The sequence below is a fragment of the Durio zibethinus genome, chromosome 23 (genome assembly GCF_047325235.1).
Source record: "Durio zibethinus cultivar Kanyao isolate XHJ-2024 chromosome 23, ASM4732523v1, whole genome shotgun sequence".
Classification (NCBI taxonomy): domain Eukaryota; kingdom Viridiplantae; phylum Streptophyta; class Magnoliopsida; order Malvales; family Malvaceae; genus Durio; species Durio zibethinus.
Window position 1 is genome coordinate 11,738,818 of NC_143184.1, and position 72,089 is coordinate 11,810,906.

Genomic DNA, 72,089 nt, shown 5'->3' on the forward strand with positions numbered 1-72,089 from the left:
ACTAAAAAAAAAAAAAAAACCCTTGAAATTTATCATTTTATTTAGATAAATTCATATATTTTTATTACACCTAAATAAACTATTATTCTTTTATTTTTATTTAATTAAGAACTTATTTTAAATTAACTAATACAATTTTCTTCTAGTTTTCTTTAATAATTTACAAATTGAATTTTTATATAAAGTTTTATTTCAGGCACTTGTGATCGTGAAAATTTGATGTTTTACATGTGTTATGTATTATATTAATGATTTTTTAAATATAAATTAAAAGTTAAAAATTTATTTAATGTAAATTAAAAATTAAGAGTTTATTTAAATATAAATTAAAAATTAAAATCTTATTTAAATATAAAAAATATAACAATATATCTAATAAAATGATAAAGTTCAATAACTTTTTTAGCTAAACTTAAAGAAATGGCATTTTTAAGTTACATAATCCAATATTTGGCCCAACGCAAGGCAGCCTAGTTGTCTTTTATTCTCTAATCAATATTGTCCATCTAAAGCCCATTAATAGTTCTACACCCAACATTCATTTTTTATATTCCTTTCCTCTCAATATTTACTGCCACTCAACCAAAAGTCAAAGCACATATATGAAGGAGAATTAAAAAATATATATTATAGGTATTGAAATTTAAATTTTAAATTTATTAAATATTATTTTTTAAAAATAATTAAATTAATTAATTAAATTTAATTTTGAGTTTAAGTTAAAGCATGTAATTAAATCTCTATAATTGAAGTTTTTAGCATATTTTAATTATTAAAAGTGTTCATATATCAAATCGAATTCGGATTAAATTTATATTTTATATTAATAATTTATATATTTATTCAGATTCAATCTCAGTCAAAATTTAAGGCTTCAAAATTTCTCAAGTCCTACCCAAATTAAAAAAATAAATTTTAAATTCATTTATTAAATTTAATTTATATAATAAAAAATTTTAAAAAATGTGATTAAATTAAATTTAATAAGTTTATATTTAATTCACATATATATAAAAATTAAAAATAAAAATTATATATAAAATTAAAAGTAAAAATTATATAAACATAAAAATTAAATTTAATAAAATATATATTTTTTTAATTTTTAATTTTTATATATATGTGAATTAATTTATATATAATTCATATATATATATAATTTATATATGTGTGAATTTTGGCTAAGCCAGATCGAGCTTTGATTTTAAATTTTTTTGTTTAAATTTATATTCAAAATTTAAATAGATATAAAAATTGGGTCCAAACTCTTTTAACGAGTTTTAATTTATTATCCAAATTTTTTTAAAATTTAGACAAACATTTGAGTTTAGACGAGTAATTCAGTCTTTTTCAAAGTATATTAACTACCAAATACATGGATTTGAAGATATGAAATTCAAAATTGTAATGAGATATCTAATTCCAACTTACACCAATAAGGGAAACATGTCGAAAGAAATGTGAAAATTTTGTTTATGCTTTGATCAAATGTATATTGTGTCGGCATTCCTGGCATAAGAAGCCAAACACAGTTACATCAACCACAAATCAATTACTTGATTGAAAGTTTTAATTCCTATTGTTCTTGATGACATGATCGAAATTTTCAATAAATTTTAGTATCGGACTTAATCTAATAAGGAGAAACTCAATGAATTCATAATTTGCCCAAAAATCATGTATACAACACATTAAAATTAAAAACGAAAAAATACATTAATATATTAGCAAAAAAGAAAAAAACGAAATCTTAATACGTCATGATTATTAGTATTGAATTACGTAAATATTGCATACTAAATGTTACTTCATTTATATTTAATAATCATCTGTTTCGCATAAGATTATATAGATTTTGAAGCGAAATACGGATTTTAAGATTTAAAAGTCAAAGCTTGACCTCAAAATTAGTCAATGTTAACTTCCCCACAAGATAAAGAAATGTGTGTTTAGACCACTCTAAGTAAGATGGAGATTGAACATAGTGGTCACCGGGCCCTGATGGGTAGCCAATGATCAATTCTATTTATTTATTGAACACAAACGTGCCAACTGCCAATTACTTGGCAATTTGAAATCAAGTTACATTTTTAGTAAGGACAAAGGGAGTAATCTTACAAAAAGAATGAACATTGATAAAAAAAAATTTTAATTTAATTGATTTATATAATTATTTTTAAAAAATAATATTCAGTAAATTTAAAATTTAAATTTTAACATTTGTAACGATTTTATTTATTTATTAAAAAAGTATTTACATATTATTATAGCTTGAAAGAAAAAAAAAATCAGCCAACTATAAGACTAAGAGAAAAAGGAAGCACTTTTGCTTTGATGTTTTTTTTCCTTTACTTTCAAAATGCCTTTGCTTGAGGTTTGGCAGTATTTCTTTTTATTTATTTATGGGCAAAACTTGTGTAATTGAAACTAAAAGGGTTAAGTAAAAGTTAGATAGAAATCAAAACTATTAGACTGATTGAATTCATAAAATGAACTATTCATGCCGAAGTTTAAATAAGTTTAACAAGTTAATTTAAATATTTCATTTAAATAGGGCTTTTATTAACATCTACATATTTTCATCATTTAGTAATTAATATTGATTAAATCTAGTCTACAAATATGGAATATGTTTCAAATAATTTGTTACATATTATATTATTACTACTTGTTAATAGAAGTGTCCACTGATCAAGCCGAAATTTTGGTCAATCAATCTTCCAAAGAACTTGCCCAAGACTTAGTTCGATGGTTTTAAGAGGTTCAAAATTTTTAAAAATATATATTAAACTATTTTAAAATTATTAAAAATTAATATTTCAATACTTTTAATTTTAGATCAAATATAGGTTTGAAAATCTTTATTCAAAGACATGCTTAAGTTGGATTAAGTCTATGGGTTAAACGGATAATCCAACTTATGAATATGTCTACTTGTTAGTATGAACTTATCAATTCTAATTTACATTTATTTTATTTAATCAATTTAAATAAATACTTTAGCAATTTTACCTAAAAACCTAAGTTCTTTCATTTTTTTTCGGATTTATTGTATATGATTACCGTTAATGATATTTTAGTAATATTTTGGTAATATTCTATATTGATGATATTATTCTAATAATATTTCAATAATATTATAGATTGATTTGATATTAATTTAAAAAATATTAGATATTGATTTAGTTTATTATAAGAATTGATTTAGTTATTATTTCTATTGATTGTATTTTTTATTTTGTAATATTTATCTGTGTATAAATAGACTTTAAGCCTTATTGTAATAGACAAGTAATTACTATAAAGTTGTCATCATTTTCTCATTTTTTATAGTATCAGAGCGATTTCATGGTTCATTTCGAAGGTGAATCACCTTGGAATAACAAATATTTGCTTATTCTCATCATTGGTTTATTCTCCTTTCTAAACTTCATTTTTTGCTTCCGTGTTTTAATTTTTTGGGTTTCTTTTCTTATTTTCAATATTCATCTTTTATATTAATACTCATAACTTCTCAAATCTTTTTTTTTTTAAGAGCTTAATGGTAAATATTCAACAAAAAATGTACAACTAATTTCAATTATCCTTCAATTATCCTTGATAAAAATAACTATAAGAGGTGGGCTATGACTATGCGTAGCTATCTAAAGAGAATGAAATTATGGCTTGTTGTTATCGGAGAATGCAAAATACCAAAAAAAAAAAAAAGAAGAATCCGGTAATAAATTTGCAGATTGACTAGAGGAATGACAAACTAAGAATCATCGAATTCTGACATGGTTCACCAATACCACTGTTTTCTTTTATCAATGTGCATTTTAAGTGATTTAAACTTGCTAAAGATGTTTGAGATTTTCTCATCACATGGTACAACTCTACTACCCTTGCTGATCAATATCATATTTTGACCATTTTATCTCGCCTTCGTCAAGAGCCAAGTCAGTCAATTGATAATTTTCATTATAAAATACAATATTTTATGGGATATGCTTGAAAATTCTGAGCCAAATTTTAAAGATAAAAGTGATGTTGGTAAAATCAAATTCGTCTTATTCAATTTCTAATGGCATTTTGAGATGAATTTAAGAATACTAGGTCTTCACTTTTGTGCCAACATCCTTTACCAACTATGGATAATACTCTTATGAAATTGATATCTAAGGAAACTCAATGGGGTATGAGTCAGACTCAAAGTGTTAATACTATTATTACTGTTGCTCCTTAGAAAAGTACTAGCACTATTTTTTACAAGTCTTTTTCATGATGTGAGAGGACTAATCATCTCGTTTAGAAATATAGAGCTAAATATAATTATAACGGTAGTCTAATTCATGATCCTTGCACTAACAAGATTGTTGCGATAACAACCACTGAACCAAACACTATTGAGTCTTCTTTTGAGGCCATTACAATCTTCATTACTAATCTTTAAACTTTGTTCAATCAAGTATTATCTCGATCTCATGTTTCTGGCATATTTGCTATCACATTAGATAATGTTTGATTGTTTGATATTACCTATAAAAATCATATGACTGTTAACCCTTATTTGTTCAAAAGTAAGATACCTGCACCTAATGGTCCAATCATTAAAACAACAAATGGATCTATCTTAAAAGCTAGTCACATTGATAATATTGAAACCTCAAAACTATGTATATTTGACACTTATCTTGTTCTTAATCTTACCTTAAATTTACTTTATGTTGGCCAACTTTGTGGCCTTGGTCTTGATTTGTATTTTCACAACGATATGGCTATATTGTATATGATCCTTAAACAAGTCAGAAAGTTAGGACAGGGCGTAAGGTTAAAACACTGTTTAAGCTTAAAACTTTCAAATTTTTACAACATTTACTTACTACTGCTACAACCAACTTTTTAATTTCTTTAGGTTTATGGTATTTTAGGCTAGGATATTCATCTATTTCTCGAATAAAGTCATTTCCCTTCACTGGTGTCTTAGGTAATGTTTATCATGATATTTTTTATTGTTTGTCTTGTCAACTTGGAAAGCAAAGTGCTTTACCTTTTAATAAAAGTGATTCTATTTCATTCGTTCCTTTTGATTTAGTCCATTATGATATTTGGGGTCCAGCTCTCACACTAACTTTAAGAGGTTCACATTACTTTATCATATTTATTAATGATTTCTCTTGTTATACTTAGATATATTTATTCAAACAAAAAATTGAACTTTTATCCATTTTTCATGAATTTAATAATATGATGCAAATTCAATTTTTTAGAAAAATAAAAATTTTTAGGTTTGATAATGCTGTTAAATATACAAAATTTGAGTTTCGTAACTTGTTAAAAGATTATGTGACTCTTCCTCATTGGTCTTACCCATATACTTCATAACAAATGGTCAAACAAAAAGAAAAGATCATCATATTCTTAACATAATTCGTGCTCTTTTTATTTCATCTTTCCTTCCTAAACATTTTTGAGGTGAAGTTGCTCTCACTGTTGTTTACATTATTAATCGTGTTCCCACATCAATATTAGGCACATAATTTTCTTATGAGTGTTTATAAAATAAGGTACCTGATTATTATTCTCTCAAAGTTTTTAGATGCGCTTACTTTTTTTTTTTTTTTTTTACTTTTTACTATTGAAAGGACTAAACTTGAACCTAGAACTAGATTGTGTTATTTTTTATGTTATGTTATAGAACATAAAGGGTATAGGTGTTATGATCTAGTGTCTAAATATCTTCGTATCTCAATTAGTATAGTTTTTTGGGAACATAAAAAGTTCACTAAAATGTTCTCATTACATTCACCATCTTCTTCTCCATATAATTTTACAGATTTATCTTTTGATTTTTCTTCAAATAAAGAGACTATTATAGATACTTTTAACTCAAATAGTGATTTATCTTTTTTCACTCCAATTATGCTTGATCTAACTGAAGCTCTTATTGATACAGTTGTCCCTACCTCATACATATTGCCTCCACTTCGTCGTTTCACTTGGATAAGGAAATTCAACACTCAACTTCATGATTTTTACTGTTATTATGCTTTAGCCATGTTACATAAATCTTATAATTTTTGTGAAGTTGTCTCTAATCTTATGTGGCAACAAGCAATGACAGAGGAGTTTCAGGCTCTTGAGAAAACTCATATTTGGGATATTATTGAACAACCTTTTGATAAGTTAGTGATTAATTGTAAGTGGGTCTACAAGATCAAAACTAGATTTAATAGGTTAGTGGAATGTTACAAAGCTCGTCTTGTTGCTTGAGGATTTACACAAAAATATAGCATTGACTATAAAGAGACTTTTACCTTAGTTGCACATCTCACATCTATTCGTTCACTATTAGCTGTTGCTGTAGCTAAAAAGTGGCCAACCTTTCAAATTGATGTTAAAAATGCCTTCTTGAATGGTGATCTTACCAAAAAAGTCTATATGAAACCACTTCTTAGTTTATCTGTACATTCTAATATGGTATGTCATCTTTGATGTGCTATATATGGTCTTAAGCAAGCCCCTAGAGCTTGGTTCTCGAAGTTTAGTACTACTATTGTACAACTTAATTTTATATCTAGTAATCATGATTTTATCTTTTTTACTTGAACTATTGAAAATGGTACTACTCTTTTCTTACTTTATGTGAATGACATGATCATTACAAGTAATGATGCAAATGGTATTCAAGATCTGAAGACTTTCTTCATTCTAAGTTTCAGATGAAAGATCTTGGTATTTTAAGTTATTTTTTAGGCCTTGAAGTCACCAATGATTCTGTTGGCTTACATTTATCTCAAATAAAGTATGCTTTTGAACTTATTGCTTGAGCAATTTTAATTGATAGCAAGATTGCATCATCACCACTTGAACAACATTTGAAACTTTCTCCTTCTGATGGTACACCACTTTCAGACCCTTCTTTGTATCAAACTCTGGTGGAAAGTCTCATATACTTGATAGTTAATCGTGTAGAAATTACCTATGCTGTTCATTTAGTTAGTTAATTTTTGTTTGCTCCTCGATTTACTATGTTTCATGGTTTATATTTTTTCTCTAGTTCCTCATTGGTATTGCATTGTTATTGTGATGTTGATTGGGTAAGAGATCCTATTGATCATTGTTCTACCATAGGCTACTATTTCTTTCTTGTTTCTTCTCTTATTTCTCAATGAAGTAAAAAATAAACTATGATGTCTCACTCTAGCATTGAAATTAAGTATCAAGCTCTTATAGATGCCATACCATAACTTTTATGGTTATAATGGCTACTTCAGGATATGTGTATTTCTTTTCACTTTAGTACTCTTATATTTTATGATAATCAAAGTGTCATTCAGATAGCTCACAATAATGTTTTTCATGAGCATACTAAACATATTAAAATTGATTGTCATTTTATTTATCACGATCTGGTTGCTCAAACTTTTTGATTTATTTCTATTATTAATGCTGATAAAAAAATATATATCTTCACCAAATCACATCCACTTGATCAATTTCTTGTCCAAGTTTCCAAACTCAAGTTGGCATCTACACTACCATCGGCCAACTTGAGTTTACGATGAGATGTTAATGATATTCTAATAATATTCTGATAATATTCTAGATTGATGATATTATTTTAGTAATATTCTAGATTGATTTAATATTAATTTAGAGAATATTAGATATTGATTTAGTTTATTATAAGAATTGATTTAGTCATTATTTCTATTAATTGTATTTTTTATTTTGTAACATTTTATTTTTATATATAAATAGGCTTGAAGCCTTATTGTAGTAAACAAATAATTACAATAAAATTTTCGTCATTTTCTCCTTTTTCAATTACCTTGCACTTGCATATTTATAATCACCCCAACCAATACCTTTCTTTTAAATTTATATATTTGTAAAAGATAATTTTAGAGTGAAAGATGAATCTTGCTAAGAAATCACTTGTACGCAAAGAAAGGAATTGAAATGCATTTTTTTCCCTTTTATTTATTTATTTATTTTATTTTTCAAATGACAACTTTTTATATGCAGAACTTAGAATCCAAGAACTCACATGTGGCTAAAGTACAATGAAAACCACCCACAAACACATAAATTTGGTAGCCAATCGGATGTCTTTTATGTTTATAATAGTAAAAAAGGGATTGTTCAGTTGATGATTTAAGCCAATGCCACAATTTGCTGCAATCATTAAAAATTTGATCTCAAATTTCCCAATAATCTGATTAAAAGCAAATTAATGCAGCCTTTTAAGCGTGCCCCCGAATAAAAGCGGTCCCTTTGTGGGTTGTGGCATATGGAAGATGGGGTTCAACCAAAAAGGTTAAAGAGGTTGGAATATAATTCTTTATTGTAATACATTGAATGAAAGTGCTTTCTTTATTAACTATAAAAGGTCTTGAGAAATTATGTACTTCACAATTAATTTCAAATATAATTAATTACTATATTTAATTATTTATGCATCTAAAACATTAGACTTACTATTTGATGTCAAGTATACCAAACAAAAATAAGGTGTCACGTAATTATAAGCATTGGTTCAATTAATCATGTGCCAATTTATAAGTTATAAATTATCATAAATTTAAATTTTAAATTTTAATATCTATAACTCTTTTTAATTAATAATTTACAAATAGTGTCAAGTTAAAAAAAATTAATTTTAAGTAATAGTTTACTAGTTTATCAAGTAAATTACATTAAATATCCATAATTTTTGTAAAACATTTTATTTTCATTTATATTCATTAATACTCAGTTGTTTGATTTATTTATTTTTTTGAATATTACAAATTCATCTATTTTATCTACTACTATCAAAATTCAATAGAAAATAAAGATGGACATGTTTGACTATTTGAGTTGACATTTACCTCATGTACTCATGTGGCATAATTCATTGATTTTATAACCTAATGATGCATATATTTATATTATGTAAAATATTATAATTTATGTATTAATATTATAATTTATACGAAAATTATATGTCATAATTCATGTCGATACGAAAATATAAAATATATATATATTTTTTAATTTTATTAAACCCAAATATAATTATTATTAAAATTTTAAATTATGTTTTTTTAAAATTTTATTTTTATATTGTATTCATATTGTGTTATCGTATTTTATTTTAAGTTATCAAATTTAATTTTTTTCGAGCAATTCACAATATGGATAAACTTAAAATATTTTTAGAGGGTAAAAATAAAAAATTTGAGTCTTAAAATTACAAATAAAAATAAAATATTATAAAAAAACAAGAATGATGGATGCATTTTCATACTTCATATATTGACTAAGAATGAGAAGGTCTCGAATATGCTTTTAATATCTTTTTGATAATTCTTCAAAAAAAGAAAATCCTTTTAAGTTAAGCTCAAGTAATTCACTATTCCACTTGCCCAATAACAAATAATTTAATTAACTTTTTGTCTATATTTTCCTTCGTTCATTGGATAAGGGTATACATAAAAGAAGAGAAAGATTAGGTGAATTAGCATTGCAAACTATAATTACTTAAACTACAAGTAATCCCTTCTTACATTCATTTTCTACTTCTTTTTAAAAGCCACAAGCAAAAGAATTGTCCCTATTATTTCAAACAAAATTCAATCCAATCTAATTTATAGAAAAATTGCCAGCAATGAAATACGTCGCAACATGAAATTTTGGAAATGAAGTTAAGGAATTATTTGCTTGTAACAAAATTAAAATTTTGAAAGCAACATTTTCCTGTTGTTTAATGTCGATGTATGACAATATAAAGACACGTACGCACACGTTGCAAAATTTTTTAATTATTTTTTTAAAGTTGTTAAGCGGTCAATGTTTTTTAAAATTAAGAAGATTTATTAAAATTACAAATTTGCATGTGGTCATGGTTACGTATTATCTAACTCATATAAAATTAATGTTAATTAATTTAATGAAGGAGTTGCTTTATTGTTGCTCAAAATGAAAATTCAAAAAGAAAAGACATATTTATTTTATACAAAATATTTGCAACATAAAAATAAAAAAAATTACATGATTTGAATTTAAAATCTAAATAATATATCTTAAAAATATTAGATCGATCAATCATAATTTTTTTTATTATTGAAATGTTTTTTTAAAATTTGGCCAGGAAATATAATAATAATAATCTTCTTTATGGATTAGCAAAAAATAAATCATTTTTAAGAGAAAATGATTACATCTGTTATGGATCAGCAAGATCTGAAAACGAAACTTCGTTGGGATTGAAAGTGGTATTGTCCCCGAAAATAAATTTTTAAAAAATTTAGAAAACGTGATATTTAAAATAACACCTCCCCTTTCCCTACCAAAAAGAAAATTGTTGTTTTCTTCGAAGGTTGGTTCCAAATACATCCAAAAAATCTTTTTCACACCCCAAGTTTTTTAGGCTTTGATTGCTGGGTAGAGGAAAAATGAGTGTAAAAAAAAATTTTGAGATGTAAATAAAATTTACCTTCTTCAAAATTATTGGTAAAAATTGGTGTGCTTTAATTTCGTCAATTCCTTTTGCTTTTATTTCCGATTTCGGCAGCCAATTTTCGACATCGCCGCCACTGACTTCAGTCCAAGTTTTCTGTTGTTGGGGTTGAATTCCAGCCGATGTTGGTAGGAAAGTAAAAAATAAAAATTTATAATAAAAATGGAAAATAGACAAGAAACACTCAAATTTTAAAGTTTTTTCAATTTAATTAAAATTCGATCCAAAAACTCTTTTACTTGAAATTTTAATAAATTTTACATAATTTTAAATTTAATTAATTAATTAATTTTAATCTGATAATTATATGTGATATGTTACTCTCTTACTCTTGACACCACGAAAGGAGAGTTGTACTTGATTTATTGATGGAAAGATATTCAAATATCCATCTAAACTATTAATAATATTCTTGTACTTCATTTGAAAAATTTTTATGATGTAAATATTTTTAAATCTAAACTAGTTATATGTTTAAAATTATAATTAATTAATTAATTATTATTTGATAAGATTTTAATATTGTGAAAATAATTTTAAAAAAATAAAAAATTTTAAAAATATCAAAGAAAAGAGATTTGACGTGGAGTCTAATTAAATCAAAATATGACAGTGGAATTGACATGGCATTGATATGATTTAATGAATCTAGATTTATTAATTTATATATTTATATTGTATAAATTTATAATATAATTTATGTAAATATAAAAATAATAAATATTTTTTACTTTTGATAAATTCATGTATAATTTTTTAAAAATTTTAACACACATCGCTTTTATTTTTTTTTTTTCATATAATATTAATATCGTAATTTAAATTACTAAATATAAATATATCTCATTTTAAAAAAATAAATTTAAAAATAATTCTTTTTTTATTTTTAATATATTTTTAAATCTTCGTTTCTTAATACTTGATTAAAAATAACATTACGTATATAAATTAATTTAAACATTAATTTTTATATGTCAATTTCAATGACATGTTAATTAATTTAAATATTAGTTGACTAAAAATTATCTTATTAAAATTAATAATATCTTGACTTGGTGATACGAAAAAAATCTTAAAACCTTAAAATTTTAAATTTAAGTTTTACTATGTATATTGTATAAGTTTGGTTATCTAATTATATTTTAACTTATTAATTAATTATTAAGTGAAATATTATATTGGAATGTAATTGTTAATTATTATGGTAACTTTTCTTATATTTATAATTTTATAAAAATACTTTACTTAAAATAATAAGAATAAAGATTTTAAAATATGAGAAAAAACTCGGAAGGCAGGACTCTTTGGATCCATCCATCTCGTCAACAACAACAACAACCAATTATTACCAACTGCCAGTTCCATTATTAAAAACAGCAAGCGTAAAAAAGTTTTTTTTTTTTTCTTTAATATTTATTTATATAAATATAGTTTTTACATGGCTTTTAAACTGTTGCTTGAGGTCTGTTTCAATACCAAACCAAAAACACCCGTCCTTTTTATTCTTTTTTCTCTCTGTGCTTCCACGCAGATTTTTCTCTGCTTTCTCTTCCTCCATCTACTCTTCCTTCTTCCGATGGACACCGTCGCAGACACTCACAGCCCTTCTTCTTCTTCCTCGGATGTGGATGTCACGCCGCGTGGAGCAACCTCTGCCGTCCATCGAGCTCTACAGTTAATCCAATCCGACGATTCCGATTCCAAGCTGCAAGCTGTTAAGGAAATCCGGCGACTCACCAAAACTTCCCAAAGGTGTCGGCGGCTCCTCGCTGAAGCTGTTATCCCACTTGTTTCTATGCTCCGAGTTGACTCACCTGAGTCACACCACGAGTCCGCCCTTCTCGCCCTCCTTAACCTTGCCGTTAAAGACGAAAGGTACGTTTACCCTTTTGTCCTTTCTTTCATAACATTTATTTATTTAAAACATATTTTTACTATTTGAGCTTTTTGAAATTAGTGTAGTTAATTTTGGGTAAACTTTTATTGGCAATTGATTTTGTAAAGGACTGATTTTCATGTTGATTATTCTGTGCTTTAGATGTTTCTATTTACCTTTTTTTACATGAGACGCTATAATAATTTATAAAAATATTTTTTCACCTTGGGATCAGGAATTCGAGGAAAAATATTCTATTTTTTAATATAAAAATCTAATCGCTGATTGGTTATTAAGAGAATATGCGTAGCAGAGCATCGAAATATAATTATCGAAAATTTCCAAATATTTTTATAAAATAAAAAATATTTATCATTGTGTCACCCACCAAAAAAAAAATGGATAAGGTTATGTTGTTGAATCACGTTATTTTCTTTTTTTTTTTTTTTTTCAATTTATGGCTTAAAGTGATTATTCTTGTTTAACCTAAAGAATTGGATGATTCTTCATCCCATTTTTTTACAGCTGAAGGTCTATACTTTTTTGATTAATTTGATTAAAAAGTGTGGCTGTTGTTCTTTATTTTCATATTTTTCTCTTTCTTTTTCACTTTTTTGTTTGAAACTTTTTCTTTAATATATATCTAATCGTGTCACCGACCCAAAAAATAATTGGGTAAGGTTATGTTGTTGAATCACGTTATTTCCTTTTTCTTTTTTTTTCAATTTATGGTATAAAGTGAGGATGAATTTTGGGATTATTATTGTTCAAAGAATCGGATGCCATGCTTCTTCTTCCCCTTCTTTTTTAGTTGAAGGTCTATATTTTTTTTTTATTAATTTGATTAAAAAGTGTGGTTGTTATTTTTTATTTTCACATTTTTTTTCTTTCTTTTTCATTTTTTGTTTAAAACTTTTTTTTCTTTCTATTATCTTTTCTTTGAAGTTATTTGTCATCATGAATATGTTTGGTGATGAAGAAATATATGTATTTCTCTCCCAAAGAGGATTATTATTATTGTTTTTTCCTTCTATTATTTACCTTTTCGGATTTTTAATTTGTTATCTATGAAACTACATTTTTGTTTCCTTTAAAATGAAGCAACCCAATGCGATTAATTAAAGAGTTGATTTTTATACATATGAAACGTAATTTTTTAATTTCATAAGCGAAATTAAGAGTAGATAACATGTTTTACTTTGTTTAATTACATTTTTTTTTAATTTTTTACTATACTTTAAGGTATGCATCACCTTATCACCTTACTAATCTTTATGGACTCCCTCTTCATAATTTATCTTTCATAGAAGTATTTTAACGTTGATTGATAAATTTGACATGATTCTTATAGTGTTCGATTTTTGTGTGTTATAATTTTACAGCTGCTTTTTTACATGAAAACTCTTAATTTTATGGTCTTGTACTTGTCAAAATTTGGTATTTGAATGAAGAGAATGTTTTTAATATTATTTTGTAGGAATAAGATCAGCATTGTGGAAGCAGGTGCCTTAGAGCCAGTTATTAGCTTCCTTCGAAGTAAGAACTTAAACCTACAAGAATATGCAACAGCAGCTTTGCTCACTCTATCTGCTTCTGTCAGCAACAAGCCGATTATAGGCGCATCTGGTGCCTTTCCTCTGCTTGTAGATATCCTTAGACATGGAACCACGCAAGCTAAGGTTGATGCTGTAATGGCTCTTTCCAATCTCTCAACACATACTGACAATCTTACCATCATTCTTGGAACCGGTCCCATCCCTTGTATAGTTAGTTTACTTAAGGCCTCTAAAAAATCTTCGAAAACAGCTGAAAAATGCTGTTCTCTGATAGAATCCCTGGTGGGTTTTGATGAAGGAAGAACAGCTTTGACAGCTGAAGAAGGTGGAGTATTAGCAGTCGTTGAAGTGCTTGAAAATGGCTCTCTCCAAGCTAGGGAACATGCTGTTGGGGCACTACTGACAATGTGTGAGAGTGACCGATGTAAATATAGGGAACCAATTCTTGGAGAAGGTGTAATTCCTGGACTACTTGAGCTAACAGTGCAAGGAACACCCAAGTCTCAGACAAAGGCTCAGACCCTTTTGCGGTTACTGAGAGAGACTCCATATCCCAGATCAGAGCTTCAGCCTGACACACTAGAGAACATTGTTTGCAACATAATATCTCAGATCGATGGAGATGATCAATCTAGTAAAGCAAAGAAGATGTTGGCTGAGATGGTCCAAATTAGTATGGAGCAGAGCTTGAGACATTTACAGCAAAGGGCTCGGGTCTGCACCCCAACTGATTTGCCCATTAGCAATAGTTGTGCTTCTGAAGTTTCCTTGAAATGATTGCTTATGGTTTTGAGCTTTTCTTTTCTGCTTTTCCCCTTTCCTTCCCTTTTTCTTGTGGTGTTTGTTACACAAAATTTTCCTTTGTGGAAAGATGAAATAACACATAGTGGAAAATGCCAGTCCAGGCCGGTCGTAGTGGTATCGGTATCGGGTGACTGGTAAAAATGCTTATAGCTGGAAATTATATGATGTTGAAAAGCATGTATATAGTTCCTAGTTTGCATGTAAAGAAACTGTTGTAGGAAATGTTATTCAATCAGTGAGCTTTTCCTTTCTCCTTTGCCCTCATGGTTGAGGATTTGATTGAAGTAAACCGATTCAGAACACGAGAAAGAGAGTTCCAAATCTGACTGATATCTTTGTCACCAAACTACTTCAACATACCGGAATGTTGACAGAAAATTTCAGCTTGGTATGCGAAACATGGATGGCTTAGAAATATCAAGTGATGTGTAAGTTAGGTAGATATGGTCTAAGTTTGGTTAAATAGAAATTTTCCCCGTTGTAGCTTTGGACAATTTCAACATTTTTTTTTTCTGTATTTTGGATAACAGGAGAGATTAATTTTTTTTTGTCTATATAAAGAATATCATAATCTGAAATAAAAAAAACAAATATTAAGATTTAAAATCTAAATTTATTAAATATTATTTTTTAAAAATGATTGCAAATTTAGATGACTTTCTTTTCAATCTGTAAATTTAATCCTTCTGGTTTCAGGATTCAAACTTCAAGTTTTTACCGTTGAAATGTCTCTTTGGGACGAGTGTTTCAATCTTTATCATCATTTTTCCTAACAGAAAATTCAAGTTGGCATATGGGACACGAAATATAGCTTTGTTATAGGTCAGCTACACTAGCAGGCTAACCTTGAAATCGATTCATCAAGCCTACCAAACTGACTCTGAATTCTCATTGGCGATAGGGCTGCTTTCAATCGAAGAAAAGATGGGGATCAGCCGTCCAGTCGGCACCAATCCGGTGTTTGTTGAATTGATATTTGCCTCCTTTCAGAGCGTCAATTATTACTCATTGCTTGCTGAAATTTTTTGTATGAAACTATTGTTGTCCCATTTCCTAATGGAGGACAAGTTAAATGGTTGGGAATTTCCCAATACAAAGTGGAGGCAATTTTCCTGCTTTGATACAAGTTGTCTTTTACGGTCCTCACATTTTTTTCCCACTACAGTTCGAATGAGGAAATTCACCACCAAAACCGTCAATGGTTCAATCAATGGATCCGCAACAAGGATTGAATTATAAACACCATATGTACTAAAATCGAATTGAGAAACTTCCTGGAAAAAGGAGAGGCTGAGTTCTCTTGTATATCTTGCTTTAAAAAGAATAAGAAATTATTTGATAAATTATCAGTAAAATTTTTTAATTTTGTAAAAAAATTAATATTTTGATATATATTCCATTTTTAAAATTTTTTTATTTTTAAATATATCTTAAAAAATATATATTATTCTATTTGTAAACTTAAAAAATTATACAATGTATTTGATAATTTTTATAAAGTACATGGAAACTATACGATGGAGGAAAATATTTAGATAAGAGTTTTTTTAAGTGAAATTAGTGAAAATTTTAATTAAAATTGATTAAATAAAAATTTAAATAAAATATCAAATTAATAAATTTCAAGATTTTATTACATAGATTAATTATGTAAAATTTAAAAATAATTAATAAACTTTAATAAATATTTTAATTAAAAATTTTGATAAAATTTTTACTATTAAATAAAATTAATCAAATTTAAATTATAAATAATATTTTTATATATTACTATTTTTTTTATTAAACTCCATCACTGATTAAATTTTAGAGTAAATTACGGAATTTTCTACTTCATTATTAACTTACCCAAATGGAAGACCCCTTGAAAAAAAAAAGCAGTACATTAATATGGGCACGCGCGAACCAACCTAGCACTCATTTATCATAAGGATCTGCCTACTTGGGTAACTTTTTGTGAGTGCTCATTTGTCTTTTGTGACTATATAATAAACACAAATTAGTCGTTCTTGATTCATTATTTATTAGTAAAGATGAAAATGGAAGAGGAAAGAAAGTTTTTAATTTATTAGTTTTTATTAGTAAAAAATTTTTTGAAAATACAAAAAACGTTAGTGAAATTAAAAATTTATATTGAATATATATCAAATATTAATTTTTTAAAAAAGTATATAAAAATAATTAATTTTAAAGAAATTTGAGATAATGTGATAATTTTCAATCAATTATTTTTTAATTGAAAATATCCAAAAATTATATCTTTAAATAATATCGATACACATAATTATCATTAAGCATAAATAAAAAAAAATAAACAATGTTATTTTAAAATTAAAAAAATATGATCCCAAATATAGTGAATTGAATGTCAGCTTAGCTCAATTGATTATATAAAATAATATAAATATGTATGGCATAATTTAAAAATTAAGAGAAAAATGATAAATACTCAATTAATCAATTATAATATTTTGAAAAAAAATAAAATTTAAAATTATGAACAAAATCTATAAATACTTATTATTAAAAATTTTAAATTTTAAAAATAAAAAATTCGTAACTTGAATGTAACCGGACTAATTTTTCTAGTTGGCTATTAAACACTTTCTTATTTTATAGTTTAATTATTGAATAAAACATTGTTTTCTGATCTAAAGTTACTAGGGATTAATCTATGATCATTAAAATAAAAAAATGCAATACTATAACAACAAACCACATGACTGTTAATAAACTAAAATAGTATTATGAATTTTCAAAATTGATTTGAATTTGAATTAATTTTTTTTGAAATTGATCTGATTTGAATTGATTTGATACGAACTAAATTTTATTAGTTTGGGTTTGATTGGTTCATCAGATTTTAAAATTTAATTTTTTAAAATTTTGATCTAATATATTTAAGTAGATTTAAATATAAAATGATTATTTTATTTTTATAAAAATGTTAAAAAATATAAAGTTAACAATTATATATAATTCAATTCGGTTAAGATATTTTCAATTTTTTTAATTTTTTATTCAAAATCTAATTATAATCTAATAAAAATATTTAATATATTTTCCATTTTTTTAACCCTAGCTTCACAATTATAGCAAGCCATTGGCTTTCTTAAAGTATCGATCATCTAATCTAGCTAGCTATTTCTCCTCTTCTGTTATTAGGTTGAATGGATTTTAATTTTCCCTTTTATAGATGGCATTTGGAAAGTCTTTTCAAGTATTAAGAGGCATTTAGTACTGAGGAAAGTAAAATTTCTAGTTAGAATCTTATTTTTTGTAGTCTAATTCTTTAGTTTAGTTATGAAATGTAATTTTTTAGATTTTTTAAAATTTTTAACAATGTAAAAAAGGTGAAGTAGGAGAATAAAAATTCTCTTCACCATGAGGGGTTTTTTAAATTCCAAATAGAAAGTAAAAATTTTACTCATTTATCCTTTTTTAATTGTATTTTTAGATTATATAGACAACATTATTTACTTTTAAAATGCAATAATTTTATATGTTACTTTTTATTTAATCTTTAAAAGTTAACAAAGATGATGTTTTTAAGATAAAAATATAATTTTTGTTAAAAATATGAAAAACTTTTATTTTTTATGATTTAATAAAAATAATGTTTTTAAGATAAAAATATAATTTTTGTTAAAAATATGAAAAACTTTTATTTTTTATGATTTAATAAAAATAATGTTTTTAAAATAAAATCACAATCTTTGTTAAAAATATGAAAATAATTTATTTTTCATAATTTAACAAAAATGATATATTTTAACATGCAAATACGACTTTGTTAAACATATGAATAATTTTCAGATTTCTTAAATTTCAATAAAGATCATGCTTATAAGATTAAAAACGCGATCTTTATTAAAAATATGAAAAAAAAATTATTTTTCATAAGTTAACAAAAACAACAAATGTAATTTTTGTTGAAAATATAAAAAAAAAAACTTATTTTTTAGAATTCTTAAATTTCAACAGTGAAGACATTTTATAATATTAAAAATGTACTCTTTGTTGAAAGTAATATATATATATATATATATTATGATAAAATTTATTATTACATATATTGTATGCCCATTAAAACTTAAAATAAATTTATTTAAATAATTCAACAAAAATGTTAAATAAATAATTTATATGTTAAATAAATAAAAGTTTAAAATAAATTACATGTTTATTCACGTTTTAAATATTATGAATATTACTTGTTATTCACGTGTCACGTATTATGAATGTCACACGTTATTCACATTTCATTAAAAATAATATAGTAAAAAATTTTACTAAATAATCTTACATTCTTTAATCAAATACAAAAATTTTACACTCTTTAAGACCAATAAAACTTAAGAATCACATATTCTCCTTTAATATTACCTTTTTTCTAAATCATTTTTCCTACCAAAAATCTAAAAATTTACTAATCAAATCGTCCAATAAAAATCTGAAATTGATCATCCAATCTTAATTCTTCAAATGCAGTAATAACTATAAATGCAAAAGGTCAATATAATCACTAAATCCATATTATTAAATTTTTTTTCATAATTCTTTTTCATCCAATTCCAATATTTGAGGCTACAGTTTGTCTTGATTTTGAAATGAATAAATTTTCTCTCATTTTAATTTTTTTAAATTAATAATTTTCTATTATTTTTTTAAAAATATATATATATATAAATACAATAAAATTTATATAATATTTTAAAATCATATATAATATATCATATTTTATTAAATGTAGGTCATATTTAGCATATAAAATGATAAAAAGGATAAGATAATAATAATTTTATATTATGTTTGATTTATTTCTAAAGAAAGGGATATAATTATAAAAAAAATTAATTATCATCTTAGTATAGGATGATTCAATCCTCCCAAAGTGGATGAGATTATTTTTAATCCATAAAATTAAATTTATATTTTCTATTATATTTTTAAAAATTACATCAATAATTTAAATTATATAAAATTTGAATAAGGATAATTTTGAGTAATAAATAAACTATCATATTCTAATACTTATACACATTAAATACAAGATAAAATTATATTATTTAATCTAATTTTATTCATAATATCATCTTATTCTATTTTATCATAATCTTATGTACCAAATATATCCATAATACAAAACATAAAATATGAATATAAAATGATTTTTACATGATTTAATTTGATTGATTATTTCAAATAAAATCAATTAATTTAATTTTTAAAATTTCAAAATCTAAGCCACCGAAATAAATTATCTTCCTCGCTACACACGAAAACATACGTTACCATACATGAGACCTTGAAAACCCGACACCCATAAAACACAAGACTCAAACTCGTAATAAGCTCTGATAACCCAGTTGTCTGCTAGATATAAAATTTGTGATTTTGGGTTTCAACATTGAGTTTCATCATAATTTGCAACTAAAGTTACTTGCTTTCCTTTCCAATAAGTAGAACTGTTCTTCATTTTACTTTACCTCATTGTTGATAAATTGAGTTTCATTTGTTTTTAAATGTAGATATTGAATATGAGTTTTCATTTTTTTGTCAAAATGTTCCTTTTTGACAAAAATGTGTGAGAAAATTTAATATTTTATGCTGATTTTTTATTATTGATGTGGGTTACTTGCTCAATTGTGAATTAGTGGGTTACTTGCTCAATTGTGAATTAGTGGGTTGCTTTTGATTTTGCTGCTATAATTTTTTTCTTTGATTCTTTTCATCAGCATGGATTCAGGTTTAACTGCTAAGTCTTGTAAATTGTAATTAAAAGTTGATGAAATTGGGAAGCATTTTGGCTGAATATTGATATATGATACGTTTTAAAGTTTTTGGTTTCAAATGCTTTCTATTGAATTCGAGGATTTTGTGAAATTGTGAGTGAATTTTATTAGTTAGTTTGCTTCTCATGAGCTTTTTTTGGGATTATCAAATTTATTCACTTTGCTTTATGCTCATCTATGTTAGTTCATTTTAAAATTCCAATTCTAGTTTTAATTTTTTCTTAAAATATCTTGCATGGTTCTCCAAAATCAGTTCATACAATCTGGAATTTTAACTGATTATGTTTGATGTTAGGTCTAACTGTTGTCAGTTTCGAAGGGCATCAAATGGTATGCTGAAGATGCTGCTATTTGTTATTTGTACTGTTTGCAAGGTGTTTGATGCAATGCAATGTCTTTTAGCAGGATCTATGCCAATGGCATTCAGGGGTCACTGGACATCATACAGCTTGAAGGTGGATCTGAAGAAGCTGAGGCCGATGATACTCGAGAATATAGAATCAAGCGAAGGATTATCTGGAGCATGGAATAATTCCAGTGGCTCAAGAGGTTCTCAAGGCCAGAGAACTCCTCTTCCAAGAAGTCTCCAACCTTCTCAAACTATTTCCCAGTCCTTGCCTGCAAGTAAGTCCCTCCCTCTTTTCCTCTATTTGAATACACCTCAATCCAATTTTGCCTCATCTTTACATATATGAAATAAATTTAATTTGTGCTAGACTTAACTGATATAACACGTGAATCAAGGACCTCTAGTTAGGCTGACAAAGTGATAACTAGTTTTGAAATTTCACTAGTTATTGATAAACTCGAAAAACTTGTTTCAGAAGTACACTCCTAATATGTTGGTGGAGAGACCCAAGCTGCAAATACATTGAATATTCAAGTAAATGATTAGGAAAAGTTTATGCGTAGATTAGTGTTTAAATGCTAGCGTAGTATCAATATGAATTATGACATTCCTCTTGCCAGTATAGTGCTTTCCTCAAGAGGATGCAATCATAGAAACCTTATTTCCCTCTGATTTGCTGAGAGTAAAATCATGCATTGTTTTCCCTAAGGTAATGGAAGTGCAGCCCTGACTCCAATTTGGACCTTGTAGAATGCCTGCACCATTTTAAGGTACATTATTGTGAAGACAGCAGAACCTGACTCGTTTTAACTGCCCCTAATGCTGATATTTCCTGTTTTGCTTGCTATGTATGTATATGATCTCCAAATGCTTGTAGGGAAGTATTTTATGCAAATTGGTAGAGTTTGTTTAATCTACAAACTACAAAGCAACCCTCACTGCAATAATATTGTCCTAGAAGTTGGACTGGATCCAAATTTAGTGCAAGTCGCAGGACAAAAATTTGTTTATTTTAGTCGGTGGATCAATAGATTCATTTGCATGATGCTACCACTCACAATTTAAGAAAAATAGAACATGCATTTAGAACAGAAGAAAATAGCAACTTTATAGTGCGATTAACAAGTCAAATACCTCTCTCTAATTTTGCATTTGGTGGAGTCCACAACTTTTCATGATAGATGAGAGTGGAGAGGAAACCTTTGTTTCCTTGAAGAAAATTTCTCTAATTTTACTGCATTACTACAGCCTCTTTTCAGTCAAAATTACTAAAAAAACCTTTGATATAAATCTTTGCAGGTTCTGTCCAGAAGTAAACATTGGTGAGAAAGGTCATTTAATTCAAACTTGCTGTGGATACAAGCGCATTGGAAAGATCGGGTTCATGAATGCCATGTTAGTTTGAATGATATGCTTGTTCCTGTAGAAGCATTTCATCTGCACAACATGTTTCAAGGTGTTATCAAACAATAGCAAAGATTTGATTTCAAACATGTTCCTGCAATTGTGGAGCTATGCTTGCAAGCAGAGGCTGATCTAACTGACGAAAATTTGAACTCTGGTTCATTTACTGTGGGTGAATTTTATGGTGATGTCAGCGGAATAGTCTTTGTCACATGATGACTTAAGGGTGATAGCAAATGGCACCTTGAGGGCATGGGAGACACAGATCTGGTGTTAAGAAGCTGCTATGTTGTAGATACTGTTCTGTAGTTCATGTTGGGCCATTGGCCATCGGGCTACCCTTTGTGGAGTATTTAGATATGAGAGTTGGAGTGGAGCCCATTTTGGGGGAAGGCAAAGGTTAATGACTTGGTACCTCCAAAGATTGTATGGCAGCGACGGCCTCAGGATCCAATAGTGCTTTTGAATGAAGGTCAGGATTACTATGGGCATGCACCAACAGCGGGGGATTTGTGCTCACAACACATATATACACATATATACACACATACATACATACATAAATACATATATATATATATATATCTTGTTAGTATGTTTCTCTGCAATCAGTGAATTCGTCCTACGGTTGAGATATATATATACATAGGAAAAGCTCCTTTTTCTTCTTTTTATTTTTTTCTTCCCTCTGTTCGGTTAGTCAAAATGAAATATAGGAAAAATGGAATAGTATCCATAGGAGCAGAATGGGAAATGGTATTGAAGTGTACTCTATTTTTTTGAAATTCACCCCGACGGCTAAACAGAGTGATGGATGGAGGCATTTAAGTTAGAGCTTGTAATTTTAAATACGATAGGTTGATACAATTAAAAAAATGAAAGTAAAATAGTTTAAAATTTAAATAGAAGCTGTATATGAATATGAACAAAATAATAAAAAAAAATTCATGTTTCCCGTATTAATATTAATTTGATATGATAATTTTATATTTTTATGTGTGTTTGATATAAAATAAACATAATATGAATATACAAATTATTAGATCTAATTTAAAGGAAAAGCTTTAGGATTCTTCATTAGCCAAAACATGCTTTGTTGGTTTGTATTGAATATTGGTGCTGCCTTTTATCGCATCTAATCAAAAATCAAGGGCAAAACAACAATTAAGATTAAATCAGAAATTTCCATTAAATTAAACTGTAGCCTAAATATCTTCAAATACATATAAGAAAAAAATACCACAAACAAATGAAAAGGATAAATTATCAACTCAGAGGCCTATGGCTAACCGATTTTATAAATTTGCCATGTTATGCAGGGCCTAAATTCCTACCACAAGAGGGACTCGGGCAAGGTGAAAACATGATGATAAGGTGATTCGGCTTCGAGGAGATTAAAGAAGAGATAGATGTGAGATCCATCTTGCACTCCGCAGCCAACGAGAGAAGCTCCATCTTCTTCAGTTATAAGGTGATTTTGATTTTCATGATCAACAATCATGATCATACGATCACGGGGTAAATTTTCCTGGGCTTCGATCTCTTTCTTCAGGTCACCGACCGTGGCATCATTGCCAACTTGAATGTAGAAGAGGTTTCCTGTCAAAATCTCCACCACCACCTTCATGGTTTTCGCTTTGCAGCCTGTTCCTAAGTCAAGAAGATATTAACAATGGAAAAGCAAAAAAGGAAAGAAATATCGAAACAAATTACATATTCATGCTAGCTGCATTCTCGGTAGTTTGTTTTTTGCATGCTTTTGATATGAAAACTTAATTCTTCCCCACGCAAATTTCCAAGGAAAAAAAATCTTGGGTTATATTCATTGATTTTATTGGATATTTGTCAAAAAAAATAACTAAATTGAATTGATAACACTTTATTAATTTGCATACAGATTTTCATACGGAGTGTCTAATATGGTAGTTTGATTGATAGATAAAAGATACCATTTATTTCGACGACAATTGTTAAAAATCTTTTATTCATTCCACTGCTAATTCAGTCATATTGAAATCAACTCTAAAAGAAAAGATCTTAAATTTAAATCCAATATTAATTCATAATTAAAAAAAAAAATCTCATCGCATGTAGAAATATGATTCAAAATATTATCTAAACTTTTTTTAAAACATATTATTTTCTTATTCATATGATATTTATGTATTATTTTTTTTTCATATAGTAACATAAAATTTATATTAGTTACATTCACAATATCAATATTTTTCAACTGCTTCAAATCTGGTATTTTTAGTTCAGTGAATGATTCTTATAAAATTTAAATAAACATCCCAATATTAAATATTATTGATTAATTTAAGTAATTATAATAAAAAAACTAATTTAATTCTAAAATCATACCTTTTTATATTTACGCAGATCAGAATGGCCAAAAACCTAGAAAAGATCATATCATATAAAATCAATATTAAGATTACCAATTTTTTTGCTAATATATAAAATATCAACAACAGCTGAATATATGCTTTAATTTTGCTATGGATGAAGCAATAATATATCATATAATGTATCTCACACTCAACATGTTTTTTCCCTTTATACTTAAATGGATATTTGTTTATAAAATTAAAAAAAATTCACTATTAAACGAGGCATTGGATAATATCCAACAAATTTGGCTTGACATTGTATGTAGCAACCATAATGAATAGTATACAAAAACAATTCTCTAAATGATAAGTTAGGTAAGACAAAATAAAACTTATATTTAATCAAATGAGAGAATTATCAAAGCTAAATTTTTACTAACATTCAATCCATCAAAATAACTAAAACATTCCGAAAAAAAAAAAAAAGAAAAAAATACCTCTCTCAATGTCGAAGGATTATATAAAAAATTTATAATCGTAAAATTGATATTTTTGATGAAAATCAAGCTTCCGTCGGTGGAAAAAATTTTTGTCGGTAAAAACTTTGTTCTTGTAATGAAAAAAAATAAAGACAATTTCTTCTATTGAGAAACTAATATACCTATTTGGATTTTTATATTTATTTTCTTTCATTCTTGAGGAATCCAAAGGCACATATATATATGAAATAATATTAATAAATTTATTCAAGTAATTAATATAACAATTATAAAAGTTCTCCTAAACATTCCTCTCAATTATGGCAGGACTTCATGTTCTTTCCATAATTGTTTTTCCTTTGGTTGTCAATTTAATCTTTCACATTAAATATATACCTTTTGTAGGAAGAACATAAATTAGCCACATTGATTATGAAAACGTACTAGGTAGACTTCTTACCACGTCATATATAAGCTCGTCCAATAATATTTTACCACATGAGCATTTTCAAAAGCGAAAAACAAATACAAAAGTTAACCTAACTCCAAAAAAAAAAATTATAAAAGTTTTTGAATCATACTTCTGTTATAACAAGTATTTTATTTATAATTTTTTATAAAAAGTTTATAAAAATTGATTATTTAAAATATAAATTTTAAATAATATTTTAAAAACTTTATACAATTCTGATTTTTAATTAATTAATTATATTATAATAATTGTAATAATCAGTAGCGACAAATAGCCCCCAATAAAAAAAATCTGTAGTGCCAAACGTACCTTATAGGGGAGAAAAATGGTAGTGAACCGAACCATAAAATGCCAAAAGAGAGGTCCAACGTCCAGCGTTGTAATTGCACACTTGCGCTTTCTTTAATTGAAACTACTGTTTTTCTCGCAGGTCCTTTCCCACGAAGCAACCCAGTAAAGACGAAAAAAAGCCAAAATAAAAACCAGCACCTTTCAAGAATTTGACTTACGAAGACCTCACACACGCACCCAAAAAAAAAAAAAAGAAACTTTTTATCTTATCCTTCTCTGAATTTCGAAGTAACTTTGAATGGGAGATCCATTGGAGAGGTTAGGATTGGAGACAGAGATGGAATTAGAATCAACGATCAAAGAAGAGCTTTGTATGGAGATCGATCCGCCGTTCAAAGAGAGCGTCGCCACTGCTGAGGATTGGCGGAAGGCTCTCAATAAAGTTGTTCCTGCTGTCGTCGTCCTCCGTATTACTGCTTGCCGTGCTTTTGATACGGAGCCTGCCGGTGCTGGTTCTGCTACTGGTTTTGTCGTTGATAAGCGAAGAGGAATTATTCTCACTAATCGGCATGTGGTCAAACCAGGTTGACTTCGTGAACAATTATTGCTTTTTTATTGGTTTTGCTCGATGCTTTTGCTACTTTTACACTTTCCTTCTCAAAATAAGTAGAAAAAAAACCTTCGTTAGTTATGAATAATTGAAAAAAAAAATACAAATTTAATTTTATGAGTAATAAAATGGATGATTTTACTATTGTATGGATCAATTATGTTTGAATGTGACTTGCATTTTAGCTATATGCTCGATTTTAATCAACTATGATTTTTTTTTACTATCGATTTTACTTTTGTGCAACTTTTGAAGAAGAAGAAGGAAGTTAATACATGGAAAAAGCAATAGCGAAATGAAGTGTTGTTTATTTTTGTTGTTTCAGTCTCTAAAAAATTGGAAATGATGTTAATAAATCGAGAAGAACTAATTTTTGTCTTGTCTGTTTTTAGGACCTGTTGTTGCCGAAGCAATGTTTGTAAATCGAGAAGAAATTACTGTGCATCCTATATATAGAGATCCGGTGAGTGAACCCTTTTTCATTTAGTATATTGTTTGGTTGGTGATTTATCTTAGTCTAAATTGTAATTTAGTTCATTATTCTACTCTAGGATTTTAGGACTTGACTTTTGAAATGTACTATTTTCAATGTGCATGACTTTGGTTGTTGTCCAACGAAGGCTTGATTCATGAGCCTATACTGCTTGAAACTACCCAACTTGGGTTGTATTAGATCATTGGGCGCATCATATGCCTTACATTTAAGTTGAATTTTCTCCTTGCTCTTGTGACAGAACCTGTCATACAGTTGGTTCTGCTATGTATATATGGAACTAACTGAATTATGTTATTCTTCACTAGGTTCATGATTTTGGCTTCTTTGGTTACAATCCTGATGCCGTTCAGTTTTTAGACTATGAGGAGATTCCACTTGCCCCAGAGGCTGCATGTGTTGGGTTAGAAATCAGGGTTGTTGGTAATGATAGTGGAGAGAAGGTAATTGAATAACATTAGTAATCTTTGTTTTAATTCTGTTCATTTTCTAACTTTTATTTATTAACATCATGAAATGATGTTTAGTTTTATGTTTAATTCCATTTATTGAAGGATTTTCCAAAAAAAGAAAAAATCCATTAATGAAGGAGTCTTTTAACTTGGCATTTGAGAAATTCATGGTTTTTCTGATGGATACCAGTTATTGTTCATGAGTGATGTCTCACTATGTAATGCTATTTGAATAAAAATTTGTAGGTTTCCATATTGGCTGGTACTCTTGCTCGTTTGGATAGAGATGCTCCTCAGTATAAAAAGTATGTGGTAGTTTTGTTAATGTTTTTCTTTTGAATCATCTACTTCCTGAATGGATATAGCATCAATGTTGCTTTAACAAACATTAGCAAAACCCTTTGATGACTGCATGCTTTTGTCCTATTAAACTGGTTTTCTGGTATGATTTTCAATTTTGGCCTTGTGTCTCTAATCTCAATTACAATAATAGTTTGACATATTTTCATCAGCATTACAGATTTTTGAGGTTCCAAAATCGGGTTTTGCTTTTAAGGTGCTGGCTGTGTTATCATCTTGTGATGCAATGTCTCAAATACAGTTGTCAATGACTCTGATTAACATTGATGTTCAGATTGATTTTGTTCATATCTTCATTTGGCATCTTCTACTAATTGAAGGCTAGTTCCCTCTCTATTTTGTTTTTTGTAATCATCCAGCTAATACTTTATACCTGGTGATTCATGCAATATAGGAATTACATGTGCACCGCACATGCCGCTTTCAATTGTAGGTGATTATCTTGTGGTTGCATATTTGTCTAGTCAGCATAACTTTAAATTAATTTGACATCACATTTTCCTTTGCCTGTATTATATTGTGAAGAATGGTAGATGTGGTGTTCAGTTTTCATTGGTTTTAGTCATGACTTATGGTCAATAATTTGATCTATGCTGTCTAGCTTATGATTTCTAGAACCGCGTATGATTTCTAGAACCTTCTTACTCTTTATTGGTTCTTTATAGAGTTGTATGTATGTCATGGATGTTGACATACTTATTTTTTGCAGGGATGGCTATAATGACTTCAACACATTCTACTTGCAAGTATGTAGCATATTCTTCATGCCATCAATTGGATATTTTTTCTCCTTGGGGGAGTGGGGTTGATTAACCTTCTCTGGATTAATTTTTAATTTATTTCTTCTGATGTTCTTTGAATATAAGCAAAAACATGGTTTTATCATGGTGTGTATAAAAATATATCTCATGTAATGCACATTTTGTAGAATATATGCTCCCTAATTTCCATATTGAATACCCAAGTTTTACTTGCAATAGTTTAAGAAAAAGGTTTTGACTTTAAGATTTCTTATATTAAAATTTCAATTCTTTTTCATATTGATGTTTAATGGTTTTTAATGCCAAAAAGAAAAGAGTAATAGAATATAAAAAGCTAGAGTTTATTTGTTCAAAAAAGGAAAAAGGATGACCTTTACCAAAAAAGAAAAAGGGCAAAAAGAAATAAACTCCAAACTTCCTAAAATGAAAAGATAACCATTCAGGTTGGAAAAGAGGGAACATTTGTATACATCTCTGACAGAAGTTCATGACAAGTCATTGGGAAGTTATGTAGTTTCTTTCAATTATGTAAGTTTAAAGTAAACCATGATCTTTAGAATGATATAAATGCAATCATGTGGATATGATTTTTAACAAGGTTCAGAATAAGCAAAAAATTGTAGGCTGTATTAAATGCTTATGACCTGAACAGCATTGTGATGGATGTGCAGCATTTTATGAGTATTTCTTAAAATGTTTTCAATCAGTGTGGAATGTTAAGATGTTCAATGACGTTATTAAGTTATCATTTTTTATCATTTTATTGGAGATTGTTTTCGTTGAGGAAGCACCCTTCTTGGTTCTGCTGTTATCTGACTTTTATGTGTATGCCTGTTAGTGGTTGATTATATTGTTTTACACTTATGCTTAACTTTCAGGCTGCATCCGGGACTAAAGGTGGTTCAAGTGGATCCCCAGTGATTGATTGGCAAGGCAGAGCAGTGGCCTTGAATGCTGGTGGCAAGTCATCATCCAGTGCATCTGCCTTTTTTCTACCTTTGGAACGAGTTCGTAGTACTTTTAACCACTTAACCTTTTATGCCATGCTTCTGGTATTGTCTGAGATTTCATTTTTCACTTGAGCACTGAAGATTGTATAAACCAAATTGAGAGATTTAGACTACAATTTTTAATGGTTCAACTAGCTCAAGCTTTCTAAGATTCGCTTAGAATTTGTAACTAACGGATTGAGTAACCAAAAGAACTGAATGAACCCAAGCACTTGCTCCTGGAAAGGTCTAATTCTTAATAAATTATTTATTTATTTATTATTTTAATTTTTGGTTGTATGACTTGTAAGTATTATTTGGAATTGCATTCACTCAAGATTTTCCTCAACCAATCTGGAGCTCATAAAAGTCTGTCCTTGTCTGGTTATGCCTCTGTGGGTTGAAGTGTGGAATTTATAGCTTATACATATGTGCTTACTTGATGCATAAGTTACATTTTTTTTTCCAACTGATATTTTAAAAGATAGATTAGATTTCTGGATTGCAAGAAGATCATTCTCAAAGTTTGTCCCGCCATTTAATTGTTGGCTAGATGAGTACCTGAAGCCTTATAAACCATATTGGCCTGCTCAATATTGTTGTTATGTAGGTTACTTGTTCACACCATGTTTCTCCACCTGTATCCTGCACTTTTAATTTGGGTCAGCGTTTTCCAGCTCTAGTTCAGTTTACCTTTTTGGTTATATTTTCAAACTTTTAATGTTTTCAAGTATTCTGCTATTCAAATACTTTTAACTTACAGATATATGCTACTAAAAATTGGTGTGTGGAAGTCCAACTCCTTTTTTGGATTTATGTCTAGAACTTTATTTGCACTGAAAATAGGCTTTGCCTTTATTTCTGAACAAACAGAACCTTCATTCTAAGTTTATTTCTGCTTTATCTGAACATTCAGATGTTGAAACATTAGTTATTTGATTTTCAGGTAGTAAGGGCATTAAAATTTCTCCAGAAAGGAGATTCGTACAGGAGTAAGTGGGAAGCAGTTTCTATACCTCGTGGTACACTTCAGGTTTGTAGTTGATTTTATCCTTGTAGAGCTTTAATTCTGTTTTTGCCTCCGTTTCTTTCTAGAATAGATAAGGTTCATTATTTGGTTAGGTAATTGAAAATGTTTTGATGTTCATGTCTCTATGTTGAAGCTATCATATTAAACTGAAAACTAGAACTGCCTTTTTTTTATTTTTTCTGTTATGTTATTTTAATTAAGATGCTATGATGTTCTGGAACTTGGTGTTTTGGATTTTTTTAAAGACCCTAAAAAATAAAATGACTTGGTATGTCTTGCACCTCTCCTTTCATTAACAATCCCAGGAATATTAATTTACTGGTAGAACAGTAAATGCTCCCTGATTCCACCTTCTGATGTGGTGTGGGCAGGAGGAAGGAGTGAAAAACAGGGGTAAGGGGAGTGAAAGAGAAAAAAAGATAGAGGAGAGGAGAGAGAGAAAGGCAGAAAAGAGAGAGAGTTGAGGGCCAGAAGGAATAAGAGGAGAAGATAAGAGAAACTACCGAGGAAGAAGTAGAAGGAATATCCAATTCCAATGATTCAAGATATTGATAATCCATAACCCAAATGTTCCCTAGGAAATTTACCCAACCTTATATAGCTTACTTTTCATAAATTTTCATTTAAATGTCTGATCTTCCTCTAACCGAGGCTCAATAAAAATGCTTGATGGGTTCATAACCGTTTAATCACTACAACATATTGCTGCACTATATTGATAGTTTTGTTTATGTATTTATGCTTTTTGGCATTCCTGTCAATTTTTGATAATTTGCTTTATACGATTTTAATGTAGGATTTCTTTTTCTTATATAGGCTACATTTCTCCATAAGGGGTTTGATGAGATACGTCGGCTTGGTCTCCAAAGTGAAACAGAGCAGGTTTATAGTTCTTTGTTGTCAACTTTTTTGCTAGCTTCCCCATGGCTTATTTTAGAAAAAAAGTGATCTTATTTTATTTTCTTTTTCCTAATTTAGATGGCACGGCATGCATCTGCACAAGGTGAAACTGGAATGCTTGTTGTTGACTCTGTGGTGAGTAAAGTTCAGCTTATTGTTGTTTGGTTTTTCCTTTAAATTTGTTCTTTTGTTTTTCTTTTTTTATTCTATTATCTTCTGAATCTGAATCTACTTTTAGGTGCCAGGTGGCCCAGCTCATAACCACTTGGAGCCAGGTGATGTGCTTGTTTGGGTGAATGGGGAGGTAAGTTATGCACTCAGTTATTGAAGAAATAAGTTTTAATTCTTTTTTTTTTTTTTGGAAATTTTTTATATTTTATATTTTATATATTTTTCTTACTCCTATATGGTTGAACTTTTAAAGGAAGGTCAGCCCTGGCTTTGCCTCTGCTAAATTTTGATACCTGCTGTCGACATTATATATTAATTTAAGTCTGAAATTCTTCGTGAATAGTCACTAATGGATTTTAGGGTATTTTCCTAAATTTTTTGTGATAAAGTATCTTTGTAATTGATTTGCCCTTGCCCTCTCTCAGATGTGGAATTATCTGTGTATGATTTATGTGGAACTCTGAACATTTCTTACCTTGTTTTAATAAGTGATATGCATTCTGCTTTGGTGCTTTCAATGATTTTACGGTGGAGACTTGATCTCTGGCCTACAGAACCCTTTTTTAGTACTTGTCCAAGTAGGAATTTTGACTATGACCATACATGAGAGACTTTTTCGTTTTTCTTTTTAAAAATAAACTGACAATGGCCCTAATGAATTTGCTTAACGATTGCAATTTGAAATGACATTGATCATTATTGCCTTTAATATGATTATTACCTTTAATATGTTATTGAAAACCTTTTGCAGGTAATTACCCAATTTCTGAAGTTGGAAACTTTACTTGATGACAGTGTTGAGCAGAAGATAGAGTTACAAATTGAAAGAGGTGGCACACCATTGAGTGTGCAATTATTTGTAAGACTCATTCTTTCTCAATTATTTCTATTTAGCTCATCATTGTTTGATGCCTTGAGGTTTAAATTAGATCTCATGCTGTATAATTTGTGATTAATTGTGACTTTGATTGTGGTGGTTAACAAAAAAGTTTTCATTTGTAGCTGTGGCAGTGTGCCCCATGCACCATTACTAATTTGCCAAGTCTAAGAAATAACAATTTTTACCAGTGGTCTCATATTAATTTAAATTTGGATAAAATTATTTATATCTTTATAATTGGCTAACTAGTTGTACCCCATTGAACCTGAAGTATTAGTTATTGTAAATAGTAAAACGTAGGACCACCAGTTAAACTTAATATGATTTTTGTAATTAAATGCGCACAGAAGTAGAAAAAAGTGAATGTTTCTCACTAGTGAAATAAATGTTCTATCGAATAATGAACTTGATATCATTTAGTGACTTTGAAAGTCCATTTTTGTTGTTGTTGTTGGTTTTTTTTTTTTTTTTTTTTTTTTTTGTTTTTGATGCATATGCCAATTGTGGCATCATGCATTTTTCTTACTCTAAAAGTACAAATGTTAGAGCCTATTTTGTGTTCTGAATCACTCCCATTGTCGTTATAGTATAGTACTTGCATAGTTTATTGCTTCTTGAGAAAAGAGATTTGCCACTCTGATTGCAAATGTGCTTAGATTCCTTAATTTCTATGCCTTTCTGGGATTGAGAATTTTGGGAGGAAATTAACTTATTTCTGTTTTTTGTCCTGACATTCTTTTGGACAATGGTTCAGGGTTTCATATTGTCTGGCGTAAGGCTGTCACATATTTTCTTATGATTGCTTTGAATTATGCATCCTAAATATAGTTTTAGTACAGATTTGTTATCCAGGCTGTCAAATTTCTTGAAACTTAATGTCAGACACTAGTTGGTAAAATAATTGTTTACTGCATTTTCCATCTCACCCAACCCACAAGAACATATTTCATGGGCACCCTTCTTTTAAGAGTGTTGACCCTGATAATGATCATTGTGGGATTCAATTAAAGTTTGTTGACGTGATATTAATGCCAACGATATTTTCAAATAAGTTAAGTGTAATGTGGTGCGGAGCTTCTTCCTGGAAGTAGCTAGTAACTGAATTTCCAGAGGCTCATTCTTTTAGTTTGTCAACTACCTTTATATTGAGTATGATTGCAAAAGCTAATGCGTTTCCCTTTTTTTTTCAGGTTCAGGATTTGCATTCAATAACTCCTGCTCATTTTTTAGAAGTAAGTGGTGCAGTAATACATGCCCTGTCTTACCAACAGGTAGGTTGTAGTTTCTGGTTAGCACTTGGAACCCCTATGCCCCCCGTCCCTTCTCCCTTTTTACTTTGATTTTCCATACATTGATCCCTGAATAGAATTATTTATTTGCTTTTATCCTTATGCTGTTTGAGGGTAGTGCTGCTGTTGCTGACTTATTTTCCTTTTACCTGAAACAGGCAAGAAATTTCCGTTTCCAATGTGGTCTTGTATATGTCTCTGAACCTGGGTTAGTCTACCTGATTTTATTTACGAAAATTGTCATACCTAATTAGTCAAAAGGTATCTTGAAGAAGAAGAAAAACTTAATATATGCATATGTTTGTGTGTCTAGTCTCAGGTCTTATCCATTGGCCATAAAAATCACTTTTGTTGTTGAATGCATTAGCTTGCATAGAATGCATTTCATTGCTATCATTGCCATTGTAAATTCTTTATGCTAATTTATCAAATAAGGAAAGTTTGGTTTTTGGCCATAGTCCATGATATAAGTTCTGAATTACCTATTGTCTTTTAATGAACTCTTTTTTCTTCCTATGCATGGAATCTCAGGATTGCTTGATCACTTTTGGAGGTTGAAAGACTGATAATTGCTTAATGTTATTTTCAACAAGATAGTGTGTTTCTTAATGAACATCATTGATTGCTTATCCTTTTGGACCAAAGTGGGAAATATTAGAGTCCTGTATTACACAATTAGATTTACTCTAATCTGTATTAATAATGAGGTTGCTACTTTATTACTAAGGCCTTTCTTTAGTTGGTTAATAGGTGGTTTTTATCTATTGCAGGTATACGCTATCTAGAGCTGGAGTTCCTCGACATGCCATCATTAAGAAGTTTGCCAGTGAGGAGATATCAAAACTTGAGGATCTAATCTCTCTTTTATCTAAGCTTTCTCGGGGTGCTCGGGTGCCTTTGGAATATATAAGCTACACGGATCGTCATCGGAGAAAGGTATGAAGTTTCACCTAATGTTTATGTTTCTACAAACTGCTGTGATTGAAAATTGTGAATTTAAGCTATTGATGAATCTTGCAATTTTTTTTGGAAAATTGTATGGGTAAGTTTTATTTCTAACAATAAATGGAATATATGATGAATTGAGGTTGGGTGAGGAGCGATCAATGTAGTAAAGAGTTCTGACCTTGCCTGTTGTTAGGCTCTAATGAGTGCATGGCTTTTAGTCCAAGTATTGCAAGGCTTGTTATTGAGCTTTGAGCTCTCATAAGCCTTGGGCTTAATTTGGCTTATCACCTTGTTGTAGGATACCCATCATGAACCAAAATTTGCATGGGATGTTTCTGTTAAAAAATATGGTCCAACAGTGCATGGGGCTTCTTTCTCTGTTCAAGGGAAAGCAGAAGCACATAAATTAGAGTAAAACACAAGCAGGTAACCTTTGGTGAACCTAACTTTTGGAATTGGATTGGCTTCTGAAAACCGCTAAGAAGTATTTCACTGTTTTACTTATATTGTTGAGAGAAATTAGGGGTAAAAAGTGAACCAGTGTTCTAGTTGAAGAGCTTAGAATGAATTCGTTTGATGTTAAACAATTTTGAATGAAAATTTAAAGCTTATAAGTAAATAAGCCAAATCTGAACAGAGGTGAGTTTGACTCATTTATGTTGATGAGAAAGTTTGATCAAATGGTTTGCAAACATGATTGATAGAAGGCAACAAAGTCTGTATAAATTCGACTCCTTATGCGTTGACTTGAGTATTATTGTGGTCAGGGTGGGTGTTAGTAAATATTGGTTCGAATCTGACTCATAAAAAGAAAGTAATCTTCAATATATTATGATTTTTAGTTATTTGTGTGAGGATTTTAAAATAGGTGACATCCTTTAGGAGCTGTGGAGGATTCTAGGATTTGGTTCTGCAATCATTAGATGCATGATTTTTACTCTCTCGTGTGATCTTATGATCCTAGTTTAATCAAAAGTCAAAAGATGCAAGGTGCATTATCACTTGAGCACCAGGCATGGAGAAAAGTGCTTACTCTAGTGAAGCAAGGGGCAAGTTGTAAGAAGATTCATAAATGTTTATCAAAAACAAAAAACTTATTATCTATTGTTATACCCAATAAACTTAAAATTATATATTCTTTGATAATTTGATATGATTCCTTGTCTAATGTGTTAAAGTATTACTAAAAGCCACCATCAAATTCTAGCTCCAAGTGTCCGTCATCCACAACTAGTTATAAATGGACAATATCAAGGCAATATCAATTTTTCTTATTTTTGAATCTTGGTAGCAAATATGCGTCATCTTTTTCTGTTAATTGCAATGTTATGCGTAAGAAAAAAAAAAGGCATTTCAAGAAAACTAAATGAAATTTAACTGAGGTGTGCCTTTTTTCTAAAGGTGCTTGGGGGGGGGGGGGTATTAAGACACTTTTATTAGATTGGTGTGCCTTAGCCCTTAGCCCCTAGGAGCACCTGGGTTTATGTCTTGACTGCAGTGCATGATTCGACACAAAACCTTTGTGCTCCAACATCCCATTTCTGTTTAAAGGATCATGGTTGGGTCTTTATCTGGGTTGTTGAATCTGGTCAAACCTCAATTCACTTTTAATTGTACTGATCCAAAATAATACTAGAGTTTTAGCTACTTTTATATTAAGTTCTGAAAACTTACAAGTGTTGCAGGTTAGTTTGAATGGTTAAATTTTACGTGTTTAGAACCAAAAAGGTAGCAAGGATAGTAGTTGCTGTTGTTTAGTATTAGATTGGTTTTACTATCTATGGGCATTGATTTGCTTCCTTGTTCCTTTTTCTTCTTCTTTGCATGCTCTCTTCCCTCTTGTGTCTTGTGCTTTCTCTCTCTGCCTCCTGGTGCCAGTGTTCTAACTGTATCGTACTTGTTTGCTCAATGAATGTGCACCAATTTTGTTTCTGTTGAGATTATCCGTACTATTTGTTAATCTCTGTGATTCTGTTGATGGGTACAGTCTGTCTTGGTCACAGTGGATCGGCATGAATGGTATGCATCTCCGCAGGTATACACTCGTGATGACAGCTCAGGTTTATGGACGGCAAAGCCTGCCTTTCAACCAGAGTCCATGCTGCTATCATCTGCTGTTAATGGTGAGGCTACTCATATGGAACACATAGATCAAGATAACCACCAAAAGTTGACTGATGGTGTTACTAGTATGGAAACCAGTTGTGAGCATGCTTCCGAGGAATTACACTCTCAGGATGAAACAGGTATTGGATCACAAAAACAGCTGGTGGAAGAGGATATGTCTTCTGATGGAGTTGTTGATGAATGTTCCTTAAATGAAACTGGTGAAGTTAAGTTGGAAAACAAAACCACCACAGAAAATGCTGTGTTAAGGGACTATCAAGGAGTAACAGCTAATGCTTCAATTGCTGAACAAGTAATAGAGCCTACTCTTGTAATGTGTGAGGTAACAAATTTCTGTTGATTGCCATAGTTCATGTCTTGTGAACTATACAGTTCGACCTTTTTCTTTCCATTTGTTAAATATTTTTATCACAAAGGAAATTTGATGGTAAATGATGATGTTTCCATTGTCTTTAATTTGTTAGTCATTCTACTCTGAACATTATACTATACGAGTTCTTATTTCTTTCATGATTGTTGTCCAGATTGTTATTGTTGGCAATTTACTGTTTTTTCCTCTCGTTTTTTCTCTTTAGAACAACCTAAGTTGATCTTCATGCTTGCAGGTTCATGTGCCATCATCATGCATGCTTGATGGTGTCCATTCGCAACATTTTTCTGGGACTGGTGTCATTATATATCATTCTCAAAGTATGGGTTTGGTTGCTGTTGACAAGAATACAGTTGCAATTTCTACATCGGATGTGATGCTATCCTTTGCTGCTTATCCAATTGAAATTCCTGGAGAGGTATGCCATTTTTATGGAACAACATTGAAAAACCATTGGATATTTTTTTGAGTTGCCTTTTTTTAACTGCAGGTTGTTTTTCTTCACCCTGTTCATAATTATGCTCTAGTTGCATATGATCCCTTGGCTCTTGGGACTGTTGGTGCTTCTGTGGTTCGTGCTGCAGAGCTACTTCCTGGTAGGTTCTATTTTTTGCAATTACTCTACAGTTTGGTTATTAGATGTATTATTACTTGTTCATATTTCTCCTATGCTACCAGGTTTGCACTTTTTTGTTGTTATAATATACTATATGCTTCATCGTGTCCAGAAAATTTGGTTTGGAAATTGAATTGACAAAAGGTTATAGTGTTATTTTCTTAGATTTCCATTTTGGTAAAAGGAAGTCTATTCTTAGTTCAGCAGTGAAAGAGGACTGGGGGTTGCAAAGTTAATGTTGATTTCCTAGGTTTATGTTTTCTGTTAATTTTTGTTGGTAAAACACCGCAAGACTACTTTTGACGAGGACTTACATTCTATTTGAGACAGAGCCTGCATTACGTCGTGGGGATTCAGTCTATCTTGTGGGTTTAAATAGAAGCTTACAAGTGACATCTAGGAAATCAGTTGTGACCAATCCATGTGCTGCTTTGAACATTCGCTCTGCTGACTGTCCACGGTACAGAGCAACAAATATGGAAATAATTGAGATTGATATTGGTATGTTTGTTGCCATTACTTAAGGTGGAATCTAATTTTACCTACATTCTGCTTTCAATGTATGAAACAGTTCTTGTACTCTTTTACAGATTTTGGTAGTTCATTTTCGGGTGTGCTAACAGATGAGCATGGAAGGGTTCAAGCAATCTGGGGAGGCTTTTCAACACAGGTTTCCACTCTGACCAAAAAATATAAAAAGCAAAAACAAAAAAAACGGAAGGTTTCCTCTATTAATTAGCCTTTTTGGATAAACTCCATTATGGCCATGTGTTCTGATGCCTGATATCATTGATTTCAGCTGAGATTTGGTTCTAATACATCAGAGGATCATCAAATTGTGAGAGGTATCCCAGTTTATGCAATAAGCCAAGTTCTTGACAAGATCATATCTGGTGCTAATGGACCACCTCTTCTCATAAATGGTGTCAAAAGGTCAATGCCACTTGTTAGGATCTTAGAGGTTGAACTTTATCCTACTTTGCTTTCAAAGGCCAGAAGCTTTGGATTGAGCGATAATTGGATCCAAGTACGTTTATTTGTTTCTTTATTTTATATATTTTGTGTTGCAAATTCTTTTGAAACAAGATCTTGGCAATACTTTAACACATGCTAGGGAGAATGGCTCTTTTTTGTTTCTTTATTTCCTTTTGCCTGTTTCATGTTATCACATCACATTTCACATTGGTTATATTTTTTAGGCTCTAGTCAAGAAAGATCCAGTTCGTCGTCAAGTTTTACGTGTTAAAGCTTGTTTGGCGGGATCAAAAGCTGAAAATTTATTAGAACAAGGTGACATGGTTTTAGCAGTAAATAAAGAGCCAGTTACTTGCTTTCGAAACATAGAAAATGTTTGTCAAGCATTGGACAATGGTGACAACGATGGGAACCTTAGCATGACCATTTTTCGGCAGGTAAGCAAATAGATACAGGCAGAAAGGTTATTTATTTCTTTTTCCACTTTGTAATTATTACTATTATTAATTTGACTAAAAGCATTTTAATAAGTTCTATGTACTATCTAATATAATTGAATTTTGTACTTAAAAGTTTTATTAATGCTAATATGTAACTGGAGAAGCAATTTTGCCTCATTTTCTTTTTAATTGTATTTTTTGGCAGGGATGTGAAATTGATCTTCTTGTGGGGACAGATGTGAGCGATGGGAATGGTACAACACGAGTGATTAATTGGTGTGGGTGTATTGTTCAGGATCCTCATCCAGCCGTGCGTGCTCTTGGATTTCTTCCTGAAGAAGGGCATGGTGTTTATGTGGCACGGTAAGGGTGTTTTCTCTTAGTAGAAAAGTTTTCATATTCATTTTATTTCTAAGGTAATAATGAGCGCATAGCAGGTGGCAGTAAAATAGTTGGCATTTTTAGCCTCAATATATTTTAAGGTGTTAGAAGACTGCTACACTACTAATTAAATTCCTTAACATTCTAACTCATGACATACCTGAAGGCAAAAAGATGCTTGCAAGTTTGATTGCTCAGGGCTGCAATTGGCATCTAATAATTAAAATAGGATATCAAGCTAATTTAACTTTGTATGTTTTGATTTTTTTTTTAATAAATCGTGGTGTCATGAATCAATCAATGGCTTTAGGATTTGGCATATATGAATAAATCTGTCTTTAACCCCTTAATTTCGAGGGAGTGACAATAAGCTACCTTTAAGAATTTTTTAAACCTCTTTTTGACTGATTCACAAAAGGATTTTGATGTTTAATGTAGCTGAATTTGAAAAATAATTAGTATAGTAGTTATCTAACTTTTCTAAAAGTTCTAAGATAATGGGCTAATAAGTAAAACTTCACTTAAGATACCTGGTGTAAAAGAAATATAGGCATCAATATCAACCAAATTTTAAAGATCATTCTATGGTATTCAAATTATAATTTCAATTAAAGTCAGCCTATTTCCTGCATGTTTCGGCTTTTTCAATAAAATGTTGGTTCTCATGTGACTGTACAGGTGGAACCCACTTGTCAGTAAATGTGGCTGTTTGTGTGGGAATTTGAAAAATGGAAATAGAGCCACCCTTTCAACTATTAGAAAGAAACAAGTAGAGAGTTATATATACAACCCCAAACCAATTAAAATTTGGTGTAAGGGCATTTTAGGTGGAATACCTTGGGCCAAACAACATCTGCATTATAGTTTTGTAAAAGCCTATTACTATAACATGAGCTCTCTAATTTGGTATTTAATGTGGATTTTTGTTACTATAATTTCATAAACAAGGGACTTGAAAGCAAAATTAGGGCTGAAATAGTTGACCTAGAAGCCAAACTAATTAATGTAAAAGGAAAAGCGGAATCATGAATCATCACTTTTTGTAGGGTTAGGAACCATATATGATCAAGTTATAAGGTTTGAATGGGAGCCATACAATTTTTCTTTTCAAGATGTGTAAAAGCTCTCTTATTTATATAAAAATTTCTTATCGGCTTGTTAGGGATTTAGGATTAAAATTTGTTAGAAAACTCTAATGTGATTCAAATTTGATCTTGTATAATCAAATGAAATTGGATAACTACGAATTATTCCCATCATTGAAAGAAGATATGACAATGAGTTTGTAATGGGATTAAGGACTAGCATGTGAAAGAATTAGGGTTCACAAGGAGTCACAAAACCACTGAAATTGTAACATGTAAGTTTAGATTAAATTCTGTATTTGCAATTAAAAAAATTTAGTTTTACCCATAATGTTTTACCATCCAAATTTTATATGTTTGGAGTGCTAGTTGAGTCTACATTTATAATGAATCAAATGGAATTGAATTTGGGTTTTCTATGTTGGGATTTACTGAATTTCTTTGTGGGGTGCAATTGCTGTCAGGCAGCAATTCATAGGGGCAATTTCCGGACGTGAATTCTGTAGGTTGAATTACAGTTAGACCCTATATTAAATGACTGTAAAGCTGTTGAGTCTAGTTTCTAACCTGGCGCCTTGTATGACTGGAAAGCCTATTTCTTGTTTGTTTTTAACCTCATCCTTGTATGGCTGAAAGCCTATTTAGTCTTGTTTCTAATCTACCAAGAGTTGTTACAGCTCCACTGAACCCGACTCAATCTGATTTGACCAAAAAAAAAAAAAAAAGAAAGAAATCAAAACTTGAATCTGCCCAACTCAAACCTGAAACAGCTTGAACACGAATGACTTGGTAGTGTAACCCAAAATGATTTGAAATTATATTGATTTGGTTTAAAACTCAATAACATGGACCTGAAATGATTTCAACCCGATGACTTGAACATAAATAACTCCAGTGTCAAACTTGAAAGATGTAAACCAAAAATAACCCAAACCCCAAATGATCGGAGTTTTTTCTACCCAAAATGATCGAACTCAAACTTGACCCTGCCCGTTTGCCACCTCTATATCTAACCCAATTCAAACTAGAGAACTCAAGAAAATCTTGAAATTGCCACTTGGTGCTGCTGCATGCCAGAATATGCACCAAACAAAGATAATGGCTTATCTCAGTGAAGAGAACTCTAAATTTAATTCCCTCAGATCTGTTGAAAACTAGACTTAAATAGCTTGACCGCATAAAATTTGGATAGTTAAACTTCATGGATTAGTACAGAATTTTATCTAAATTTAAGTGTTCTTAGGATTTCAGTTAATACAACAGCAGATTTTGTGACACTCCTTGTAAATACTCGGGCTGAAGCCCTTAATTTCATCATAAATTCATCCTTTGAATGATTGGTATAATTCCTAGTTACTTGATTTCATTAATTTATACAAGAGCAAATCTAAAACACAGAAATTTTAGAGTTTTCTAATGAACTTTATTTCTAAATCCCTAACAACCTAATAAAAAGTTTTCCTGTCAATAAGAGGGGTTTTACTCATCTTGAAAAGAGAAATCCTACTATGGCTTTTGGTTTTCCAATCTTCAAGCTTGATCTTGCACAATCTCCAACCCAATAAAAAAGAGATATTTCATGTTTCCTTTTTTTTTTCTTTTGTTTTTTTGTTGGTTCAATTGGCTTCTAGGTTACCTAATTTTGCTGGTAAGTTCTTTGTTTCTGAAAATATTTTAAAAAACTCCCCACACTAATTATTAAGAATTAAGAGACCCCGTGCTATACCAAGGAGGTTTCCTAGTACTCTAGTCCAAGTGTTATTTTGAGGTAGAACGCTGAGTATTGCATTAGGAATCCAATAAAAATTTCCGGTGTTTTGTATGGAAAAGTAATGCTTTACTGCATAACCAATTTACATATGTATAGTCATACCCACAAACAAACATTTATATTGTGAATAACTGACTTATACTGAAGAAATATCTATCATTCTAAGAATGATCATTTCTTTTAACTGAAGTTACACTCGCTATATTCTATTTGTTGGGTGTTTCTCGTGACAAATTTGTTCTTTTCTCAGGTGGTGTAATGGTAGTCCTGTCCATAGATATGGGTTATATGCTTTACAATGGATTGTTGAAGTTAATGGAAAACCGACTCCTGATTTAGATGCTTTTGTTAATGTGACAAAGGTAAGCCTAGTTGCTTCTCTTTTTCCCTATTTGTGTATTGTGCTTCATGCATACGAGGCTATTTATTTGATTTTATGGTGCGTTGTTGGAACTCAATCTTTTTCTTTACTTCATCAACTTCTAGATTTTAATGTTTAGTGATAATGTTGAGCCTATTTGGTTTTCAACTACAGAACGGCAAATCGCCTCTTTCATTCCATGAACTTAATTAATAACTGCATGTTCTTTCTATATCAACAGGAATTGGAGCATGGCGAGTTTGTTCGTGTGAGGACAGTCCATTTGAATGGCAAGCCTCGAGTTTTAACATTGAAGCAGGATTTGCACTACTGGCCCACATGGGAGGTGAGATTTGATCCAGATACCGCAATTTGGCACCGAAGGATTATCAAGTCGTTAGATTGTTGAAACTTTTGAAGAGGATCTTTTAGTCTCACTACTTTCTTCAGGAAGCAGTGGTATAAGAGAAGGGGATTATCTTCGTGATATCCTCTGATCAATTATCAGTTTGGGCTGAAGTTTGGTGCTGGCTTGACTTCTACAGTTGGTTCGGCTATATATCAAGTTGGTGCCAACTTGTGAGGTATAACTTTCAACGCAAGTTTCTGACAATCCGGTCAGGCCTAAGCATTCATTCTGCAGGGTTCAGCAAATGATATATTTATATGAAGATATAACTATTATCATCTACTTCATATTGTTGTAAATCAATTATAGACAGATAAATGATTGGACGAAATAAACGAATAAGATTTCTGTAGTTTACTCACGTTGGGTCTCATATATGTGGCAGAGACGTTAAAATGGTTCTTTAATGATTTCTCAGCTACTTCTCTCTCAATCTCTTGTTAAGTATACTAGAAAGAATGACAAAAAACAAAAGAAGCTTGATGTGAATGCTTTCCGCTTGAAATCTCTTGTTTGATGCTTGGAGTGGTAATTCTCTCATGGCTTCACTCGTTCTTTCAAGAGAGGCAAATTCTAGCTTTTTGAAGCCACTAGCTGTTAAATCAGAAGCCCAGCAGTGATACCATCATGGGTATAATGGTTCGTTCGTTTGGGCCAGGTGCTGTTTGTTCGGATGATCTTAGTTTTCGCAACTCTATGATAATCAATTGAAAAGCACACCCAAGTTTCATGGAAGAGAAAAATCATAAAATAAGACGCAATATCTCCAATGTCAAACCGTCAAAGAAATATCGCTGATCAAATATTCTAAATTCATGAATGTCCATGTAAAGTTCATAGACAAACGTGTCTGTTTTACTTAATTAACAGATAATCGAATCTTCTGCTTATTAATTAATATGAAAATTTATGGTAACTAAATTTATTAATATAATTAGTAAATCAGAAATAAGAATAAAACCTTCCTAAAAGAAAGGAATAAACCCTAGTTAGAACCATTAAGCATATGTAATCACTGCCCCCTCCTCGACTCCCTAATCCCTATATATATAGAAATAACCATCCAACCAAAGCCAAAGTCTCTCTCTGTTCTCTCAATTAAGTCCCAACAAAAAGCCGCAGCAGCAAGCTACAGCACCATGGCAAAGATGTTAAGCTCAGCATTTAATATCGTCCTCTTAGTCATTGTTTTGCTGAATTTTGCTTCCACTTCAATGCCTCAAACCACAAACTCTGACCATCAGCGGCCATTGTCTCGTTTCCAACTAGCAGCATCTTCTCAAGTACCCATCATGATCAGCCGAAACAACCGCAGCCAATTACCCACAGTACCATCTTTATCACCTCTTGTAGAGTCTCAGCAGCTGTCTTCGGATTCGGATGAAGAGAAGGAGAGGAGGAAGGAGGAGAAGGAGAGGAGGAAGGAGGAGAAAGAGAAAAGAAAGGAGGAGAAAGAGAAGGAGAAGGAGGAGAAGAAGGAGAAGAAGAAGAACTGCTCAGTGGCAACAAGTAGTGTCAAGCAATCAAACATGGGAGTTTTTTGCATGGTTATTTCTTCAGTATTATTCTTCTATATTTAGATAGCCTTAGCCTTTAGGCATGCCAATATAGTAAGTTTTTAGAGATTTTTGCATTTAATTTCCATTTTCTTTAAAAAAAAAAGGTGTCAAGGCTTAGTTTTATTTTATTTTTGCTGCTATAATATTGTATTAGGATTTCCAACCTTTTGCTTTTTTAATTAATATGAAAATTTGCTTTTGATAGGAATTTCTTTATTGATTTCTTTTATTACTTACACTAAATTAGATAATCAATATAATTAGAAATTCATGTTATTGAGCTTTTCAATTCATCAAGACCATCGAAAATTTCAATTAAGTAGAGAGAAGGCAAAAATTAAAGAAATTTGTTCCAACTTTTATATACTACTAAAATTAATTGTTGATGAAATCAATAATTGTCCTAACATCTAGTTGCTGGTAAATTTATACTGTCAAATTGGTGATGCTTCCATCTTAAAACTAAAATTTTTAATACCTTAAAACTTAAAATTACTTTGTATATATTTATAATGAAGCAAAGGGATAAAGGAATACAAAAATACTAACTCATAGAGTAATTAAATTGCCTAATCTCATAGAATTTGATTGAGTTTATGTTTAATGTACTTTTAGTTTATAGATCCCGTTAATAAATCAGATGATAATATCCATTAATAAGTTAATATTAATCTTTAAAATAAATATATAAAAAATTAATATTTAAAAAAATTTACTCAAAAATTATAATATGATTTACTTTATTAATGAAGTAATATCATATGATTCAATGACATAATCTTTATAATAATAATGTATCAAATATAGATATAATTAATTAGATATTAAAAAGTTTATTTTTCATTGTTAATTACCAAAACCAAGTAGAATTAGATGAAGTGAACAACCGACTCAAACAATTACTCATACTTCCGAAAGGAATATAAGGAAATTAGGTTAACGTTTTCGTAAACTGTTTGTTAAACCCTTCCTTCGTTGTTCAATTGGGTTTTCTTTGGTTGTTGCTTGTTAAACCATGGATTAGTTGTATGAAAAGGAGTAGCAAAGAATGACTTAAACCATGGAATGGATCAAACTTAAGACTCTTGGCAAGGGTTCTTATGGAATTGTTCACTTGATAAAACCAATGCCGGTTTCTGATGAAATCTTGTCTTAACCAAGATTCTGGTTCTCTTCAAAAGGAACTACAGATCCTCAAAAAATTTGTTTCTTGTGGTAATATGACACGTGCCTATATTATTGGATTATAGTTTGGGCTTAAAGAATTAGACCAATTAGCTATATGGACTGCTATTTCATTTCTTTGCATGTATGGCCTTTTAAGGCCTTATTCAAATATTATTTTCTTGATTGTTAGAAGTGAATCGGGGCTGTCTTCCCCGATATTCTCCGGATGCAACTGTCTGCGAGAATGAGCAGCATAAAAAGGGGGAAGCACGTGTATTGTAAGCATTCTGTTATGTGAAATGAAATGAATCCTCTCTGTCCTTGAGATTTTTTCTTCTCATATCTAGCCTTCTTCTCTATTTCTTTCCCTTTTCTTTCGTTTTTCTATTTCAGTTACAAAATTTGTAGTCAATAAGAAAGGGAACGCATCATTGGTATCAGAGCCTCGATCTTGTTGATGGGTGAAGTGATGAAGACCAGATTTCAGATTGATGACACTCTACTGCAAGAACTAATGGAGCGCTTTGAATCTAGATTGAATAGTATGTTTGATCGGTTGAGTGAAGATATTGGATCCCACTTGAAAAGTATGAGTTCCCAACTTAACCAATTATCTGCTAATCTGGACAATGTTAGTGAAGCGATTAGTGATTCTTAGGTGAATATAGAAGAAAATGATGAGCAAAGAGAGCAGAAACCATCTATGGAGTCAATTGACGGTCTCTCCTTCTCGTTGTTGTCCTTTAATATTGATTTACCTGTGACCCGTAAGTCCTTGCCTTTATTTGCAGGAGTTAGTTTAGTATTTGAGCAAGACGAATTACCTAGTTGTATGGTTGCTGGTGTTTTCATGTTAAAGGATGTACAGTTTTTTCGTGTTGGAAATATGTTCAGGACTTTTTTGGTAATAGATAACAGTAAGGGTGCTAAACCTTCCCTTGTAAGGGTTGTTGATGTTCGTGGAACAATTGAAAAGGCTTATTCAATAGTATTTATAGTTGGAAATAGCCTTGTTGTTGTTGGTGACCCTTATGGGTTTAGACTTCTAGTAATTGGAATGCGTCAGGGTGAGGTTGGGAAGTTGACTTTGGAAAAGTTAATGATGGAAATTCACGCTCGTCATCACTGATCACAATCACTAGACTTTTCGGTTTGAATTTTTGGTTGAGACTTGCCTTGTTAATATTACTGTTATTTGTTTAGTATTCAAGCACTCTTCCTGTTACCTTTATTTCCTAGACGATGGAATTGCTGGTCCGGTTGCAAAAGAGCAATCTAATTCATTTGTGTTAATGATTGTCAGAGTTATTAGTTCATATGTTGTTGAACAAATTCGACTGGCACTTGATAAGTTTAATTTTGTTTATAAGAGATTCAACAACCAAGTGTTGTTGTTTGAGGAGCACTTACTTGGGGTAGCTTCATTGCTAACTACTATTTGGAAGCTTCAGTCATCTACTGAATATTCAATCACTTTATATCTGGAGTTTCTTTTGCTTTGTTTATTGGGAAAGTGTTATAAAACTGATCCTTTCATTTTTGAGGAAGATATTTTCAAGGTTAATCAACCAAGGAACTTTTTTCTCTGTTGTTGTTATTAGGGAATGATATGTCTTGGACAAAAGCAGTTTGGGGAAGCATTGGAACTTCTACACAATGTTGTGATTGCTTCTATGTCTGTGATCAATGCTATAGTTGTCGAGACTTACAAAATATACATAGTGGTCTCTTTTATTTACTATGGACAGTTTTCTACCAATCTCCCTAAGCATGCTTATTCAGTTGCTTAAAAAAATTGGAAGAAGCACTCTGAATTCATTAGCTATCCAATTTACTTTTGGGCTGACAAGACAACTGACATAGAGACTGGTGAAGATGAAGACGATAGACCTAAAGAGAATGAGAATGAAGCTATATGCCTTTGTATCGTACTGGTCTGTCAAATTCTTACTTGTCATATGGCCGTAGACAAGCTGTTCATTACTGGTGTTTGGGAACTATTTTGGTCAACAATGGTTCCTGTGTGCTGACTCATAGTAGGGGGCAGAGTGCTACTGGTGCATTATTGGATTACATGAGTGAAGATCATGTTGCTTCTCCTCAACTTGCAAATTGCGCTGTCTCTCAAAATACGTAATTGATTCTGTTACTCAACAATATGCTAGAATCAAAGATGCATGAGATGCAATGTTTGTTCTTTGTTGCTGGTGGTGGAAAATTACACCTTGAGCTCTGTCTCAAGGATTTACAAAAAGATTTTCTGGATGATATTGAGATCATTATACCTGATCCTGTTGTGCCATTGTGTGCTCCTATCTTTGAGAGGTTTTGCAGGACTATGATGAACAAGTTTATTAATAAGCACAATCAATATTCAATAGGTGACAGATAAGGGAACTATGGTTGAAGATAACATGAGGAGTAATTGCCTTGAAGTCGTTGATGTGATTCTTTATGCTGATGAATGACCTCTACCAAGGTGGTGGTCATATCTATTTCATTGATAGGAGGGTTTCCTATACTTCTCAATTTACAGCCAAGCCAAGGCTTCTTGAGCCTACTTGCTTGGGGGAGAACCAAGCTTCTGAGCAAGCACTTGATGGGTTTTTCCATGTCTTTAACCAGAAGCCTAGAAATGTATACTACTTGAAATGGGTTGTCCAACCTGTTGTGGTCACTTGTGTTGTGCACAGTATGACGACAAACTAGGACCTACTAGTGTTGAAGCAACTGTTGTTGCAAATACTCAATTGGAAGCTGCTCGAGTTCTGTCCAAAGAGTTTGCTAGTGTTCCTTAAAAGAGTAGCAATTAAACAGTAAAAACATGTGCAACAGTGCTTGCAATAACAATTTTAGAACAGGATAACTCTGATCTTGATTATGATGCTGCCAAAAATGAATATGTTGATATGATCAAGGTTGGTTTTACTAACCCATTAGAAGTAATTCGAACGACTTTGGTTCAAGCTGAAAGTATGACATCGACTACAACAACTGAAGCTGTCCTAGTTAAATCTCCAAAGGTGAGAAGGATGTTCTAACAATGCAGCGTGGTAGGGGTATCCTGTCCTTTGATCCTTGAGGACAAGGATCTTCTCTAAGGAGGAAGTATTGATACGTGCCTATTTTATTGGATTGTAGTTTGGGCCTAAAGAATTAGACTAATTACCTATATGGATTGCTGTTTCATTTCTTTGCATGCATGGCCTCTGAAAGCCCTTATTCAAATACTATTTTCCTTACTGTTAGAAGGGAATAAGGGCTGTCTTCCTCGATATTCTTGGGATGCAGTTGTCAGCGAGAATGAGCAGCACAAAAAGGGAGAAGCACAAGTATTGTAAGCATTCTGTTATGTGAAATGAAATGAATCCCCTCTCTCCTTGAAATTTCTTCTTCTCCTCGCTAGCCTTCTTCTCTATTTCTTTCCCTGTTCTTTCATTTTTCTATTTCAGTTACAAAATTTGTAGTCAGTAAGAAAGGAAACGCATCATAATAGTGTACAGTGCTATGACGATCTGTTGAGCATTGATGAAGGATGATGGTTTACAACTTGTTTCTTGAATATGCTCATGGCGGTAGTCTTTTGAATTTGATGATCAAGAAATATGGGGTCAAGATACCCGAATGCGATGCCAAGTCCTACGCGAGAATGCTAGCTGAAGGGATTCGTGATATTCATGACATGGGAGAGGCTATGTTCATTGTGATTTCAAGCCAGAAAATATTCTTGCTTATTCTGATATGTCTGGTTCTATTAGAAGTCTAAAGATTGCTGATTTTGGCCTGACTATTCCACCTGGAGAAAAAAAAAAGCCAGCGTCAGAGCCTTGGTGCAAGATTTTCCACGTACAGCAGTTTATATGCCACCCGAATCCGTTATTGAAGGGAAAAACAGTGTTGTGTTAGATATATGGTCGGTAGGGTGCATTTGTTCTTTGAGATATCACTAGAAAACTACCGTGGGAATATAAGAACATGAAAGATTTGGCGATCAAGATTGAATTTCGAGATATCCGCCAAAAATAATACTTGAAACCATATCAGGAAAGATTTGTTGATGAAGTGTTTTGAAAGGGATTCCGTTGAGAGGTGGACTGCTGATTTACTGTTAAGCCATCATTTTCTCCTCCAGACTGGCCTTCGTTGCATTCTCCTACAAAATATTTTCACCATAGTCAAGTCGATAGTTGTCTTCCTTCAATGGAACAACTTAATCCAATGTGCTTATCTTTTTTGCATAATTGAGTAGCGTGGAGGGTATCATCTAATTTCAAGAGGACGGTAGCCAAACAACTCAGTAAGATTGCATTGAGGGACTTGCCTTTGGATTGTTCAATGATCCACCAAACTCCATAGCTCTGTGAAGAATGCGCAAACATCTTTTGACAATGTGCCTAGCTAGTACGTAGCTATTAATTAATTAGTTATTCACTACTGTTCAAATCAACATTTCATATTGCTATAATCGTATTAATTTTTTTATTCAACTAGTGTTACTTGTCTTGTGGGAAGCAATAGAAACTTAAGTCGGCAAGCTGCTTGTTAAACATCTTCAACTTTTAGGTAATTTTTTTTTTTCTTGCGCATAAAACTTATCCATCAATTTCAGTACAATCTATAAAGGAATTAATAAAGCAATGCAGCGAAGAGTGATATAAAAATGCATTTATTCAACTAAATGTCACTCCTTGGAAAGACCTTATTACGTACTGATGAGTGGTGATTTTCTGTGAATCTGTTAGCAAAGAGTGTGAAACTTGTCAGGAAATAGTAAAGCTTATCATAAACTAAGGGGCTCAACTAAAAGGGAGAGATGACCTACTACTTTTGAAATTTTGAAATGAGTGATTCACCCCAAAACCATATGTCGAAATTACAAAATTTGATAATTAAATTGGATGGGATTTATTTTTATAAAGTATATATTGTACAAATTGAAGAAGCATGAATCTTGAGTAGCCATAAGTCAAGAGAGTGCATTGCAATGGGATCACCCACACCGCATGGTATCATCTATCCAAATATAGCCTAATTATTGATGTTAAGAATTAAGTTCAGGAAAGGCTTCAACTTAAATAGTTGAGTTCTAACATTTATCTCTTTTATGTGTAAGCCAAATAAAAGATTAATGGGATATTAATTCATATATTATTATTATTATTATTATTATTATTATTATTATTATGTTCATGAAGGAAAGGCTAAAAATGTATTTGACAAAAGACCCAATGAACAAGATGTTGGGTGAGAATAATTTAATTTTTAGGTTGACATTGACATTGCATATCATGTAAGGAGTTTAAAAATATAAGGTTTAAAGGGTATAAAAAGCTCTTAAATTATAATTAAGAAATTATTCAAGAAATTATTTTTTTTATTACAATCAATCAATCACTCTAATAATTATTTGCATTCAATTAAGCCTTTATTTTGATTAAAAAAAACTTAATACCATTAAATTTTTGCTAATTAAGATAAAATTTTATTTGATATCAATAAAATAGATGAAAATTTATCACGTAACATAATTAATGTGAAAATTAAATAAAAATTTTATTTTTTTTTATTTTCTCTTCTCTTCTCTTTTTAAGATTAATCTAAAAGTTTAATTTATTATAATTCGGGGGATCGATTGATTCATTTTTGTAATTAATGATTCAATTAAATCAAAATAAAAGATTAAAAAAATAATTGATTATAAAAAAAATAAAAAATTTAAATAATTATTAAGTATTTATTCAAAGAGTTTGTTTACCGATTTGCCAAAACATAAAACGTTAAAAAACAAAATTTCAAGTCAATCAACATGATGGATACGTCTTTGAATTACAAACATCTCAAGATTTACATAAACATATGTCAATTCAATGAAGTCGACAATTTTGTATAAATTTTTTTCTATATGTTTATTATTACATGATTCAATTTCAATTATTTCATATAAATTTACTAGGAGGTTCACTTAATAAGAGTTAAAATATCCATAACTTTATATTCAAAAAATTATTTCTAAATCCATAGAGTGAGAGAAAGAGTCTGAAACTTGTAAATAGTAACTAATTCAAAATTCTCATCACAAAATATGATGAATAAAATTTTGAATCATTCAATTTTCTAATATTTCGAGGGAGTTGAATAAATTTGTTGATGGTCTTACTTTGTGTGGTGGCGTCTTAAACGAATCTTTTTATTTATTTATTTATTTATTATTTAATCTAGCTAGCCACTTATTGCTTGTTATTTTTTGTTGTTGTATTCTTTTTTATCAATTTTTAAAAACTTACAAAAAAAAAAAAAAATCACCCTATACAATTTATAGGAAAGATGACTAGCTACTTATTTGCATATTGTAATTCAAGATCACACTTAAACTAAAAAAGTGCCATGAATAAGAATTCTAATATTTGGATAAAATTTATAAGTAGATGGCTGCTAATTCTCATAACGTAATTCCAGTATCATAAAAAAGATGAGATGATCAAGGTGGCGCATTGTTTTTGCTTTGTAACTTTCCATAACAAAAGAATCTTTTGGTGACCACTGCCCTTTGGCAGTATCAGCATCGAGTTGTAGAATATAGTCTACTGTGGCAAAAAGGATCAAATGTCTTCTTCCCAAATCTGGAATCAATAACTTAACTGCGACAACTTGGCACGACGCCACTGGTTACCACAAGAGATGCCATGATCTTCAATACGTGGTGGGCAACAAAATCATTTCATTTTTTTTTTCAGTATGAAGAATAGCACTAGATATACTATTATTTATTCCAATATTAAATATGAATTTTTAAAATTAATTTATAAGAGAGAATTTAACCTTTTATTAGAGTAAATGAGAATAAATCTCTAACAATACTTGTGTGAAATTTTATCATGAATAAAATTTTATTTCAATTTTTGTTAAGAGTTGATAATACTCGACTCGATTATCCATTCTAATTAAAATATATAAAAAACCAAGAAATTAATCCAATGAGCATGGTCTTCAATGTAGATACGACCTGCTAAAATTATGGGAAAACATAAATTCTTCCAAGGAATATTAATAAATTTAAAATTGATAGTCAAAGTTACAAAAAGCTAAATAGAAGAAAAAAAATGTAGCTTAAATACTACCCAAACCCAATTAGAAGAAAGAAAATAAAGCTAGGGAAACCATGCATGGAGCCATAAGCAAATTGGAAAATACTTCAACTCGCATTGCTGATGCAAAGTCTGGTGGTGGCGGAGGGTTCTTGTAGTACCATGGAAAGTAAGGCAAAATGGGGTTAGGAGGTGGAGGTGCGTATATTGGCCATGGTCCTGGTCCAAATGGTGGCATTGGGGGCATTGGTGGAACTGGAAATGGTGGCGGCGGTGGTGGCTCTGGCAGTAAGGGTGGTATCAGTGGTGGCGATGGCGGCAATGGTGGTGGCTGTGGTGGCCCTGGAGGTAATGGTAGTGGTGGTGGTGGTGGGCAGTTAACGGGTATAGGTGGAGGTAGACAAGGGTAAGGGCATTCATATGTTTTGCTTTGGTCAGATACTGTAGGATCTGATGAAAAGGATGAGGCCGGAAAATGGAATAAGAAAATGACCAAGATTGAGGGAAAGATTTCTTGATTGAATTTTTGGGCCATGGCCTTTGAATGTTGAGAATGAGAGAAGGAGATGAGAAGAGGCTAAGTGAAAGGGAGTTATGGGTACGGTATGTGTGGTGACCTGTTGAAATTGCTTTAAAGGGCTTATGAAATAATTGAATTATAATAGGAAAATAATGAAAGCAACCTCTAGGTCCTTAATTATTGCTATAAAAAAAACATTATACTAAAACTTTTTTAAATTAGATATAAAGATAGGTGAAAATATTAGAAGTATTAAATTACCACTTTTCTACACATTATACTAAAACTTTTTTAAATTTAATTGAATTGGAAACCATTTAAAAATTTATAAAAATCTTTTAGTGGTTTAGTGGCTGAAGAACTTTAGTTTCAAACCAATATCTCTTTTTCTTTATCATAAATTATATCTATTTTATGTATTGAAAAAATTGCGATCAATGAAATTTTTATAAATTAAAATGATATATTTATCCAAGTATTAATTTTAAGTTGTAATGCTAATAAAAAAAGAAAAGAAAAAGATTAAGATTGTATTTGTAGTCTTTTACTAAAGAACAAAATCCCTTCATTTTGTTTTACCCACAACCTTTATATTTTTTAAATAAAATAATCCACTATTTTTGGTTAAAAAAAAAAAAATCCTTACATAGAAATAGCGTAGAAACGCACAATTGGTCTACTTTTTCAGAAGAGAATTCGATGAAAATGACCTACAATAATTTCTTAATTTTTGTCCTCTAGGAATGAAATTTCGTTAAATGAATAAAGTTCTTATTTGCTGGACATGTCAGGCTCTCTATGGTTAAATTAAAAGAAAAGTTGTAAATTTGATGGAATTGTTTTTTATTTAAAAAAATTTGTACTGTTTTAATTTTTACGGAAAAAAATGATAATATGTTTTTTTTTTTTTTTTGAGAAAAAAAAATCTCTTTTAAGTCAAGGTATTTATGAATTGGACTGAACTCAATTGATATTTATAAGAACTTGCATGAGGTCCGATGACCCATTTAAAACTGTTAAATGTAAATTTATAACTATAATATATTTATTTTAATATAATTAAATAAAAATTATTATTTAATAATAAAATATATTCACGGAATATAGTCCAAACTTAGAAAGGCTTGTGCAGGACCCAATCTTGACAGGCCTCCTTCCTGTGGAGAGGTCCCCTGGATGGGGTCATTGGCCGCTGGGATCATGGACCGGTAGCCATTCCAAGTTGAGGAAGCTGCTTTTAAATGGATCCAACCATGGTATGGTAGTTCAAAGCCCCCAATCCCTTAATTGGCATTTGGGTTTTACTACCATTTAGGCCCATTATATATATTAAGAAAATGCTGTAATTCGATCCATAGCCAACATGTTTTATCAATCCATAACAAAAATTATCATCTGAGAAAAATTTTATTTTGGAAGAATGATGAAAACGTTTAATAAAATAGGTTAATTGAGTAAAGAATTCAGAGCCAATTGAGCTTTAAATTAGATGACATACATATTGAATAAACTCTTGAAGGTTGCAGATTTAAAAAGATTTTTAAGCGTATAATATTTTTTTTAGGTGAGTTAAGTATATATATAAGAGTTGAGGATTTGAAGAGTAAATTAGAAATTAAAAAAAAAAATAAAGACGTTATTTTATTTATTTATTTATTTATTTTTATGAAAGATGTAAGTATATTTTCAAAAATATATGATAAAGGTTTTTCTTCTTGTTCTTCCTTAATACATAAAATATCATATGTAAAAACCTAAGTATATTAGTTGAGTTTTATGTTGAACTTAACATAGAATTAGAGTTGAGATCTCACACTCAAATTACTATCGGAAGCCTCTACCAATTTCATATCTCAATAAATGCTTTACTTGACTTGCATGTAATCATGAGTGTTAGAATTTAATTATCATAGTTGGACTTTTTATATCAATGTATAATAACCGGTCTTCCAACTTAAAAAGATAAATATTGTTTTTATTTATTTATTAAATTAAAAAATTACCTAAGTCTCTATTGAGGTATTGATTTAGTGATAAGAAAGAGGTTCTAAAATCTTAAGGTTTAACATTCAAGTCTTACTATATATGGATTTGAATGTTTATTTAAAGTTTATTTCATAATATTGTCATAACATATAAATTTGTAAATCTATAGCTAGATGTAATAAATGAATGGAGTCATCACCAATCTTTTTTAACTAGGTATGATTGGTCACCTAAGAAATCTATTATTTTAAAGAACTCCTAAGTTTGACTAAGGGTCCCAAAAAGAATAGGTTTGGATTTACTAATCAGAACAATATTCGAAAGTTGGTTACATATGGAGAAGGTTATAGCACCCCCACAAGCCATCAAAAGGATGGTACTATATTATTTTGAATTCATCCTATAGTCTTGAGTCTAATAGTTTTAAATTTTTATGTTGAAATATTGAAAATAATTTATAAGATCCTCCATCAATTTGGTAGGACTCTTAAAAATATTTCTTCACCTCAAGAGTATTCAAGAATCTCATTTGATATCTTAAAGAGGTTCCGTCATTGGAAAAAGGTTAATTATTATTTTCTTTTATTTGTTGAAAATATATCTAATTATTTCACCATTTCAGCTAAATTAGAAATATTTTTCTTTTTTAAATTTCTAAATTTTCGACCATTTGGGTCTATTTAAAAATATTTTTTATTATTTTTTATTTCTAAATTTTTCACAATTTGGGTCAATTTAGAAATATTTTTTTTTCGAAATTTTTAAAATTTTCACCATTTGGGCCTATTTAGAAAATTTTTTTTCTTGCTTCGAAAGAAAATAATATGACAATTATTTTTATTAAAATTTCATCTAAATTATTCTACTATTTAGGCTAAATTTAGAAAAAATTTCTCCCCTAGAGATTTTTTAAGAATTTACTATTTAAAATTCCTAAGAATCTCATCCTTGGATAACTATTAAATATTTTTAACCTAAATTTTTATTTGGAAAAGAATACAATTACTTGTATTGAAATTTCATTTAAATTATTTCACCATTTGGGGTAAATTTAGAAAAAAATTTTCACCTAGAGATTTTTTAAAAAATTTACTATTTGAAATTTATAAGAATTTCATCTTTGGATAATTTGTATTTAATTCCAAAATTTTTTATTTTTTATATTTTATATTTTATTGTTTGAAAATAAACATTAATTATTATTATTAAAACTTTATCTAAATTATTCTGCCATTTGGATAAATTTAGATAAAATTTCTCACCAAGAATTTTATAAAAATTTATCATTTGAAATTTTTATAAATTTCATCATTGGATAATTAATATTTATTATTTTTATTTTTTCCTAAATTTAATCATGAAAAAAAAATACTAAGAAGGAAAAAAAAAACTAAGAAAAATACTAAATAAAATAAATAAAAAAATACCAAAGAAAAACAAAAAATGGCTCAGTTGGCGGTTGGATCGGCTCGGCTACAAACACAGGAAACGGCTGGAAAACACAGCTCGACGGCTCAGTTTACGGCTCGACTCGACTGGAGTCGAAGGCAGGGATGCGTGTTGAAGTAGGTCGAGTGCTCGAGTCGGGTTGCCCAGCGATAAAATGCGTGAATCCTGGGTTGAATTAAAACGTCAAAACGATGCCGTTTTAGAGCTGGTATAAAAGGTCGAATCCTTTCTTTCTGCCTCAAATCTCCTTTTCCCCTCTCTCTCTTCCCTTTTCTTTCCTCTCTTTTCTTTCTAGAAACTGATGAACTTTGGTTGAATCTTCACTGAATTCTAGAAAAATTCACTGGAATTTGGGTTGGTTCGTCGGAAGTTCACTGAAAATTTCAACCGACATTGGAATCTTGGTCAAATTATGAGAGGCTCGTCGAAAAATTCAACCATCGTAAAAAAATTAGTCGAAAAATTCAACTGGCATCGAAAATTTTGGTCAAAATCTGAAAATTTTCCAAAAAATTTCCCAAAAAAAAAAGGCCAAAAATTTGAAAAAAAAAATCCTAACAATCCTAAGATTCCCGTAGCCCTTTTAAACACTTTTTGCCCACTTTTGCTTTCTGTTTTCCTTATTTTTTGTGTTCTCTTTTGTGTCTTTTCTGTGTGTGATCAACATATATTTATAGGGTTCAATCAGAAGAGTTTTTGATTGACCTTGATTCCCTCTCTGGATAGGATTTCTAGAAGGCATGAAATTGAATCCATCTTCAATCCAACCAGCCATAATTCATGGTAGCCCTCTTTTTTTTTTTTTAATCACTTAAAAAACTAATAATAATTCTAATAAAATAAAAATACAAAAAAAAATTAATAATCAGCCTAATAAAATAAAATATAATAATAATAATAATAATAAAAAAAAAATAAATAGAAGAATGGCCAATTGGGCCTGATAACCTAGGCCTTATTGAACTGGGCCTATCGGCCTTAGGCATAAACCTTATTGGACCAAGCTCAATGGGCTTGGGCCTAAACTAATTAGGGTGTCTATTGCTGCCCCTCTTTGCACATTTTTTGTGAAATAGGAATTGTGCAAAGACGTAGACACCCAATTAAGACTCAATTCGACACTTTTTTTTTGTTATTGTTTTTGTTTTTTTTTTAAAAGCTCCTCTAATCAGAGGCTCAATGACTTTGAGAAAAATAAATTTTCCTTTAAATAGAGGCTTAAAAACTTTTGAAAAATAAAATGCTAATCTAAATAGAGGCACCACAATTTTTTTTTAAAATAAATTGCTCCTTTAAACAGAGCACCACAACTTTGAAAAGTAAAGTGCTATTTTAAATAGAGACAACAAAACTTTGAAAAAATAAATGGCTCATCTAAATAGAGGCAACAGAACTTTAAAACAATAAATGGCTCATCTAAATAGAGGCAACTTAACTTTGGAAAAATAAATGGCTTCTCTAAATAGAGGTAACAGAACTTTGGAAAAATAAATGGCTCTTCTAAATGGAGGCAACAAAACTTTGGAAAAATAAATGGCTCCTATAAATAGAGGCAACAAAACTTTAGAAAAATAAATGCTCCTTTAAACAGAGGTATTATGACTTTTGAAAAATAAATTGCTCCTCTAAACAGAGGCACCACGACTTTGAAAAAATAAATGTTTCCTTTAAATAGAGGCAACAACTTTGAAAAAAATAAATGGCTCCTCTAAATAAAGGCAACAAAATTTTGGAAAAATAAATTGTTCCTCTAAATAGAATCAACAGAACTTTGAAAAAATAAATGGCTCCTCTAAATAGAGGTAATAAAACTTTAGAAAAATAAATGCTCCTTTAAACAGAGGCACCACAACTTTAAAAAAATAAATGGCTCTTTTAAATATAGGCAACAACTTTGGAAAATAAATGACTCCTCTAAATAAAGGCAATAGAACTTTGAAAAAAATAAATTGCTCCTCTAAATAAAGGCAACAGAACTTTGAAAAAACAAATGACTCCTCTAAAGAGAGGTAACAAAACTTTGGAAAAATATATGACCCCTCTAAATAGAGGCAACAAAATTTTGGAAAAGTAAATTGCTCCTTTAAATGGAGGCAACAAAACTTTGAAAAAATAAATTGCTCATCTAAATAGAGGTAACAAAACTTTGGGAAAAATAAATGATTCCTTTAAATAAAGGCGACAGAACTTTGGAAAAATAAATGCTCCTTTAAATAGAGGCACCACGACTTTTGAAAAATAAATTGCTCCTATAAACAGATGCACCATGACTTTGGAAAAATAAATGGCTCCTCTAAATAGAGGTAACAAAACTTTGAAAAAATAAATTGCTCATATAAATAGAGGCAACAGAACTTTGAGAAAAATAAATTGCTCCTCTAAATAGAGGTAACGGAACTTTGGAAAAATAAATTGCTTTCTCCTCTAAATAGACGCAACAGAACTTTGAAAAAATAAATTGCTCCTCTAAATAGAGACAACAGAACTTTGGAAAAATAAATTATTCCTCAACAATCATTTCCAGAAGAATTGTAGATCAGATTTGATGAAACTAAAAAATTCACAGTTTGAGTTTGAAATTCAAAGGTTCAGACTCGCAAAAATCTTTCAGCTTCGTAGGAATTCACTAAAATTTGATTCTCAAAATTTCAGTTCAAATCTGCAAGATCTCAGGATTTGCATTTGCAAATTGCTAGGCTCATATGCAACATTTAAAGACTCTCATTTGAATCTTGGAGATTCACATCCAAAAAGTTTAAGCTATTTTGTTTGAACTTTGGATATTCACATCCAAAAATTCAAAGCCTCTCATTCAGGTTCAAAGGTTCCCATTCAATAAATCTCAAAGTTTCATATCTCAAAGATTCTCAATTAAAACTTAAAACTCAAAGACTTTTCTTTGAAATTCAAAGACTCTCATAAAAAAGGTTCACAATTTCTTTTCAGGTGACTCAAAATTTTGTATAAATGAATTCATGATCAATGATGCAAATGCAACAACCTAGATTCTCATAATACAACATTCTAAGTCATAATTCAAATGTTTACTGGCTGATGCAAATACATATCCAAACTAAAATTTCAAACAATCTCTAAACAATAATGCAAATGTAATGCATGGAATGTGGATGTCAGTGTCATGAAATTCTAATCAAAATGTGGTAATATGGTTCTTAAGACCCCACCATCTCACATTTTCCTCTTGTTTAGCTTCTTAACACTTTGAAACAAGTTTCATCAACTGATCATCATTATTTCCATCACTTGATCACCATTCGGAGGCTTCTCAGCACTAACAGATTTTAGAAAAAATTTCATCCACCATCACTAGGTCACTACTTATAGGTGTCTCAGCATTAGCCATTTCAAAACAAATTTCGTCATCCATCACTAGGTCACCACTCATAGGTTTCTCAACCCTAACAAATTTTAGAATAAACTTTGTTCACTGATCCATATTATTTTCATCATTCGATCATAACTTACAGGTTATGTTGACCGATTTATCTTTGTATTCATCACTTGGTCATATCACCTTTTCAGGTTTTTGCATTCTATTCATTTGTTGACCAACCTATCACCATATTCATCATTTGATCATACCATGTGTTATCTCAAATCATCCTTTTTAGGTTTCTACGATCTCTTCAATTTTCCTTTATCATCTTGGATTTCTTTTTAAAGAAATTATCATTTATTCATCATCATTTTAAGTCATGAAAAATATAATACATTCACACATTTTCTCGATTCATTCTAAGGATACGATATCACGAGGTGAATTGAAAAAAAGATAATCAATGAAAAACAAGTTTGGTACAAAACAAATGGAGAAAAAAAATAAGTTAGATGCATGTCATTGGGATGAATGGTATATTTAAATAATGAATATTCAGACAATTCTAAGCATTAATCCAGGATTCTTTTTTAAAAACTCATTCCACTAATTTTGAGCTTATTGAACTTTGTGCCAGCTTCAAAAGATCTTCATATGTCTTTGATCTTTCATCCATGTGAACTGTTTATCAAACTTTTAACTCAAAATTTTTTTTACTCAAATCGCCCTTTTAGGTTTTCAATTTGAGTTTTCCTTTTCTTTTTTTTTTATTTTTCTCTTTTTTTTCTTCCTTCATTCGTTTACCCATCGTTCACATCAGTCTTTAGAACAACCAAGCATGATTCTGTCATTCCATTATGAGCATGCCTTAGCCCAACATATGACCATTCAATTCGAGCATTCACATTTAATCTAAATAGACTTTTAAAGGTTGTAATGGAGGCCATGGTAAAGGGTTGTGAAAGAAATGGATATAATAGGCTTAAAACATGTATTAAAAGGGCTCAAAATCAAATGATCATCACTTGATGCAACATGGCATTTTGCCCCATTATTTCACTACTTTTTTCTTTTTCACATTCACTTCACTCCTCATAAAAGGATTCACATTACTTTGCCCCAAATCAGGTGTGACATTTATTTTTGCTCTCTTTTTTTTTTCTTTTTTTTTAGACCTTTTGTGATTTTAGGCTTTTTTCTTTCTCAAAAATTGTCCCTCAATGTGGAGGGTAATCCTTGGTCAAAGTTTTTTAGAAAAAAAAAATCATAATAGGCTCAAAGGGGTAGTAATGAGTGATTTTTTTTAATGGTAAAAGAAATATGATCATTTTTCATCTCAAATGTGAATGCTCTCATTGAACATCATCTATTGAGCAAAAATAAAATCATGGATCTATATAAAAGACTATAAATCTATAGGACATATAATTTCACATCTGCTAGTAGCTGGCTTCTTTTACTCAAATAGTCTCATCAGATCAATGTGAATGAATTTTCAAAATTAAATCTTAGAATTATTGCTATCATTGTCTAAGCAGTAATCATTTGAAAATTGAGAATGGGAATGAAAAGTTATGAAAGGTAACAAAGCATGGAACAATGGTTGAATGAAAGAGAAAATGTAATGAAATGCATTAACTTGCCTTTATAAAAATGATAACAAATGAAATCTTATTGCCTAAAAAAAATCCTAACATTACTCTAAAAGAATCCTAAAACGATAAAAAACTTTCAACCAGCCTTATCATCATTCTTCAAAATTGTGTTCCTATGCAATCATGTGGAGAATCTTTATTGTTATCTTACTTCCTAATTCATTACAACTCTCTAGCCCTTTTCAGATCAATGTGTTCTTGATTATCACTCAGAGCATTGACATTGTGGTTAGGCAATGGTTTATCACTATCAAAACTTATCATCACATCCTTGATTAACCGTTGCATCTTATGTTTTAAAATAGTATAATTTTTAATAGAGTGGTCAGCAATTCCATAGTGGGCTGTAAGATCATATCACTTATGATAGGGTGGCTTGAGTGGCTCAACATAGTTGGAGGCAATCAAATGGCTGTTATAGGGCTCTTGGTATAACTCTGTATAAGTCATAAAGCTTGGATCAAATATAGGTCTTTATTGGGTAGCTCATAGCTCTCATGAACCATTTACTGGGCTAATAGGATGAATTTGAAGTCTTGTAGGAGGTTGAATGTTAAGGCTGTATGTGAAAGCTTGAGGGCTAAAAATAGATTGGTATATTTATGGGTAAGATAGTTGTGGTCCGGGCTGGTATGAGTAGGATAAAGTATTGTTCACAGTAGGGTAGTATGGAGGGTATCCTTATGGTGGATAAGGTTGATAACCCTTATACTATCTATCAAAGCTCACAACTTGAGCTTTGATCTTCTCTGATGCCTTTTGGGTTTCTCCTATTTTCAACTTATCATTTTTAATGGCATTCTCAATGATTTCACTTGAGATCATCATATTAGCGAAGTTCTTTGTTGCATTCCTTATCATCTTTTCATAATAAGGAGATTTTAAAGTACTGACGAATAACATTGTGGTTTCTTTCTCAGTTAGAGGAGGCTGCACTTGAGAAGCAATATCCCTCTACCTCTAGGTATATTCCTTAAATGACTCAGTCACTTTATTTTCTATATTTTACAAAGAAAAATGATCTGGGCCTAAGTCTATGATATATTGATACTAACTAATAAAGTCATAGGCCATATCACTCAAAGAACGAATATGGGTCCTATCTAACTGGATATATTACCTAGCAGTAGAGTCCGTAAGGCTATCTTGGAATACATGCATTAATAATTTTTCATTATTGGCATGGGCTACTATTTTTCTATAGTACATGGTAATGTAGGTCTTCGAACACTTTGTACCATCATACTTCTTAAACTTTGGCACTTTAAATTTTGAAAAAAATAACCATATGTAAGACTAAACAGAGTCTAGCAGCATCCACTGAACCATAAAAATCAATGCCCTCTACAGCTTGTAACCTTTCCTCTAATAAGTTTACTTTCTGTTCAACTTTTGAGCCTTCTAAAGCCTTTTTCTCCTTTGGCCTTTTTCTTTTTTGGATCATCTAAATTAGGGACTGATATTGGTTCTACTGGCTTCTTAGTAAAGATAGGATTTATGTAACTTTGGTACTATGGTGGATTTGAAACTGATGGCATTCTAAGGTATGTGTACCCTATAGGATATATGAACTATTATGATGGTGGACTTTGTGCAGGTTAGGCTTGATGTGACCTAAAACCAAGAGGGTACAATAGGTCATCCGCCTCCTATAATGAATGGTCATGCTGGCTAGTATTTTTTTCTATTCTTTTTCCCTTGTTCAACTTGGTCAAAGCCTCCAAAATCCTATTCAACTCCATTCTAGCTTTTATTGTGTTTTCTTTATCCTCTCGAGATGATTAAAATTTTCTTGTTCCATCTATCTAGCTCAAGTCTTTGTGTTGTATTCGTGAGTTGGGTTTTCGTTTGGTAGAGCTATCATTGGACTTTGATACCATAATTATGATCAGAAATAAAATGCTATGCTTTATGTTTGGTATGTTCATGCATGAATGAAATGTGGATCTTCATGGATGAAATGAGAATGATGCAAATGATAATGTTAAAACATGATCATGAAAATAATGCATAGAATGAAATGATGCAGATGCACAAAATAAGACAAACAACATGGTTAGTTTCATGGATGAAATGAAAGTGATGCAGATGCATATCGTTACATATGATAATGAAAATGATGCACAAAGTCAAACAATCAAAATGGTTAGCAAGTCACAAGTTGTTCCTTTTTGTGTCCTAACTTCGGGTTACATATATCAATAGGTAGGAATGGCTCTATCTTGAGTCTGGCCTCTTAAGTGTACACTATATGCAGGATTAGGAAACTTTGACAACTAAAGGTTTCCAAATTGTTCCTTACATCATTGTCTATCACAGACTAGTAAGGCATTCAAATCCTCACCCATCATAGGTTACCAACGAAAATGATTTAATTTGAGTGGAAGTATTTTACTAGCCATTATGGAGATTATCATCTCATGAAAGTATAGGTACTTTACTCCCTCTTAAGAAGGACATAGCTCGGATATAGAGCTCATGTAATGCAAATGCATGTGATAGTGTGTATGAAAGAACATATAGGTTTTATGCCCCAAAATAAAATGAGAAACAAAAAAGAAAAAAATGTTAGTAAACAAGTAATTACAATTTAAAATCATTAGTTCCAAAGATAGGATAAATTCAAAAATCATGGCTTGACTCTCTAGCTTCCTCAGCGGAGTCGCCAAACTGTCATAACATATAGATTCGTAAATCTATAGTTAGACTTAACAAATGAATGGAGTCACCATCAATCTTTTTTAACTAGGTGTGATTGGTCACCTAAAGAATCTATCATTTTAAAGAATTCCTAAGTTTAACTAAGAGTCCTTAAAAGAATAGGTTCGGGTCTATTAACCAGAACAAAGTTCGAGAGTTAGTTATATATAAGGAAGGTTATAGCAACCCTACATGCCCACTCAAAGGATGGTACCATATTATTTTGAATTCATCCTATGGTCTTGAGTCTAATAGTTTTAAATTTTTATGTTGAAATATTGAAAATAATTTATAAGATCCTCAATGAATCTGGTATAACTCTTACAAATATTTTCTCATTTTAAGAGTATTCAAAAATCTCATTTGATATCTTGAAGAGGCTCTATTGTCAGAAAAAGGTTAATTATTATTTATTTCTTTTTTTGTTGAAAATATATTTAATTATTCCACAATTTAGACTAAACTAGAAATATTTTTCCTTTTTGAATTTCTAAATTTTTCATCATTTGGGCCTATTTAGAAATCTTTTTTATTATTTTTTTATTTCTAAATTTTCTACCATTTGGTTCAATTTAAAAGTATTTTGTTTTTTTTGAAATTTTGAAATTTTTATTATTTGGGCCTATTTAGAAATTCCTCTTTTTTTTTTCTTGCTTGGAAAGAAAATAATATGACATTTATTTTTATTGAAATTTCATCTAAATTATTCTACAATTTGGGCCAAATTTAGAGAAAATTCCTCATCTAAAATTTTTTTAGGAATTTACCATTTGAAATTCCTAAGAATCTCATCCTTGGATAATTATCAAATATTTTCAACCCAAATTTTTATTTGGAAAAAGAATGCAATTACTTGTATTGAAATTTTATCTAAATTATTCCACAATTTGGGCCAAATTTAGATGAAATTTATCACCTAGAGATTTTTTAAAAAATTTACCATTTGAAATTTCTAAGAATCTCATTCTTGGGTAATTTGTATTTAATTTCAAATTTTTTTATATTTTTATATTTTATATTTTTTGTTTGAAAATAAACATTAATTATTGTTATTGAAACTTTATCTAAATTATTCTACTATTTGAGATAAATTTAGATAAAATTTCTCACCTAAGAATTTTATAAAAATTTATCATTTGAAATTTTTATAAATTTCATCATTAGATAATTAATATTTATTTCTAAAATTTATTATTTATTATTTTTATTTTTTTCTAAATTTAATCATGAAAAAAAAATACTAAGAAGGAAAAAAATACTAAATAAAATACTAAATAAAATAAATAAATAAATACCAAAGAAAAACAAAAAATGGCTTGATTGGCAGCTGGATCGACTCAACTATAAACATAGGAAGCGTTTGGAAAGCACAGCTTGGCGGCTCAATTTGCGGCTCGGCTCGACTGTAGCCGAAGGCAGGGACGTGGGTTGAAGTGGGTCGAGCGCTCGAGTCAGGTCATCTAGTGGTAAAATGCGCAGATCATAGGTTGAATTAAAAAGTCAAAATGACACTATTTTGGAGCTAGTATAAAAGGCTGAATCCTTTTTTTCTGTCTCAGATCTCCTCTTCCCCTCTCTCTCTTCTCGTTTCTTTCCTCTCCCTTCTCTTTGAAAACTGATGAAGTCCGGTTAAATCTTCATCGGATTCTGAAAAAAGTCATCAAAATTTGGGTTGGTTCACCAGAAGTTCATTGCAAATTCAATCGGGACTAGAATCTTGGTCGGATTTTGGGAAGCTTGTCAAAAAATTTAACTGTCACCGAAAAATTAGCTGAAAATTTAATCGGTGCCAAAAAAATTTCATCGGAATATGAAAATTTTTCAAAAAATTTCCAAAAAAAAAGCCAAAAATTCAAAAAAAAATAATCTTAACAATCCTAGGATTCCCGTAGCCCTTCTAAACATTTTTTGCCCACTTCTACTTTCTGTTTTTCCTATTTTTTGTGTTCTTTTTTGTATCTTTTCTGTGTATGATCTACAAATATTTATAGGATTCAATCAAAAGAGTTTTTGATTGACCTTGATTCTCTCTCTGGATAGGATTTCCAAAAGGCATGAAATTGAATCCATCTTCAATCCAACCAGCCATAATTCACGACAGCCCTTTTTTTTTTAAATCACCTAAAAAAGTAATAATAAATCTAATAAATAAAAATACAAAAAAAAAACAAAATTAATGATCAGCCCAATAAAACAAATAATAATAATAAAAATAAAAAATAAAAAAATAGCCAATTGAGCCTGATAACCTGAGCCGATTGGCCTTAGGCACAAACCCTATTAGATCAGGCCCAATGAGCTGAGGCCCAGACTAATTAGGATATCTACAAATATAATAGTTGATTATTCAATTCATTATATAAATGTAATACTTGAATATTAAAGTAATTTAAAAAAATTATCAAATCTAATTTATATTATAAACTAACATGGTAGGAATGCTATAAAATATTAATAATTTCTAGTAGGTGTAACTATAAATAGCAACAAAGTTGGTTGAAATTGTAAATGCAAAGTTCAGTTCTTGTGCACTGTATCAAACGTCTACCAAGTAAGTCATCACCGGCATAATTGGGGCCAAATTATTAACTGTGAAAAGATGTTAGCTCTTCTCCAGAAATTTCCCTCATTCAATGCACATCCACTGCCGTACCTCATTAACTTCAGTAGAATCAATCATCACAAAAATTTCCCTCGAACAATAAAAAATCTAGCAAATTATTATCCAATGAATTTATATGGTATGAAATAATGTCCTCAGAAGAAGGTACAGAATTTAAAGTTGTTAGGCTGATCAGATCAAGCCCAGCAGAAGGTAGGACAAGTAAAATGCATGGCGCAACTACCTCATTCTATTTTTACACTGATGTAGGTCAGAGCTTGCAGTGCTTTCAATTTGTAATGGGGAAAATTTTCTGAAGATGAAAAGGATACTTGTCCGCCAACTTTGGGTGCTTTTTTAATGAAACTTTAATCGTTAGAGGTTTAGAGCTGCCATGCCAAATTTGGGGTTCCAGTGTTTTGGATCAGGCACTGACTCCCAGTTACTGATCTGTACAATCATAGCAGAGCAGGTCCGAGGTGAATTTTCCTAGGATGATATTTCACATGAAAATTTGCATGCGGATGTATGGTTAGCCTTCTACAACCAACATTTCTGGCCCTGTCTAGCACCGTTTAAAAGGGATAAAAAACATATTTCTTGCTTTTAGAGCTGGCAAAATCTTGGCTGCTATGATTTTTTTTTTTTTTTGAAGTTATATCTCAACCCTGTTGTGGGTGTTTGTTATGATGGAATGTTCTCACATTCACGGAATTTTAATTTGCAAGAAACATATTTTCATGTTTTTCATGTTATGTTTTTAGGGATATAATTTCATTATAAGCATCACATTCTCACAAAATATGATAACGTGATTCCTTTAGTGAGAGGTGAGTAAGTGAAACAATAATTTCTCATAATTTTAATCAACATTTTCTTATGTATACCAATTAAATGTTCTAACGTTATATTTTCAATAATTTATTTCCAACAATTACAATCCATTGGAATCATGACATGTGGGAAGGCACCAATCGCAACCTTAACAAAAGATAAATGGTTAAGCCAAATTCAAGTGATTTTGCTGGTATTCTATTAATGCACCCCACATCCATGTATTCAATATTATATATGTGTATGTTTGTATGCCTGCCAAAGTGAAATTAGATGTCTTCATGAAATACACCTATGGATTAATCAAAATGACTTATATTAATTTGCATTTGATTTAAAGATTGAGTCAAATTTTGGGCTTCCCTTCCCTTTTTATGAATACTTTTTAACACAAATGAGAATCAATTATATAATTTCTCAAAAAAAAAAAAAATCAATCATATATTTGTTTTCGCTCATATCAAAGATCAATATAACCATATATTCACAAAAATGAAAAAGAAAATTTCATGGAGCATATGTATATAGGAATGTAAGAACTAAGGACTAAGGAAAATGTGTCTAAGGCAGCTTGTAAAGTAGATAATACTATATTAGTTAATTAATTTACAATTAGTTTAAAATAAAGGTTTTTTAAATGTATTTGACGCTGCCTCAATACAAAGGCGAATCCATATTATTTGGTAGAGTGTCCATCAATATCTCAAAAATTGAAAAGCAAGAAAAATTTTTAAAAAAATTTTTGAACACGGTCAAAATTTTTTCTTAAACATCTTTTTCATGATAACATTTATAATTTTATTAGTAATTATTTATATATATTAATTATAAGTGAATACTTCAAATAAAAATTCTAAATCCACCACCTCTGTGGCTCCACTCTAAGAAAGTAGGCACCTACTAAACTTCACGATGAGACCAAAAATTCCCTTTTCTTTACACTTGTAGCATCATTATTATTCTTGGCCGCATCAAAATAAATTAAAAAAAAAAAAAAGCAAGATTGAAGAATATAAACATTAAATTAATACATTCATTCATGTCCAATTAATTTGGTCAAGAAAATTAAATATAAGAACATAATAAATAGACTCTGGTTCTTGGTAGAACATTTAAAGAAATTAAACCAAGAAACAAACCTAAAATAATATCTTGCCCAATTAGAGAAATGCAACATGGATGTTTACTAAATTGTGAAGAGTCCCAACAATCCATAGCCAAATACAAGCAACAAAATCCCAACAACATTGCGTCCAGCATTAGAGAAAAATGTCCACCTATAATCTGGTTCAGTTGTGTACAACTGACCAGGCACGCCGGTCACGTAATAGAATCTTGGCGGAGGTGGAGGCATTGGAAGAGGATTACAGTATGTGAACCTTGGCGGAGGAGGAGGAGGTGGTGGAGGAGGAGGAGGTGGTGGAGGAGGAGGCGGCGGAGGCAGTAACTGCTGACCACATGGATTGACACAAGGGCATGTTCCACACATAATTTCAGTAGTTGGTGCTAGGGGCACTGCTACTGGTACTGTTTCTTCTAGCTTCTTGGTAGAGGCATTGATTGGAATTGGAAATGATATTGAAAGAACTAGAAAGACTATAAGAAGTGATTGAGGATTTTTTTGATGTGTATGGGGCACCATGTTTTTGCTGAGAGAAAGGAAGAGAATGCAATATAAAGAAGAGAAGTGGGACTTTGGGTTATAAGGCTTGTTTGGTGGTATTGGTTTATTGCCTCACGTTCAATGCGTGGTTAATTAGGCAGAGAGAAGAAAGCAAAGAGGGTGATCAACTTTGAGGAGTGGGTGAGAAAGAGTAGAAATTATCAAACTGCAATGGGCTTGCAATGGTCATGAAAGCGAATGGCACGTGGATGTTGTAAATGTAGAGTGACCCTACGTCTAACTTTTTTTTTTTGTTTTTTTTTTTAATAAAAATTTTCCTTTTTTCTTTAATGCCAAAGTCATCATCATTTGGGCTTGATTAAAAATTGGGATATTAATTTGAGGTATCTCCATTTAAGTATATGGGATAATTGGCTTTATATTTGATATATTGTTAGTATCTAGATATTGTTATACTTTTTTTTTTTTTGTTACATCAAAATCTTAATATAAGTAAAGAGAATGAGAAAGACTTAGATTCGAAATCAAGCTCTTGATATCCCTTAAGCTCTTTTAACCACTAAGCTAAAGGTTTGAAAAATATTGTTATATACTGTTAATGAATTATAAAATTACATTTCATAAAAAAATTAATTTTAAAAATTTAAAAATTACTTTTTCATTAAGTTCACTAGGAGTATATAATATTATACATTGATAGTGTATTCAATGTAAATATGAGTTATTGTTTAAAAAATATATAAATATGAGATAATTACATGATGCATTAAGCATAGAAGAATATTTTCTGTTCAAGTTTGTTTAAAACTGCATGACACTTTACAACCCAATTAATCTAAGAATCGATTCCATTTTAAAGAACCATGCTAATCAGCCCCTTTAGCATTTATTTTTCAATTTATTTTTGTGTTTTATGCTTTTAAATTTTGTTTTTGTTTTATTTTCATTTATTTTTTAATTTATTGAATTTGAAAATATGTTTGTATACAATTTTTTTTTACAGAAATTTATTAACAAAAACTTATAACAGAAAGCATCAAAAGTTTAAAATTTTAAAATGGCAGAAGTTCGATTCCTTTTATTAGCAAATTTTCAAGAATTTTTTTATTTTCAAATATTAAAATGGACAATGTAGCCTAACGAATGACCAGTGCTCATGCAATAACATTGCCAAAATTATTTTCAAAATTTTTAAAACATCAATTTTGCATTTAATTTCAATGATTTCCAAAAATATTGTCTTTTAAAAAAGAATACACACTCACCAAACATGTTTCTATTTTAATTTTAAAAAAATAAAAAAAAAAACAAAATAATCCCAAACATAACCTAAATAATATGTATTTTTTCAAGAACCATGCTAAAATATATAATTCTTTCAGCCAAGAAAAGCATCAAATAAGGGCAACCATTTTCTGCATTTATTTTATCGTCTCTGAGGAGGGATTTACTTATTAGTGTAAGTCTTATATATTTTTTAAATCTTTGAACAAAATAATTAAAAGTAAGTATTATGAATTTAATTTTAATCCAAAGATTAGAAAGACGTTTAACACTTACATAATCTGTAAGTAATTTCCTTTCTTTTTGGTTTTGCTTTGTTAATTAAAAGTTCTTGATATTTTTAATTAGTCCCTTAAGATTAAGATAAATAAAGAAAAAATTAAACATCTTCCAAAAGTAGTCAAAGGACTATTGACGAGGCAACAGAAATGAATTTAAACTTGCATGCTGCAAGAGACATACAAAATTATTTCCAATTGCGGCCTGGTTTAAGCCATGTATTCCAACTTTACAAAAAGTGAAAGCCTGGCATTATTTTTCTTGCACTTTTGTTTGGCTTTCAATATTTAAACCAATTCATTAAAATTATATTAAAATCATGATTTTAGTTAATTAAATATGCTAATTAATTTGTCCTTAATTAAGGTATTTTGCTGTGGCCTTCCCTTCAATATATCGATGGTTGGATTTTAATTATGAGAATAGCAAAATGTCAAGGGTTACAGGACTTTTTTTTACGTAATAAAAGTGAATTATATATAAAAAATCAATTAATCAAATAAACAAATCAACTAAAAGAAGAAATTACAACTACATTCAAATATTACATCTAAGAAATCAACTAATTGAATAAACAAATTAACTAAAGAAGGAATCGGTATATAATTAGATAAATCCAGTATAAAGTAAGACGGACTTGAACTTAAACTTAAAATTTTAAAATTTTAAAATCTCTTTGCATTTAAATCAAAGCTTCGTTGATAAGTATACGAACTTATTAAGATGTTATATTGTCTGTTTTTTT

The 72,089-nt window shown here is 30.2% G+C and overlaps 4 protein-coding genes, 1 long non-coding RNA gene and 1 pseudogene across 7 annotated transcripts; 4 read left to right on the top strand and 2 right to left on the bottom strand.

Annotated features, from left to right (window-relative positions):
* The first annotated feature begins 11,788 nt into the window (after window positions 1-11,788).
* On the top strand, window positions 11,789-14,974 carry LOC111314643 (U-box domain-containing protein 9-like). Its single transcript, XM_022916203.2, has 2 exons — window positions 11,789-12,361; window positions 13,840-14,974. The coding sequence occupies exons 1-2, from the start codon at window positions 11,925-11,927 to the stop codon at window positions 14,693-14,695; spliced, it is 1,293 nt and encodes a 430-aa protein (XP_022771938.2). The 5' UTR covers window positions 11,789-11,924; the 3' UTR covers window positions 14,696-14,974.
* Window positions 14,975-19,960: 4,986 nt separating this feature from the next.
* On the top strand, window positions 19,961-23,118 carry LOC111313186 (APO protein 4, mitochondrial-like; annotated as a pseudogene). The gene is made up of 3 exons (XR_016332748.1): window positions 19,961-20,847; window positions 20,923-21,141; window positions 22,166-23,118. The product of XR_016332748.1 is annotated as an APO protein 4, mitochondrial-like (transcript).
* A 482-nt stretch (window positions 23,119-23,600) lies between these two features.
* LOC111313187 (Ubiquitin-like superfamily protein) lies at window positions 23,601-23,897 on the bottom strand. Its single transcript, XM_022913863.1, has one exon. The coding sequence runs from the start codon at window positions 23,895-23,897 to the stop codon at window positions 23,601-23,603; it is 297 nt and encodes a 98-aa protein (XP_022769598.1).
* A 2,164-nt stretch (window positions 23,898-26,061) lies between these two features.
* LOC111314644 (protease Do-like 7) lies at window positions 26,062-43,680 on the top strand. 2 transcript variants are annotated; one of them, XM_022916204.2, is made up of 24 exons: window positions 26,062-26,429; window positions 26,848-26,918; window positions 27,257-27,391; window positions 27,647-27,705; window positions 28,470-28,506; window positions 29,400-29,528; window positions 30,457-30,543; window positions 31,357-31,422; window positions 31,519-31,575; window positions 31,679-31,744; window positions 32,363-32,470; window positions 33,682-33,762; window positions 33,939-33,988; window positions 34,551-34,716; window positions 36,716-37,177; window positions 37,461-37,643; window positions 37,716-37,821; window positions 38,172-38,342; window positions 38,432-38,511; window positions 38,641-38,868; window positions 39,041-39,253; window positions 39,462-39,619; window positions 42,744-42,855; window positions 43,096-43,680. In XM_022916204.2, the coding sequence occupies exons 1-24, from the start codon at window positions 26,144-26,146 to the stop codon at window positions 43,261-43,263; spliced, it is 3,279 nt and encodes a 1,092-aa protein (XP_022771939.1). In that variant the 5' UTR covers window positions 26,062-26,143; the 3' UTR covers window positions 43,264-43,680. The 2 variants fall into 2 exon arrangements, with proteins under 2 accessions (XP_022771939.1, XP_089609072.1); XM_089752946.1 differs by having other exon boundaries at window positions 38,432-38,562; window positions 43,096-43,624.
* A 1,992-nt stretch (window positions 43,681-45,672) lies between these two features.
* LOC149512210 (uncharacterized) lies at window positions 45,673-49,383 on the top strand. Its single transcript, XR_016332734.1, has 2 exons — window positions 45,673-46,267; window positions 46,383-49,383. It is a non-coding gene; the product is annotated as an uncharacterized LOC149512210 (long non-coding RNA).
* Window positions 49,384-69,160: 19,777 nt separating this feature from the next.
* LOC111313188 (uncharacterized) lies at window positions 69,161-70,379 on the bottom strand. Its single transcript, XM_022913864.2, has one exon. It carries the CDS (start codon window positions 69,797-69,799, stop codon window positions 69,344-69,346), a length of 456 nt encoding a protein of 151 aa, XP_022769599.2. The 5' UTR covers window positions 69,800-70,379; the 3' UTR covers window positions 69,161-69,343.
* Between the last annotated feature and the right edge of the window lie 1,710 nt (window positions 70,380-72,089).

What these genes read in the sequence shown, in the direction of transcription:
- LOC111313188 (XM_022913864.2), bottom strand. Translation starts at nt 69,799, where the DNA reads ATGGTGCCCCATACACATCAAAAAAATCCTCAATCACTTCTTATAGTC.
- LOC111313187 (XM_022913863.1), bottom strand. Translation starts at nt 23,897, where the DNA reads ATGAAGGTGGTGGTGGAGATTTTGACAGGAAACCTCTTCTACATTCAA.
- LOC111314643 (XM_022916203.2), top strand. Translation starts at nt 11,925, where the DNA reads ATGGCTTTTAAACTGTTGCTTGAGGTCTGTTTCAATACCAAACCAAAA. An exon ending in CTTGCCGTTAAAGACGAAAG is followed by an intron (nt 12,362 to 13,839) that starts GTACGTTTACCC and finishes ATTATTTTGTAG; the next exon opens with GAATAAGATCAGCATTGTGG.
- LOC111314644 (XM_089752946.1), top strand. Translation starts at nt 26,144, where the DNA reads ATGGGAGATCCATTGGAGAGGTTAGGATTGGAGACAGAGATGGAATTA. An exon ending in TCGGCATGTGGTCAAACCAG is followed by an intron (nt 26,430 to 26,847) that starts GTTGACTTCGTG and finishes GTCTGTTTTTAG; the next exon opens with GACCTGTTGTTGCCGAAGCA. An exon ending in GCATGACCATTTTTCGGCAG is followed by an intron (nt 39,254 to 39,461) that starts GTAAGCAAATAG and finishes ATTTTTTGGCAG; the next exon opens with GGATGTGAAATTGATCTTCT.